The 64508-nt window shown below is 38.5% G+C and overlaps 3 protein-coding genes across 12 annotated transcripts; all 3 read left to right on the plus strand.

The window, feature by feature from the left end:
* Nucleotides 1-1443: 1443 nt before the first annotated feature.
* On the plus strand, nucleotides 1444-20403 carry LOC114257105 (replication factor C subunit 3-like). 4 transcript variants are annotated; one of them, XM_082901290.1, is made up of 9 exons: nucleotides 1444-1715; nucleotides 2100-2225; nucleotides 3614-3640; nucleotides 5195-5270; nucleotides 5787-5968; nucleotides 6568-6704; nucleotides 6937-7006; nucleotides 7091-7155; nucleotides 20057-20403. In XM_082901290.1, exons 4-8 carry the CDS (start codon nucleotides 5252-5254, stop codon nucleotides 7148-7150), a joined length of 468 nt encoding a protein of 155 aa, XP_082757416.1. In that variant the 5' UTR covers nucleotides 1444-1715; nucleotides 2100-2225; nucleotides 3614-3640; nucleotides 5195-5251; the 3' UTR covers nucleotides 7151-7155; nucleotides 20057-20403. The 4 variants fall into 4 exon arrangements, with proteins under 4 accessions (XP_082757416.1, XP_082757417.1, XP_082757418.1 ...); XM_082901291.1 differs by lacking the exon at nucleotides 3614-3640 and having other exon boundaries at nucleotides 5195-5274; XM_082901292.1 differs by lacking the exon at nucleotides 3614-3640 and having other exon boundaries at nucleotides 5865-5968.
* Nucleotides 20404-29335: 8932 nt separating this feature from the next.
* On the plus strand, nucleotides 29336-60432 carry LOC114256640 (pentatricopeptide repeat-containing protein At5g24830). Of its 6 annotated transcripts, none has more exons than XR_014348175.1 (8): nucleotides 29336-29474; nucleotides 29643-29788; nucleotides 30311-30496; nucleotides 31338-31435; nucleotides 36708-36739; nucleotides 57190-57845; nucleotides 59767-60078; nucleotides 60174-60432. XR_014348175.1 is itself a non-coding variant. In XM_082901309.1 (6 exons), exons 1-6 carry the CDS (start codon nucleotides 29466-29468, stop codon nucleotides 37896-37898), a joined length of 546 nt encoding a protein of 181 aa, XP_082757435.1. In that variant the 5' UTR covers nucleotides 29336-29465; the 3' UTR covers nucleotides 37899-38044. The 6 variants fall into 6 exon arrangements, 2 of the variants coding, with proteins under 2 accessions (XP_082757435.1, XP_028052097.2); XR_014348173.1 differs by having other exon boundaries at nucleotides 57655-57845; XR_014348172.1 differs by lacking the exon at nucleotides 36708-36739.
* On the plus strand, nucleotides 38142-41280 carry LOC145805899 (uncharacterized). 2 transcript variants are annotated; one of them, XM_082901307.1, is made up of 4 exons: nucleotides 38271-40079; nucleotides 40146-40202; nucleotides 40277-40366; nucleotides 40449-41280. In XM_082901307.1, the coding sequence occupies exons 1-4, from the start codon at nucleotides 38930-38932 to the stop codon at nucleotides 41075-41077; spliced, it is 1926 nt and encodes a 641-aa protein (XP_082757433.1). In that variant the 5' UTR covers nucleotides 38271-38929; the 3' UTR covers nucleotides 41078-41280. The 2 variants fall into 2 exon arrangements, with proteins under 2 accessions (XP_082757434.1, XP_082757433.1); XM_082901308.1 differs by lacking the exon at nucleotides 40146-40202 and having other exon boundaries at nucleotides 38142-40079.
* Nucleotides 60433-64508: the final 4076 nt, after the last annotated feature.

The raw sequence follows: 64508 nt of genomic DNA on the forward strand, positions 1-64508 counted from the left end.
TCAGATGAGCAGAGCAGTGTGAATAGAGGCAACAGTGCTATGGCAGCGAGTTTCCGGGTGAGACGAGTCAAGCACGCATCATTCACGTATCCCGAGGCGGGGCTGTGGCCACCTTCTTTCTGCATTTAATTTATTAATTAATTAGAAATTCTGTAATAATTAATTTAGTATTATTTATTCGGACTGTAATATTTATTCGAATCCTCCGAGCGAGGGCAATTGTGTAATAAGCGTGCGTGAGTGTGTGTATGTCTCCCAACCCCACGTCTTTTTTCCTTTTTATTTACTAGCTTTTGATGGTTAGTCTAGGACATGTTTCAATTAGCATACAGTATGATAGCATGCGTGTATCCATACATTTGTCTTACATGCATCGGGCTCGGCGCATCATACTAACTGCATTTGTATTTCAATCCCAAAGTTGAATACATGTTAGTTGTAGCATCATCACATGCCATCTTAGAATAGCCAAGCCTATTGTAGTTACATCTTGTATGTGTTGCATTAGCCATCTTAACATGAGCTAGGATCATGCATTGATTACTAACTAGCTTTTGTTTTGTTTTGGCTCGGAGTACTAGGTAAGCTTTTATGCTTTAGCATCTTGCATGAGTGTGAGTGTTTTCCATGACAGCATGCTTACCATGAGGCTACGTGCTTATGTGTTATAACTGCCTGAATGCCTGTGCGTGAAGGTTGGGTTACTTAAATTAGAACAATGCATTGGATGCGAATTTTAAGCCCACTTGAGAGTGGCAAAACCATATTTTCTAAGCCCACTCGAGGGTGGCAAAATCCATGTCTTAGCCTACTCGCGGGTAGCACCATCAAATCATCCTCAAATAAACAAACACGCAATGTTTTGTTCCAATTTAGGCAACTTGGTCTATACTTGTTTGCTGTGCGCATAACATAGTAATTATAGGCTAATAACCGGGATAGGAATACATAATGTTTTCAAAATTGGATATCATGGTTAGTAGAGGCCGATCTTCGGATCGGGCGAGAGGGGGTGCTCATAGCTGACCTTCCCCAATCGTACCCAAGTTCCCGAGCCGAGGCAACTTTGGTGATAACGAACACGTGGCCTTCGGCACCAAGTCAGGGTTTCCTAAATTTCCCAAAATAAAATATTTAGGTGGCGACTCTGTATCTAGCAAAGCAGTCCATGTTTGGCACTTCTTTTCTAAAAATCTGTTTTTCTCAAAACAATTTGCCGGATTTGGACTCTTTGGTTCAGATTAAGAACCGTGACAATTCGAGAGTCCGAACTGCAGTGAGCCCAATATGAACAGAACGGGACTCATCCTCCCGGGGCGTTCGGGCGCGTCTATAGTGACATTGAGTCCAAACTGTAGTAAGCCCCAATGAACAAAACGGGATTTTTCCCGGGACGTTCGGGGACGTCTACACACCATTACTCACGTCCGTCGCACATCGCCACTGCCGTAAATCGCCATTGCCCTCTGTCTTTCACTCACACAGATCCTCAGACCACACTCAACCGACGACCCTCTCTCTCTCTCTCTCTGTTCAGTCTTTTCTTTGTATCTCTGTCTTCTTGTCTCCCTCTGTGATTTGGGTTCAGGTGAGTGTTTGTCGCCTCTAAATCCGCAGAGGCAGCTCTCCGGCCTCTAAATCTCGCAAGGGCTTTCCGTCTCCCATCTCTCTAACAAAGAAAAACGAGTCGGTTGTTCAGACCTCCTTCGATCCCGGTACTCTCTCTCTATAATCTATCTATCTGTATATGTAATTGATCAGATTATATCTCTGTGTGAGTTAAATTACTCTTCCTCTGCCCTTTGTGTGGTGTGTTCATGTAATTTAGATTCAGAATCAAATTTGAAAAACTCTAATGGCAATTGTGTGTAGTGGGTATTTTGATTTGAAGGGATTGAACTCCAATTGAGTTACAAATTGAAAAGCATTTGATGGAAATTTGATATGCCCATAACTAAATTGAAAAGAATATTTGCGATTGTCAAACCATATTTTCTGATCAAATAAAGTTATGTTTCAAGTCTTAACAATTCCAGATTGAAAATTGTTTTGCTACTATTTCCTTATCTTAGCAGTTATTTCTTTTTATCTGTCATCAGGCTAGGTTGAACGAGATCATAACTTCGGGGGCAAAGGACATTCATAGCAACAAATCGGCTGATGCACCTTGGACAGTCGATGGAGCTGGAATTCCTTCTAATGCTTCTGAGCTTCTACCCAAATTGGTAATTGGAGTTTGGTTGAATCAACTTCAGTAGCATATTTCAAATCTTATTTTTCAATTTGTTGATGAAATGGAATTTATTCAGAATTTGATAGGTTGATGAGAAATCTTAAATTCCTTTCTGACCCTGTAATGTGGCTTTTGTTCTCATTCTGCTGAGTTATGCAATGAAAAAAAAAACAAACAATTAGTGTAGATACTACTTTCACCACCCTAATTTACATCGTATTTTCCATCATGCCATTGGTTCACTTCAAATTCCCTGGTTCTGAAACCAATATTCTTATGGATCACAAATTGAAAAGAATTTGATGGAAAAGAATTTTTTGGTTATAAGGAACAGAGGGTGAGTTATATGAGTTTTGATTCGATGTTTTGTGAATTTTTTTTAAAAAAAGGTACGAAAGAATAGAAGATATGTTCTTTACATATAGTCAAACCGTTTCATGTCAATGTGGAAAGCCTCCAGTAAAGATATGTTCTTTACATATATGTTCTTTACATATGCATTTTTTATAATATATATTTATTTGTCTCGTTTTTTATAAGATGCTCAATTGAATCACTTTTGCAAAGCCTCCAGCAAATTTAGTTGTGCTTGAAGGTGATTGCTTAGATGTTACTGGTGATGGCAATGAATTAGAATCCTACCTGATGCAAAGACACATCCCAGGGAAAAAATCATTGTGTTTGCATTTTATAATCTTTTTAGCGATCTAGATTTACTTCCTTCAAAGAGGTCTTTCTAGTAGCAATTTACTAGGGAGGAAAATAAAAATGAAAAAAGAGAACATGTAAACAGCATTGTTACCAGTGAGATATTTGTTGTAGAGTTCTAGGAATGCACACATCTTGACTTTTATTAAGTTAGCTTCAAATTGCGTACTTTAACATGATCGCATATTGTCTTACGCACCCCGTCAAGAAAGTCTTACAAGTCTAAGTCTTGTTAAGTTCTGTGACTTGGACACGAGAAGCATAAATAAAGAAAGAAAGGAGTAGAGAAACAGCTTCATTGATTTCTCTGCTGCTTCTATAGAGCATACATTGCTCTACGAATGGAGATGAAAAGTGGCACAAGCACACATCTACCCCCATCTGCCCTCATTTTGACTCCAAGTTATTTAGCTATTATGAGGAACTTCATTAATTTTCATTGTTGTAGAATATACTAGTAACTGAGAAGATTGAATTCTATTTTGATTCATATATGTTGGAATGAAATCAGTAAAAGGGAATTATATTTTCATTCACACACAGGTTTGATTCTTGACTTTTTTATTTTATTTTTCCCTCCAAAATACTATGTATATTTCTTGAGAAAGGATTATCTGTTTGTTAAGAGATTGACATTGGACTGAATCTGTGTTTCTATTTTGTATTTGACAGGGTTGAATAGTCACCTACATGTTGAAGGTAAAGCTTCCATTTTTTCACTTTTGTTCCCTAGGATGCTTTTTTGTCTCACAGTTAGAACATGTAGATTTTATCAGTTTAGGGTATAGCTAATGTTACCTAAAATTTAAAAAAAAAAAATGCCAAAGCCAGGGGGTTTTATTGGTTAGGGGTAAAACAATGTATCCTTAGTTTGAGTGCAGCAGAGAGAATCTAATCTAGTGTAATATCACACATATTATTATTTAAGTATTCATAGTTTCTTCCATATTAAAAAGATGAGAGAGGTCTGAGAGATATCCTTTGTGCATATATCCACTAACATCTACTAGTCAATTGAGACAATCTAATATATTACATCAGATTCCTTGCAGAAAACTATCATCTCAAAACTATACTACATATCATAAGTCACTGGTTTAGAAAAAGCTGCACGTGGCCCAAATTTATTTTGTTGTTTTCTCTTGTAATGACTTGATCAAATGATAAACAGCTGTTGATAGACATCTAGTCCGTTATTTATTTTGTTGTAGCGACTTTTAAAGCAACTTTAGTCATTGCATGTTTTCTAATGGCCTAGTGTAGCTTTGAGTTTTTATTTATGAATTATGAAACTTGTGAATAGCACAAGGGTATCCATCTTCATCTTTGATGGATTGCAGAACATGGAGATTGATTAAAGCTGTTAATGTGAAGCTAACAGAAACTAGGACTTGTCCTTCTCATGGTTGGTTAGTTTGCCAACCAAGTGGATTGACCTTGGCCTCCCTCCTTGCAATAATGTATATTTTGTTTAGTATTTTGGATAAATCATTGTTAAGGACTAAATCTTTATACTTTTGGGTCCTATTGATTGTAAAACATATGTCCTGTTTGAATCAAGCTTGAATTCTGAAATTGCTTATGTCCTGTTTATTGCTAACCAAAGGGAAGGGGAATTTATGTCCTGTTTTTTTTCTTTCTTATGTTTGTTTGGTTATGGTATATTGAGTTACCAAAGAGTTTTGGGTCTTTATATATCTCAACCTTGTCATTTTAACCTCTAGCAGAGCAACTAAAATTGACATGAAGAAAATTTGTAATGGATAACACATGCATGCCATCTACTTTTACCATCACTTAGCGCTGCCTTATGTTATGACATTGACTTAAAATAAGTTGCCAGTATGTACTTGTTCCTATATATTAAGGTTCACCTAAAAAATAAGAATTTTTTTTATCCAAGGTGGTAGGCACTGAAACATGTATTTTTCATACTCTTTTATTTGATATTTGTTGTTTGATTGTCAAGAAAATATTAGAAATTTGCACCATCTTGGAGACCGCGCAAAGCATTATCTAAACAAAGAAATGAACAATATTTTAAGAAATTTGCACCATCTTGGAGACCGAATTATGATTTGTTTGTTAGTAATTCTCCATATGACATAGATAAATTTATTTTATTTGAATACCGCCTCATCTGTAATAGATTTTAAAAACTTAATTTGAGTCATTGAGTCTTAGTCATCATATGTCAGTTGACTATATTAATTGTATATAATTTGATGTTTACACAAATCATTTTTACTGCAGATTCACAATGGGCACAACTAATGGATTAGGATTTACACTAGCTCCTACCAGCCTACCATGACAGTTGACTATGAGAGTGAGTGAGCCCACACCTTCATGAACTCTTTATACATTCTGTTTCTGATTTTTTATTACTATTATTATATTTGACAGTTTGGGTTGCTTAGTTGCAACAAACATGTCATATTGAGTTGCTCAGAAGCTACTGAATCTCTCTCTCTCTCTCTCTCTCTCTCTCATATGGGGGTGAGGTGACTTGTGAAGTGTGGAGAATATAATACCAGAGAATAGTATATATAATAAAATATATTAGTAGGTCGGTTGTATTCACTGGCATGTATGTATAATGTATGTGTACTTGCTCAACGACTTGTTCATCTCTTCCAAGCCAGCCCTAGTTGTTATTCTCACTCTTCTTTCTCAAGTATATAAACTATATATAAAACATATTATATAGATTGTGTTTGGTACCAAAGATACATAGAGTCTTAACTCCCCTACTCTAAAATTAATTTAACTCCCTTACTCTAAAACATATAATATCTCACCCAGATCATATAAAGCTTACAAGATTTAGTTTGGTTGCTTATAGTTATGGTTCTTTATGATGTTGACAAAGTTTCCAAGAACATTCAGCACTTGATAAAATGGATCATGGACTGTTACACAGATTTATGTAAACTCATACTCTGCTGTGAAAATGATGTGGACATTCTTGAACAAGTTAAAAATTGCTGCAAAGTTATTGAGGTTGATGCTCTTGTGACTCATGAAGTAAGTATGCTCATTGATATTGAATAGTAGTTGTTTCTTGGTTGCATTTTATGACACTCCTTACATTATACTATTATCCTCTTCTTTCTTGATGGTGTGCATGGTTGATGGCCATAGGAACACTTCATATCACTTTGAAAGAAAATGGATAATCGACAATTCAATGTTTCCTATGTAATAAAAAATGGGAATTAAATGAATCCAACACCTAGACACCGACCTGCAATCAACACACATATTATAAACATAGCTGATAATCTCTAGAAAAATGATTGCAGGGAAAAATTTTGGAGAGTTAATTTGGGAAGCCATGAAGATTCAATTGATGTTTTCAGAAAATTTTAATCTCATTTCTTATGGGTTCCTAACATGGTTGGGATTGGTATCTTCATTCTTTTAACCAAAAATATTTCATAGAATTGTTAACAGGAATCCAAATACTACAAATATATAGAAATATAGAAATATTGAGGGATTTTGTTGGTCTTTAGGTCCATTCACTATGTGCAATGTATGCAGTCTGCTAGGGAATCTTCTGGGGCTAAAATCCCATATTGTCCCTAAATTTTCTTTGACTCTTCTCTCCCACAATTTTGCAGATCATGGAGGTTCTTATTCAAATAGCAAGGAAGGGAGACTTTGATCTACCGATGAGTTTTGCTGCTAAGATTGCTACAGAGCCGAAGAAAAACCTTAGGAAAGCAATTTTGGCTCTTGAAGCATGCAAAGCACACAAGTAGGATATTGAACAATAGATTTGTTGCCTTTGGCTTGTGTGAACAAAAGGTTTGGGCTTGTAATGCAGGGTTTTTGGGATTTTTTTTATACCATAAATTTGGACATGAGAAATTCATTTGGGGGAAAAAAAAAGGAAAAAACAGAAGAAGAATTTCATATATTACAATTTGACATTCTTGAAATGCATGTAATGAAATGAGGATTAACAGCACACATTTATGCTTCTTCAGATTATTTTATATACGGGGAAAGTTTCAAAAGCTTCTCGTGGATTTTGTTCACCCCAAGCTGATTCTTCAGGTACTGTGTTTGACACTTTGGTTAAAATGACTTCATCCAAGATGATAAACCTCTTTGCTAACATGCCATTTATAATGTCAATAGGCCATTCAAACCTCTTTGGTAAAGTGTGCATCATATGACTTCATAGATGAGTACTGGTAGAAAAGGTAAGATTATTCTAAGTGAGAGGGTAATTTTTGGTAAAAATTGGGCCGAGCTGTGAGATGGACTTGGTGGCCCAAAATGCCAAGGACTGGGTAAAAGGCCGAAATGTTACTGCGGCTCAAAAGAGATAAAAGTCACTCCGGCCCGAGCTGTTGAAGTGACTCCGGCTCAAGAACGATAGATTTACTCTGGCTCTGCGGAGACGATTGACTTACTTCGGCTAAAGGAATGTAAAGCTGCTTTGGTTTTGACAACTTGAGTTAGTCCGGTCTCAAAAGGTAGTCCGGTCATGATTGAATTCGGGATAGGTCGGTTGTAATGTTGTTACTCAGTGGATCGGTCCAAACACACCACGGTTCATGTATGAGAACCGAGATATGGTGTAACATGAAGAAGAACCGAACTACTGTTAGTATGGCCTACTTTGTGGCTCGGCATAGCCATTCTTACTTCGGTCGAATGGGAGTTCGGCCATAAAGAAAACCATCCCACATGGTTTAAGCAGTGGGGGAGGGTGTAAAAGGATAAGCATTATCCTTAGGAGAATGAATCCTAGGAGGACTCTGCATGGAGAAATACAAGTCCTACTAGGATTGTGCCACGGAAAACTTATAAAAGCCCACAAGCATCACCTTGGAGGAGGTAATTGAACATAATTCTTTCTGAGCAAATAGAGCTTTGTCTGTTTGTCAAGTTTTCTGACTTAGGCATCGGAGAGGTTTCCGGTACACACCCGCCGGCTAGCTCACGTTTGTGTTTTCAGGTGACAAAGCGACGTCGTACGGAGGAGCGTGGACTTGGTCAACAGGATTATACGAGGAGAATTATTTCCTCCCCGTACAATTGGCGCCGTCTGTGGGAAGAACAGACAAGAACAAAAACCTCTTGACTAAGCTTCTCCTTTTCTCATTCAATGGCACACATTGAAGACTTGCCGCAGTCCGCCGTCGACGGACTAACTCCAGAGGGGGGCGCAAGGCGTGAAGGATTACCTTCTGTCCCTCCCATGGCGGATTTGGAGCCCCAACAACATAACTCCAGGAGGAGTGGCAGGGGAAGGCGGAATAGCAGCCCTCGACATTCTCAGAGTCCTGACAGGCAAAGGAGGAGGATTGATCCTCAAGCCCTGGAAGATCGCGTGAAGGAACAAGATGAACTAATTCGAAAGATGGCGGCGGACATGGAGGCTTTGAAACGCCAGATGAAGACTAAAGATGTGGCGACAGGAGAGGGGCGCAAGCACAAGACGCCCCCTCGCCACTCAGAGAATCGTAGTAGGAATACTACACCCTCCCAAGGAGAGAGCAGAAGCCTCAGGACAGGCGACACTCACTCCTTATCTTCAAGGACTCGTCACTCCAGGTCTGAGAGGACGAGATCCGAAAGATCATACACTGAAGGAAGCACGTATTGGCCTTCACATTCACACCAAACCAGATCCAGACAAACAGAGCTGCCTAGGTCATCCGACTTACGAACCGTGCTAGAAGAAAAAGCACGATGCAAGGAGGATGCCAGGGCAAGAGATCCACACCGAGTTTCGGCCTTACAACGGTTGGCTCCTCGGACGCATGGAAGCGTCGAGGTTGGAGTGCCAATACCGCGACCGGCCTACGAACCAACGGACAAGGCATTGGCAAGACTACAGACTTCGCCGTTTGTCCCAGCGATCGAAAACACACCCCTACCATCAGGCTTCCTTCAGCCGAAATTCAATACATATGAAGGGAAGACGGACCCGTATTCACACTTGAGCCACTTTCGCCAAGTCATGGTTGTGTACAGGCGAAACGAGGCCTTAATGTGCATACTCTTCCCGTCAAGTCTTGGCGACCTAGGCTTGACTTGGTTCGAAAAGCTCCCAGAGGGCAGCATAGCCTCCTGGGCCCAATTGGCAGAAGCGTTCGTAACAAGGTTTCGAACAAACACTAAAACACCGGTGGAGATAGACCAGTTACTCTCCATCGACATGGATGAAAAAGAGACCCTCAAATCTTACAACAGTCGCTACTGGGAGACATTCAACCAGATTGGAGACTGCCCCACCAATCTAGCCATTGCGCAATATAAAAGAGGCCTACCAGTAGGGAACCGACTAAGGGATTCAATTACCATGACGCCACCCCTCACCATAGAGGCCCTGATGGAGAGAGTGCATCAGCACATCAGGGTAGAAGAGGATGGCGCACGTGCAAAAGCAAAATCTAGTGCAACCGTGGTACCAGAAAAGAAGACCTCAGCAAAGGTCAATACAGTAGATCGGCAGAATAAAAACGGGCGTGGCAGACGAGATAACGGAGAAGACCCAGACAAAAGATGGTTGAGAATCCGCACTGCCATAACAACGGTGTTCAAAAAACCAATATATCGGATTCTGAGCGAAATAAAAGACGAGCCATTTGTGAAGTGGCCAGCCAAGCTAGGGGAAGCTCAGAAGAATTACGACGACAGATCACGGTGCACCTTCCACAAAGAAAAGGGGCACCGAACTGAGAATTGCACGCCACTAAGACAGCACTTGGAAGAATTGGTGGCAGCAGGCCACTTGGACAAATACATTGAAGGAGGAGCGCAACCGGCCCCCCAAGATCATAATGACCATCCCAATAGAATGCCAATCGATGCACCACCTCAAGGCATTATCAATGTAATTCATGGAGTTTTCGAACCTGAGCGCGTATGCGAGCTCAGAGGTTCAATCAAGAAGGCTGAGCACTTTAGGGAAATATTAAGTGCCCAACCTGCCATCAAGAAGGGGAGGACAGAGGCAACAAACGTCATGTCCTTTTCGGATAAGAACTTAGAACGAATTTACTGCCCCCATAATGATGCCCTGGTTGTCACTCTCCGAGTCAAGGATTTTGACGTCAAGGGTAGTTCATGTGAGATCATGTATTACGACACATTCAAACAACTAAAGCTGCAAGACAAAGACTTGGCGCCTGCAGTTTCTCCCCTGATTGGATTCAACTCCATGCCAGAGTGGCCTGTCGGCAAAATAATCCTTCCGGTCAGAGCAGGAAGTGTAACAAAACAAGTGGAGTTCTGGGTATTGAAGGTCCCCTCCACATACAACATCATCTTGGGCAGAACATGGCTGCATGCCATGCGTTCGGTAGCGTCATCATACCATCAGGTAATGCGGTTCCCCAACGACACCGGCATAATTGAAGAAGTCTATGGCGATCAGATCATGTCAAAACAATGCTTCGCCACAGCGAATGGAAGCCGAGCTGCCAAAGGATACGTTCATTCGGTGGAAGAACCAGAAAGTAATGAACTATTCGCGGACGTCGGCAAAGAGGCTGATCAGAAAGCGGTGGAGGACTTGGTGGAGGTAAAAATAGATGAGAAGAACCCGGATAAATTCTTCTTGCTTGGCTCATCGTTGTCCAGCACTGAGAGATCAGAGGTCTTGGAATTCTTGACCTCTAATATCGAAGTGTTTGCCTGGACGCCCTACGACATACCAGGTATTGACCCAAACTTCATCAGTCACCAACTCAATGTCCACCCATCCGCCAGACCTGTCATTCAACGCACACGCAGATCGGCACTCCACCACGCCGAAATAGTGGCAGAAGAGGTAGGCAACCTGCTGGAGGCAGGAGCAATAAGGGAAGTGCACTACCCAAGATGGATCTCCAACACAGTCGTAGTGCCAAAAAAGAATGGTAAATGGCGTGTCTGCGTCGACTACAAAACAGTCAACAAGGCGTGCCCAAAAGATAGCTTTCCTCTACCAAGGATAGATCAACTGGTGGACCTAACGGCAGGGCATAACCGACTTAGCTTTTTGGATGCATACAGAGGCTACCACCAGATCGCCATGCATGAACCAGACCAGGAGGTCACATCCTTCACAACACCAAGGGGGTTATATTGCTACAAGGTCATGCCCTTTGGCCTAAAGAACGCAGGGGCGACATTCCAAAGGATGGTCACCAAGATGTTTGAACCATTGTTAGGCAGAACAATGGAGGCTTACATCGACGACATGGTAGTCAAAAGCAAGGATGAGAATGACCATCTGAAAGATCTAGGCGAGATGTTCCAGATCCTGAAGAAACACAAGCTGTGCCTCAACGCGTCCAAATGCGCATTCGGAGTTGGATCTGGCAAATTCTTAGGCTTCCTGGTGACCAACCGAGGTATAGAAGCAGACCCCTCTCAGATCAAAGCAATCCAGGAGTTGGAGAGACCAAACTCAGTCAAAGAAGTGCAGCATCTCACTGGTATGGCGGCTGCACTCAACCGGTTCATAAGCAGGTCATCAGACAGGCTACGACCATTCTTCCAAGCTTTAAAGGCCAAGTTTGAGTGGGATGAAGAATGCGACCGAGCTCTAGAAAGCTTGAAGGAATACATGTCTTCCCCACCACTACTTGTTACTCCAGTACCTGGTGAAGAACTCTTTTTGTACCTGGCAGTTTCTCAGCACGCAGTCAGCGCAGTGTTGGTTCGCGCAGAAGGAATACAACACCTGCCCATCTTTTATGTCAGCAAGACATTGTTGGGAGCCGAAACAAGGTACTTGCCCTTGGAGAAACTAGCATTAACATTAATGATGGCATCCAGAAAATTGGCGCACTACTTTCACGCCCACACCATAGTCGTCCTCACGGCCTTTCCACTAAAAGCTCTATTTGAAAGGGCGAACTTTAGTGGGCGAATCTTAAAGTGGGCAGTGGAGTTGGGACAATTCGACATTAAGTTCCAACCCAAGACCGCAATAAAAGCCCAATCTTTGGCAGACTTCGTCGCGGAGTTTACTCCTGGAAGTCATCATATCTGCCCAGTCGACCTGACTGACACAACCGAACTAGGGACGAAAGTTGACGCCGGAATAGCGCAACCCCTAGTGGAAGGTAGTCAATCAAGCACCAAGGCAGACCATACTAAGGACAACAAGGAAGAAACAAACAAAGGCTCACCAGCAGTTCAAACAGAGGACAAAGGACAGATAGCCAACATGGACCTTGAAGAAAACACCATTCTTGACCTCACGACATCATCTGATCCTTCCACTTGCTGGAAACTATTCGTTGGAGAGATGTGGAAGCTCTTTGTGGATGGAGCATCCAACCGACATGGTGCAGGGCTTGGCATAGTCCTCATCTCTCCAGACGGCCTGGTTATAGAGCAAGCAATCAACCTTGGCTTCCCAGCATCCAACAATGAAGCGGAGTATGAGGCGCTTCTCGCAGGACTCAAGTCAGCACACTTCATGAAAGCAACCGAACTAATGGTATACAGTGACTCTCTGCTGGTGGTAAACCAAATTTCTGGCGAATACGAAGCAAAGGACGACAGAATGGCCAAGTACCAAGAGTTAGTCAGAACGGAGATCAAGAAGTTTGATGTGGTAAGGATAGAACAAATTGGCAGGGAGGAAAACAGCCGAGCGGACGAGCTAGCAGGCCTTGCCTCAATGGCAGATACATCAGTCCCTCATCCATTACTCATCGACTTCTTACCAAGACCAAGCATAGAAGACCCCGAAGCAGAAGAAGTATGTTGCACAGAATTAGGCCCTTCTTGGATGGATCCCATCATCCTATTCCTAAAAGACGGCATCCTACCAGAAGAGAAAAAAGAAGCCAACAGAATAAGGGCAAAGTCACAGCGGTTTTGGCTATCTCCATCTTTGGCATTATACAAGAAGTCGTTCTCTGGGCCTTACCTCAAGTGTGTTCATCCCAGCAAAGTAGAAGCATTCCTGTTCGAAATACACGAAGGGGTGTGTGGAAGTCATCAAGGGGGAAGGTCGCTCGCTTACAGGGCTATTTCGCAAGGATATTGGTGGCCATATATGCAAGCAGACTCAGAAAAATATGTGAAGAAGTGTGAGAAATGCCAAAAATTCGCGCACCAAATACATCAACCAGCAAGAGAACTCCTACCATTAACTAGCCCATGGCCTTTTGCAATGTGGGGCTTGGACATAGTAGGACCACTTCCAACAGCGCCCGGGGGAAGAAAATTCTTTCTCGCAGCAACAGACTACTTCACAAAGTGGGTGGAAGCAAAAGCATTGGCGTCAATCAAAGAAAAAGATGTGAAGAAGTTTGTCTGGCAGAATATCATCACTCGGTTTGGCATACCAAAAGCACTCATCTCAGACAATGGTACTCAGTTCGACGGCAGAATCTTCAGAAGCTTTTGTGAAGAATACAAGATAGAGTTCTACAATTCCACACCGGCATATCCTCAAGCAAATGGACAAGCTGAAGCATCAAATAAAGTCGTCTTGGATGGACTAAAGAAAAGGCTAGAGAGAGCAAAAGGCAAGTGGGCAGATGAACTTCCTCACGTCTTATGGGCTTACCGCACCACGCCCCGGCGATCAACCGGAGAAACACCATTCTCCTTAGCTTATGGAATGGAAGCAGTGATCCCACTAGAAGTTGGCCTCCCCACAATTCGAAGCGAAAATTTTGATCCAGACTTAAATGGAGAAGCCATAGCCTTAGAACTCAACCTTGCAGAAGAAAGAAGAGAAAGAGCGCTGGTCCACATCGCCTCATACCAACGAGAGTTAATAAGAAAATACAGCAAAAAGGTGCATCCAAGACAATTCAAGATTGGGGATTGGGTACTACGCAAAGTAATGGGAAACACCTTGATCCCAGGAGACGGCAAGTTAGGCCCAAATTGGGAAGGTCCTTATAAGGTGGTTGGGTTAGCAGGCAAAGGGGCATACCACCTAGAAGACAAGGATGGCAAGGCAATCCCTAGGCCATGGAATACGGCCAATCTCAAGTTATTTTACTTTTAGCTCTTCTTTTTTCAAACATGTGTAATTTTTTCTTCCTTCAATAAAATGAGAAATTCTTTTTAGCACAAATTACTCTTTGTAAAAGTTAGCTTTAAAGACTTGAGTATATTGCAAGCATTCTATTCTAAAGTTAGCTGGAAAAACTAACTCAGAGGTTGGCTGGATTAAACCAACACCCTTCCTAAGCCCAGGATAAGGATCCAGGCTGCAGGACGTTTTGGTCGGAACAACCAAACATTGTTCTAAGTTAGCCGGAAAAACTAACTTAGAGGTTGGCTGGAATAAACCAACACCCTTCCTAAGCCCAGGATAAGGATCCAGGCTGCAGGACATTTGGTCGGAATAACCAAATACTATAAGTTAGCTGGAAAAACTAACTTCCATAGTTGGCTGGAATAAACCAACACTTGTTACCCTTCAGCCGAAGTAAGTGTATGGCTGAAGAGTGGTTGGCTGGAATAAACCAACACTTGTTACTCTTCAGCCGAAGTAAGTGTATGGCTGAAGAGTGGTTGGCTGGAATAAACCAACACCTGTTACTCTTCAGCCGAAGTAAGTGTATGGCTGAAGAGTGGTTGGCTGGAATAAACCAACTCTTGTTACTCTTCAGCCGAAGTAAGTGTATGGCTGAAGAGTGGTTGGCTGGAATAAACCAACTCTTGTTACTCTTCAGCCGAAGTAAGTGCATGGCTGAAGAGTGGTTGGCTAGAATGAACCAACACATTGTACTCCTCAGCCGAAGTGATTATATCGGCTAAGGAGTGGTTGGCTAGTAAGCATATTTTAACCAGCCTAAACCGAAATAACAATTGAAGTAATAGAAGACATTACAAATGCAAGCATACACACAACAACCGGAATAAGAGTTGCGTAAAATTTTCATTCAAAGAAAAGTCATTACAAAGGGGCATACTTCGGTTACAAAGAGAAGAAAAAATTAAGAGAAAAGTTCATCAATTTCAGCATCAAAAGCCGCATCATCACCAACTCGAAGACCGGTCTCAAGAGGAAGCTCACTCTCGGCTGCCATGATTCCTTCGGTTGGAACCACGTCTTCATTCGGCTGCTCGATAGGAAGGTCCTCTACCATGGGTTCCAACCGAAGTGATGGGTCGGCACCAACAACCGGAATGTCTTCAGGAGCAGAGGAGTCATCAGTGTCTGAGTCCTCCAGAAACTCTTGTTGCAGAGCGTCTACATACGCCGCAAGGGACTTCGGTATAAAGTAAGCTGGAGGGTCGAAGACCTCGGTCTGTTGATCATGACTGAGCTTCTCCACAGCCGCCCTCCAGCCACATTTGAAGAAAAGCTCCTTGGCGGCGTCGCATTGTTTGACATAGGCCTCCTCTGCCTCCTTGTAACCTCGCTTGTACCCCTCCTTTTCGGCCGCCTCCATGTTCTTTTTTAATTCGCTTATTTCAGCGTCTTTTCTCTTCTCAAGCTTCAGCAGCTCACGCAGATATTTGTCTTTCATTACAATGGCCGCTTTTTGCCTCTCTGCTTCAGCCGAACTAACCACATCGGCAAGTCGACCGTTCTCTGCTTGAAGCTCGGACAGTTTTCTTTCGGCCTCCGCTAGTTCGGCCGCCTTTGCCTCGGCTTCTGCCATTGCTTGCCTTGTAGTTTTTCTTAGTTCTTGAACTTTCTTGTATGTAATATTGTTCTTTTGTAAGGCCTGGCAAAACAAAAATTTCTTTTCAGCCGAAGTAAAAGTTGGAAAATACGGGCAGAAAAAACAGACAGAGCTACTTACCAAGATCATGGACTTGGAAGCAGACCGAATTGATTTCATTTCGGTGTTCAGTTGCTTCAAGTGGTGCTCCATGTCCTTGGGGAGGCACACACTTTTGGCTAGGTTAAAGGCCAGTTGGTGGTCTTTTTCAGCCACGACCGAGTCAGTAGCTTTGATGTCTCGGTCGTTGAAGGTCAGCGGCGGAGCCCACTTCGGAGATTCAGCTCGGTCGGTTTGCTCCGGTTGGGGGGAAGGTTGAGGACTCTGGGGGATGGATTCAACCTCATCGACTAGTTGCTGTTCGGTCGATGTATTTCGGGCGCGTTTGGAAGGGCGAGATGAAGAAGGCTGCTGAGAAGGGAGGGCCACAACGGCAGGCTGCACCTCGACGGATGGCTGTACTTCGGCTCTGGTTGACGCAGTTAGAAGGGCCCTGACTCTGCTCTTCTTTGCCATTTCTTCCTCAGCAGTTAATGGAACAAGTCTTATTTCGGGCAAAGTTGGGTCCGGTTCTGGTGCTTCCTCAAGAAGGAAATCGGTTACCCTTGCTTTTCGGCGACCGCTGTACCGGTAGGTCGGCTCAAAGTTCAGAAGCTTAGCCCAACTTCTTTCTTTAATCCGTAGTGCGGCTCGCAAAACCGCAAGGTTGGGATAGCTATACAGGGAATGGAGGTGGGCAAAATCTGCAAAAAAGAAGAAGTGTTAGTTCGGTCAATAGATTAAAAAACCGAGATAACATACAAGGAACAAGACCGAAGTTAAATTACCAGGCTCTCCCATTTTCCAATTTATAGGTCGGCCAGGAATTTGGGCTTGAAAATCCTCAAAATTCCCAGAGACCCAGAAGAAGTCATCATCATTAAGGTCTTTGTCCGGTGTGTGCTTAACAATCTTCTCTCGGCGGCGGCGGATCCTAAGGTAATAGACCCATCCAGCATCTTTCGAGCCGATGGAATATTGATGGAATATTTCGGCAAGGCCAAGGTTTAAACCGGTTTGGTGGTTTAGTGCGGCTATACCCATAATAATACGGTATGTATTGGTGGACAGTTGGGTGGGGCATAACCTAGTTTGCCTAAGGAACTCACAGATCAACGGTTGTACAGGAAACCGTAGTCCGGTCTCTATTATGGATTGAAGAGTAAAAGGAACGAAACCTTCGTTGTCCCATCGAATGACGTCCTTTTTTGCTAAAGTCAAATGAACGTCATCCGGTATATCATAGTCCTTCCTGAATTCGGCCATCCCACCAGGGGTCTCAACTAAATACCTATACTTACCCATTTGTTGTATAATTTAACGAGTAAGTTATTTCGGTGCGATAATCGTGCTCAGAAGCTCGGTTGAGCGCACGCGGGAGTGCCTGGGTAACCTAAGTCTACAAAGTAAAAAACAGAGGGGGTTAAAGCACTGATCAATGGACCGTGCTACAATTTACAAGCAAGGTATAAAAGCCCTACTTCGGCCTCAAAGAACTAGTTCTTTCATCAGAAGGTCTGGTAGCTCGGTTTGAGCAGGTTGCTCGATAGACCGGTTTAACGTCTAGGGGCAGCTTTCTGAGTTCGGTCTAAGAACTAAGAAAGCCGGCTTGGCCCCAAAAGCTTAGCTTGGTTATGGACCGAAGTACCTAGTTCGGTATGTGCGTTTGTTCGGTGATCTTATCTTGGCTAGAGTGGTTCAGAAGAAACTACTGATATTCCTACAAGTTCTAGTTCGGTTATTTTCTGAATCTATCTACATACATAACACAAACAGTATCCTAGTTCGGTTGGGACGTGATTCTGGATCAAAATCGAGTTTTCTCTAGGGTATATGACATATAGTCATGGGCTTTACTGATTTTTTTCCATGAAAGTACTAAAGTAAAATAGAGCTGGAAGAAAAATGTTTTGCAAAAGCAAGTAGAGCATGGAAAACAGAATATGAAAACAAAACAAAGGAAAGGAAAAAGGATCGCTTACCAGGAAAAGATGAAGCAGAGGGCAGGAGCAACGGAACCAACGAAGAACACAGACTCAGGAGGCTCAGAGGCTGGAGAAGCAGAGGCACAGAGAGAGAAGAAGGTGAATGGTTCAAAGGTAGAATGATCGTTTTGTGGAAGGAGAGAGAAAGGGCGGGAGCTGTTCAAAAATTTCGTACTACGAGGGCGGCGTGACAGCTGCTTCCAGCCAATCAGAGCTTGCCACGTGTCACTGGAATGGGAAGCGTTACAGACGCTATGATTGAAGAGACGTTTTTGACCGGGCAGAACGGAGCCCGGAGTGAAATTAGCTCGGCTTAAAAATTCGAGAGTTTTTAGCTCGGCTGGAGAGGCTAAAGTATTCTTAGCTCGGCTGGAAAAGCTTAAAACGACGCTAGCTCAGTTGATAGACTGATAATCCCAATCATGCCATGCAGATGGAATTAAGGGGCAATTGAGAGGGTAATTTTTGGTAAAAATTGGGCCGAGCTGTGAGATGGACTTGGTGGCCCAAAATGCCAAGGACTGGGTAAAAGGCCGAAATGTTACTGCGGCTCAAAAGAGATAAAAGTCACTCCGGCCCGAGCTGTTGAAGTGACTCCGGCTCAAGAACGATAGATTTACTCTGGCTCTGCGGAGATGATTGACTTACTTCGGCTAAAGGAATGTAAAGCTGCTTCGGTTTTGACAACTTGAGTTAGTCCGGTCTCAAAAGGTAGTCCGGTCATGATTGAATTCGGGATAGGTCGGTTGTAATGTTGTTACTCAGTGGATCGGTCCAAACACACCACGGTTCATGTATGAGAACCGAGATATGGTGTAACATGAAGAAGAACCGAACTACTGTTAGTATGGCCTACTTTGTGGCTCGGCATAGCCATTCTTACTTCGGTCGAATGAGAGTTCGGCCATAAAGAAAACCATCCCACTTGGTTTAAGCAGTGGGGGAGGGTGTAAAAGGATAAGCATTATCCTTAGGAGAATGAATCCTAGGAGGACTCTGCATGGAGAAATACAAGTCCTACTAGGATTGTGCCACGGAAAACTTATAAAAGCCCACAAGCATCACCTTGGAGGAGGTAATTGAACATAATTCTTTCTGAGCACATAGAGCTTTGTCTGTTTGTCAAGTTTTCTGACTTAGGCATCGGAGAGGTTTCCGGCACACACCCGCCAGCTAGCTCACGTTTGTGTTTTCAAGTGACAAAGCGACGTCGTACGGAGGAGCGTGGACTTGGTCAACAGGATTATACGAGGAGAATTATTTCCTCCCCGTACACTAAGCTAAGAGGTTTTTAATTTCTTCTTTTAGTTTCTCTTGTATTTATTATTCTTATTATTCCTTTTTTCTGGTATATTATTATTATTATTAATATACAGTATATTAGTAATAATACTGTATATTATTTTTAATTTCTCCTTTAGATTATACTGCATATTATTATTATTATTATTATTATTAGTTTCTCTGGTAGAAAAGGTAAGATTATTGTATTAATGTTGCATAGGTGAACTTTTCAATTGTTGTTCTATCCTACCATATAAAAAATTTAATGTTTTATCCTAATTATGTATGCTTAAGAATTTACATTGTAGGTTGGTGATTGGTTTGGAACCAATTTGCCAGTAGTTAAGCTTTTTGTAATCTTGTTCGGTAGATCAGTAAATTCTGTCACGAGGGTTCATTTTGCTTCCATTATATGTGAGGTGCACTTGATTAGAGGCCTATTGATGGAGGATGACTTTAGGAAACTTGGGTTAATGCTGCCTACAATAAGCATTGTTATGGATTTTAGTCATGGAAAGTTTCTAGGATTTGGGTTCTAAGAGGTAAAAGAAAGATTTATGTGTTTATAAGAAAGGAGGGAGTTAAAATGGAATAAAAGAATGGATTCTCTGGTGTTTACATATACACAAAACAAGATGGGTAGATCTACCTATTATAACCCATGTATCTGGGTTTTTATTTTTTTAATGTCCTGTAATATTTGTTCACATTGAAAAATGGTACCAATTTTATATCGTTTATAAATTGTCCTTTCTACATTAAAGTACAATGAAGTACTACTGAAATTCAAGGACCTAGGTAAGTAAGTGTGAATGGAACTAATGATATTCTCACTAGCTATGCAGGCAATGAGGGGTGTGAATATGTCCTAAGGCGTATTCTTCGTCGAGATGTACGTTATGGAACTGAAGTCCTAAAAGCTCAACCTGGATTCTTCAATGGGTAGGAATGAAAAACTAGCCTGCAATGTTTGTTAATTATTGTTTGTAATTGCTGCAATGTATTATAGTTCTACTTTATATGGTGCCATGTTTAACTTTACATTTATTATCCCTAATTGCTGTATTTTTTAGATTACGTATGTTGTTCCTAATTGATATATATCATCTCTTCTAGAGGTTGCTTAATAATTGTGTGGAAATCAGGCATGTAAAGGTGGGGGTGCAAGTGATGGGTGACATATTTCCAGAGCTAAGACACCATGAAGTGCATATCAGGGACACAATTGTAACAGAGGAAACAACTTTTGGCAAGACATTGCTTAATGTAAGCTGAGCTATGTCTACAATGTTTTAGGCTTTTAGCTCTACTTTGTAGATAAGTTGAATTTGCTTCCATTTAAGCCTTTGTTTGATGTTTGGCTTGGACGTTCGTGTTTGTGGAACATTTCTGAGAGAGTTTGTAGTTGGGTTGAATGAAATCTTGTTTTGACATCTTACTGGACATCTTGTTTGGATTTCTTAGCTTTTTTTTAAAAAAAATGTTATTGTTCCTTAATTGTGGTTGGGTTGATTGAATTTTGTTCGATATTGGATTGACTGGTTATAAACAAAAATGGATTGTTCTCAACAAAAAAAAAAACAGAAGAGATTTGTCGACTAAAAAATTGGTCGGCAAATTCTACACTTTTGCGACTAAAATCATTGGTCGGCAATTTCTTACCTTTTGGCGACTAAATTGTTAGTCGGCGATTCCTCGACTTTTGGCAACTAATCTATTTGGTCGTGGAATGTGACAATTGGCGACTAAGATATTTGTTCGGGAAAATATCACTTTTCGCGACCAAAATGTTTTAGCGACAAAATGGGTTAGTCGCAGTAATGATATATTTAGCGACCAAAAAGTTAGTCGGTAACTCCAACTTTTCCCGACCAACCAAAATATTGGTCGCGAATTACTTTTTGCCGACCCTCAATTGGCGACCAAAGTAGCGACTATAAAAATTGGTCGCGGATAACTTTTGCCGACTAAAAATGAGCTTTTAACGACCAATTTTTTTGTTGCCAAAAGTGTTAATTCTTGTAGTAAAAAATTATTATTTTCCAACATGAAAGCCTCACTCGACTAGGAAGGGCTAAAGAGAAAGGGATTAGTTGGGTACCAAGCATTGCATAAAGTGGTTGTGCCTAGTGGTTCTTCTAGGGGCCACACCCCCAGCCACTACCACTATTACTTATTGAGCTCTAATTTATGAGATGAATTAGGTGGTGATTTGTGTCATTATAAAGGTTGCAACTTTTACTGTAACTCACAAAGGCTATATTAATTACATTTGTGTATATGTTACATTTGTATTGAACACAAGTGATACTTGCATCAAACTAAGTAGCAGTTTTGAGTCACGATAAGAAAGGTTGAGGGTTTGGGTGGATGTGGTGGCTAGGGATTAGATGGACGAGTTTATTAAGGCCCCGTTTGAGAACCCTCACATTTAGTTAAAAAGTCAAAAAGCTATTAAAAAAGTCAAAAAGTTAACAACCTATACCAAAAAGTCAAAGATTCTCTTTTCTCTCTACTTTTTGCACATCTTTTCATAAAAAGTCAAAAAGTCATCCTAAACATACTAGTTTTTTTTAGCTCATATTTTAGCTAAATAGCCAAAAAATTACTAAATTAGCCTGTTCCCAAACGAGACCTAAGTGGTATGGAAAGGAGAAGGAGTGTTGGCTAGGGATTAAGTGGACGAGATTTGTTAGGTGGTATAAGAAGGAGAAGAAGTGTCAGGGAAAATCATGGTGGGAATGATGGAAAAGGGACAAGGTCCCGTTTGTTTTCAAAGGTAGAATGGAAGAGATTTATAGTGAGGGGATTAATAGTTAGGAGATTAAGTAAAATTGTGTTTGTTTTGATGATAGTTGTTAGTGTAGGAATTGTTAAATTATTTTTATATAAAATAATAAAACAAATAAAAAAATATAAAAAATTAAACATTAATATTTTAAAAAAAAATCTCAATATATAAATAATAAAAAAAAAAAATTCTAATCCTCTCACTATTTTTCTAATACTATCTCTACCTCCTCCTTCCCAATTCCTCTTCCAAGGCCTTTACTAATATCAAGGGATTAGGAGTCTCCTTCCCATCTCTCAAAACAAACACCCTATATAGTAGTCCCATCTCACTATTAAACCTAATCTCCTCTTTATAATTCTAAACAAACGGGGCTAATGTGTACGGAAGGGTTGGGGATGGCAATTTACAAAGGCCCGTGGTCGTTGGCTACGGTGGTAAGAGTGGAAAGGCATGGGTTGGGGTGGCCGTTTATATAGGTGGTGGGTAGTGTTGGGCATAAAGAAGGAAAAGAGAAGGGAGATTTTGTTATTTAAAAAAATTACTACCTATCTGTAATTATATTTTAACATTTATTTATTTATTTATTTTTATAATTTTAGTAAAATGACAATTATATATCACTTGTTTATTTAACTTTTTATATCACCAACTGTACGGGGAGGAAATAATTCTCCTCGTATAATCCTGTTGACCAAGTCCACGCTCCTCTGTACGACGTCGCTTTATCACCTGAAAACTCAAACGTGAGCTAGCCGGCGGGTGTGTGCCGGAAACCTCTCCGATGCCTAAGTCAGTAAGCTTGACAAATAGACAAAGTTTTATGTTCTCAAAAAGGTTGTGTTCAATTACCTCCTCCAAGGTGACGCTTGTGGACTTTTATAAGTTACCTGGCAAGAAATTATTTATTTATATTAATTTTTAATAAATAACTTAAAAAAATTGAATTAATCATAAATTTCTATATAGAGAATGATACAAAATGATTCTGTAATAAAAAGATATCAAAAATCCAAAATATATACTCCTTCCGTCCCAAAATATTAGTCCCTTATTCCATTTTTCATTGTCCCAAAATATTAGTCCCTCTTCAAAAATCAAGTACAAAAATAATATAAATTTCTTATTTTACCCTTCTTTTAAATTAATAAACAACATAAAAAGTACAATTATGCATTGATATTCTCAAAAAATGTACTATCAAAAGGATAATTTTGGAAAATCAATTTTTTTTAAATGCAATAATTGTACTATCAAAAAAAGTTTAATTCTCCAAAAGAGACCATTATTTTGTGACGGAAGGAGTATCAATTTTTAAATTAAAAAAAGTTTGTTTTTCTCTCTCTCCTCCTTCCGACTTTCCCATCTTATAAATGCATCTCTGCTCATCGCCCTGCTTCTCAAGCAGACACCACCAACTTTCCCATCCCTTCTCCTCCAACCTCCTCCCAAACAAAAAACAAAAAAAATTGAGCTAAACAAAGAAGAGAAAAACTACATAAAAAACAGAGAAAATTCATGAGGACCACAACAATGGCAACAACAACATTTTCGCCGCCAGCGACCCTAGAAAGGTCGCCGTGGCACTCTCCGGTGCCGTACCTTTTCGGGGGACTGGCGGCGATGCTGGGTTTGATAGCCTTCGCCCTGTTGATCCTTGGTTGTTCTTATTGGAAGCTTTCTACCCATTTGGAAGAGAGCCGTGGAGGTGGCGGCGACAGAGATCTCGAGGGCGGTGAAGACAAGTCCGGCGGTAGCGCCACAGTGGCTTTGCCTGTTTTGGAAGAGAAAGTATTGGTGATAATGGCTGGAGATGTCAACCCAACTTTCTTGGCCACACCCATCTTTAGCAAAGCAGCTTTTTTTGGTGATGATGGTAAAGGGAAGAGTGAGAATGAAGAGAGAGAGAAGACAAAACAATCGATGGGTCATCACGATCAGACCACCACCACCACAACAACAATGGAAAGTATAGAGTTTGAAGAGACTCAAGGAAACCAAGAGAGCCAAGAGTGAGCTCAAATCTTTTTGAGAAAGAGATCTTTGTTTTCTTCCCTCATTTCATTTTTTTTTTTTTTGTCTTTGTTTTTGCTTTTGGCCTCTTTCGGATATGTGTATTTTTGTTGAGATGAACATGAAATAGAAGTTTGAAGCTTTTTGCTTCCATTTTCTTGCAAAACCATCTTTCTTTCCCTTTTCCTATTATATCCGAATACATATGAATTATTTTATAACTCGATCAAATTTATTTACTACTATTAAAAAAATTTACATCAAAATCAACACCCAAAAACTAGTTATATATATATATATATATATATATATATAATTATGAGTAAGGATACGTACCATAAAAAAATATAGATGTTGTTAAAATTGCACTAACTTTAAATCCATGTCATGATTTAAATTTTAAATATTTTTATAAATATTTGTTAATGTTTATGATAAATTATTATTAGTGCATATTAAAGGAGGAATAATTCTTAGAGATATTTGGAATGATTTAAATAAATATATTTTTTAATTTTTTATGAAAAAAATGTAAAAAAATAAAGAAATGATACGATATAAATAAATATATTTATATAAATTATGTCAAATACTTCTTAATAATCACTTTTTTTTTTTTTAATTATTCAATAATAGTCATGTATTTGATAAGAGAGAATAAAGGGGAGAAAATGATAAATATGATTGCATATATTCTTAATAGGCCATGCATAGGTCTTCCAGATGCGATTGCCATCAATTGGACAGGCCTTGAAGGAGGAGCGGGGATGAGGAGAATGAAGGTGAGTTTTTTCGCTGTTATTGTTTAAACAGCAATGATTTATCTTTTTAATTTGAAAATTTTAATTGAGTATTAATGAGATAAAAATTTAAAAAAAAAATAAGATTAAAAAATCACATTAACGAGTAAAGCCTACTCTTAGAACTCTTTTAAAACTTTCAAATATTTTATTATTAAAAATATATGTACTTTTTTGTGTCTTTTGTTAATTTGTTTCTTGGGACGCCATAAAGTTGGTGGAGGACAGGGCAGAGTGGGGAGGGGGAGGGCAGTAAGAATGAAGCGTATTGTTATTTTAAGCGGTGTTTGGGAAAATTGGTAAAAAGTTAATTTTTTAATTTTTTTTGATTTTTTGATTAAAAAAATTTGGTTTTTTGTAGTTTTTTTCAGTAATTTTTTGTGTAAAAAAATCAAAAAATTGACTTTTTACTAAGTTCTCAAATTGTCCCTAATTAAGGTTTGGTTTTTCTCCCGTCTGAACAAATTGGAGAGTGCTATTGAACTCGTAAAGGTTCACCCCGATTTTATTTGAATAATTTGAATCGTTCAATATGTAAAACTCGTCAAGTATTATATACTAATAAAAAATCACATTGATAGAATATCGATAGTTACGTGATCACATTAGTTCTGTATAAAAAAATGAATTGTGAAAAAATAAATAGTTGACAGAAATCTGATCCGATAAAATACTTATCAATACTCTATCAATGTGATTGTTTACAGACATATAATAGTCGACGAATTTTACATATTGAACGATTCGAATAATTGAAGCGACACACTCTCCAATTCGATCATAGATGGGAGAAAAACCAATCCCTTTGATTAAATTGTTAGACTTATGTTTCAAATATGATGGTGTAGTAATTAATTAAATATGTAGTGTAATTTTTTATATATATTTTGTAATTATTAATTAATTATTCCTTTAATAAATCATTAAATTTAAAAAAAATTGTCTAAAAGTGTAAATTTTATATTATTTTTCATGAATGAATTAATGGGGTGAGATTTGGTTTGGATGAATGGATGAAGTTTTTTGGTGGCATCTCCCTCTCTCTCTCAGATGATATTGATGCTGACGTTGGTGGCGTGTTGTCCGTGCTATGCGGCGGTGCGAAACCCGCTTAGCCATTTAATGCAACTGCGCTTCGTCATTCATTAATTAGGGGGTTTGTACAAGTGGCACCTCATAATAATGGAACGTGTTACCTGTATTATTTGATATATCAATAAGGCACTGGTTTGTTTTTTTTTTTTTTCTCACAGATCAAATTGAAAGATATTATTGAGTCCATAGAGGTCGTAACGGGTTTTATTTTAATAATTTAAATTACTTAATATATAAAAATTATCGGGTATTATATGTTTGTAAAAAATTACGTTAATCGAATATCGATAACTATCTCATCAGATCAATTTTCTATCAACCGTTTATTTTTTTATTGTTTATTTTTTTTATATAAAATTGATTTGTTTACATAACTATCGATATCCGATCAATATGATTTTTTACAAACATATAATACTCGACGAATTCTTCACATTGAACTGTTCGGATTATAAAAATGGGTCCTGTGATAAATCCTCACGGGCCCAACAAAACTCTCGAGTTCGATCTGGGACTTGAGGGAAGCCAAACCCTATTAATAAATGTATTAACATATGTGATGATATTATTATTAATCTCATCTATTATATACATTACAAATATTCAAAACTTTTAAAATTATGTCACATTTTTTATTAACACACTAATTGATATATTAATTAATATATATAAGGTTATTCATACTGAAAACAACAAACACATGCCGTCTCATTTGAAAAGTTAGTTATTTTAATTAATTTTTAATTTTTTTACTATTTTAATTTAATTAAGAAAGTTATGTTTTGAAAGAAAAGTTGGCTACTATTAATACACTAATTTTTTTTATATAGTTAATTTGATGGTTATGAAAGAAAAATTAAAATAATTATGAATTTGAAGTGTTACTTTATTTCATTGATTATTTTAACCTTTTTTTTATTGATTATTTAACTCAAATAACCCTTTCCAATCAAGGCCAATAAATATTAACCACATAAATATATTACTTAAAAAAATCATTTTTCTGGCACTGTAGCCTTTTTGTAATGAAAAAGTTTAAAAACACATAAAATTTTAAATACATAATGCATAGATCATAGATGTTCTATTTGTGAATTTTGTGTTTGAAATTTTCTATGCATGTAATGTAATTGAATAGTAATCAGCTTGTTTAGTTTGGAATTTCAAGATTTAATTTTCAGAAAATTAAATTCTTTTATTTTCAGTGTTTTTTTTATTTTCACTGATTTTTTTTAATATTTTAAGCAATTTTTTTAATTTTTAGATATACCTAACATAAATACACTTAAAAAGTATAGTATATGTGAAAATAGCAAAATTATAAAAAAAAAATAGGAGAGTTCAGTACATTTTTCATGTTATTATGTATTTATTAATTTTTAAAATATTTTGTATAAATATTTTACTTTTTAAATATATCTAAGTAAGATACATCTAAAAAAAATTGTTTAAAATTTAAAAAATATTCACTAAAAATAAAAAACATGAAAAATAAAAAACTCAATTTCTAAAAAATTAAAACCAAACATGCTGAATAGTCTTTCAATTCACTAAGCCTCCGTTTGGGAAGTGGGTTAGTTTTTTGGCTTTTTTAGCTATTTTAGCCTGGGCTAAAAAGCCTAGTTTGGAAAGAACTTTTTGACTTTTTTGGCTTTTTAACTTTTTGGTGGGGTGGCTTCATGTTAAATTACAAAATTGCCCTTCTACTATTTTTTGTGGAACGGACCTCATTACCTCTTTTGTCCTCCACGTCAGATTAGCCATGAATGGACCGATTTTTTTTTTTTTTTTTTTTTTTTTTGTAAATGGTTTTTTCAAGGGGTTTTTTTATTTTGATTTTCATTTTAATTTTAATTTTTTTTCATTTTCTGTAAAATGATAAAAAGTGAGGTTTTATTTTATTATCCTGTATATTTTAATTTTTTTTTTTACAAATGGTTTTTTCATGTGTTTTGTATTTTAATTTTAAATTTTTTAAAAACATAATAATAATAATACTAATTTTAATTTTAAATTATAATTTTAAAATAATGATAATAATTTTAATTTTAATTTTAATTTTAAATTTGAATTTTAAAATAATAATACTGCTAATAATTTTAATTTTTAGTTTTATTTTATTGTCCTGTGTCTTTTAATTTTTTTCATTTTATTTTCAAAAATGAGTTTTCATGTGTTATATTTATTTGTAAATTACATGGTGAATGGTAAATTTAAGTTTTTATGTTTTTTTTTATAAATATTTTTGAATGAGACGTATTTTTGTCCTTATTTTTTTTTAATTTACATTTTTGTCATTTTTTCATTTGTACACATTAATTTTTTTTTATTTATTTGTAAAATTACGTGACAAATGGTAAAAATTTATTTGTAAAAATTTAAATAATTTAAATATTCAAAAAATTATTTTAACAAAAAAATTTAAATAATTTAAATATTCAAAAAAATTAAATAATTTAAAATGTTAATATTTTAAATTTAAAAACAACTCTACACTCAAATTGTAACCGAACACATAAAATAAAACTCAAGTAATAAATTATTTTTAAAACTCATAATGAAACACATAATTTGAAACTCCATACTATTTTCACAATTCTACACTCAAATACATAACAAAAAAAGTCAAATATTTAAAACTATTTTTATGAAATAGAGTTTGAATTTATTTTTATAAAATATTTTAACAAAAAACAAAAAAATATTTTTAATTTTTGTTTTTTCAACTTTCTTTGTTTTTTCTGGGAAAATGTGTTTTTTGGGATTTTTTTTTTCTTTTTTTTGGTGCTGCCGCATGCCCCTCTTTCATGAGGGGTAGTTTCGTAAATTTCCCTTAGCGTTTCTTCTTGCCAAGCAGCTGTGGCTTTTTTGTCCTTTAGTGGCTAAATAAGCCTCTTTTGTCATTTAGTGGCTAATTTAGCCTCCACCAACCTTCCCAAACTATGCCTAACTTTTTTAGCAAATATGTAGACAGATTGGAAAATAAAATCAAATATCATTGCTCCAAAATTGTAAGCTCATATTCAAAAAATAAATTGATTCTATTTAAAATTGTAGATTTTACAATTTTACACTTAGTAGTTAAAAAAGTGTGTATTGAAAAAACAATTAAATTAAACTCCAGAAATTACCCTCTAAATTAGGAGGGATAGTTCAAATACAATTATCAAATCGGAATCAAATTATTTTGTATCAAAATCCAATTATTTTTTGGTTATTTAATTTTTGTTTTATTTGACAGATTTCACGGTTCTATTTAATTTTTAAAGATAAGATTAGTTATTAATTCATCGTACAACTAAACCAAGCTAGTCAAAATAAGAGAAATATGGTGTCTAAAATTGATTATTTTAATTAGTTTTTAGTTTTTTTTTTTTTATGAATAAACGTACACAAAAGTAGAGAAAGAATAGTTAATTTTTTTTATAATGACTTTCTATCTTTTTGACTAAAATAACTAATTGCGAAAACAAGCCTAAGTAAATTAGCAATTGGGCCGGGCCGCACTGAAAACGCTAAAAAACTAACAAAGACGTTGTAGGATTATGTCTCTCGTTGGCTGTCTTTCCTTCTTTCCTGGGCAGGCCCAATACATTTAAGTAAATAAGCTTAACAATCAACCCAACACAATTCATGGGCTTGAAAATACCAATTCGGTGGGCCGCTCTGAGCCCAAACCAATTGAGAAGTGTAGAAGGGGAGGATCCGGACTCGAATGTAAACAACATTGCTCGAATCGAAAGTCACGTCTTCTTCGCCCCCTTCCTCCACTCTCTGCACCGTCGCGTCGTCGGCTCACAGTTGGCGGCGAACTCACCTTTTTTGGGAGACAGCGCTTCTCAATTTGTACAGAAAATGCGAACAGTACTCTCTCTCTCTCTCTTTCTCTCTCTCTCTCTACAGACATGCGTGTGTGTATATATATATATATATATGCATCTACATCTACGTTTGTGTCTATATTGTTCCAGATTATTTTTATTTTTATTTTTATATTTTTATTATTTGGTGCGAATGTCTTTGAATTTTCAGCTCCTAATAGCAACTGAAGAATCCCATTTTCTTCTTCGACTCTTCAAATGCAGCATCCTAACCCTAGACTCCATCAAGGACTGTATCGCTCAGTCCTTTGCTGACATTTTCTGTGGCAAGTCCAACATTGATTTTTTCGATCAAAGGTATCTAATTTTATTTATTTTTTAAAATTTTAATTTGGGTAAAAATGGCTCATTCTTGACTTAAACTTATACCAAATTGAGTTTTACTCATGTTTTTTTCACCCAAATCTGTATCAAAATTAAATTCTGAGTGCTTCCGGCTTATATCTGAGTTTGTCTATTGGAGCACTTTCTATCAAATAAATCTTTTATGCCGTGATTGGTTAAGGGATTTGGGAAGGAAAAAGGAAAATGGAGGTGAAATGTAAATAAAATATATGTACATTTTACTAGTTTCACACATTTTTTTCTTTTTCTTTCCAAATCACTCAACTAAACACAGCGTCACTCAAAAGGGCTGGAGTTGGCCATGCATTTTTTTTAATAATTAACTCTTACATATATTTGTGTCATCTCACAAATTATATATGTGTGCGTATCTAGGTATGTACTTGTAAATTTTCTTGTTTGTTTTTTGTTTTTCCTTTTTACAATGAAATCTGTAGCAGTTTGCACTACAACCCACATTGTGAATATTTGTAGGCACGATGGAGTACTGCCTTGTGCTCTTCAAGATATCATTGAGACTGTTGGTGATCAGTGCCAGCAACAGAATAAAGATTGTTTCTCACAAAGAAAGGATTGCAATGATAAAAGAGATTTGCGGGCAGTTTTCAATGTATTGGACACAATGCTGAAAGATAGTTTGGAGCGTTTAAAGACGATGAGGTCAGGATTTTGATTTTAGATTTTTTTTGAAGTGGCTCATTGGAAAGTAGTAGATTATAGTTCTTCCCATTACAAGATGAAAATATTATGGAAGCTCTCAATTTTAATAATTCCATTTGTGCTAATTTTCAATTGATACGTTTTAAAATATTTATATCCATTATTGAGATTGTTGTTGTTTGAACTTGCACAAGTGTCCATGTATTTGAAGTTATTGTTGCTTAGTAGTGTAGTTTGATTAGGATGTGAAGTTATTGTTGTTGCTTAAATTGCCTACTTTGGTTAGAAGGTAATTTTGAGTTTGTGGTGTGCAATATGAATAGATTGTATAGATTGCACTTCAGTTTTTGCTTTTGAAGCTTTGGTAGGGATGAGAATTTTTTTCCTGACATCATGATTTGATGCACCCCTGGTGTTACACAATCCAAAGCCAATTTATGGAGACTACAATAGTAAAATTCATTGCAGAGCTCACTGTCAGGTGCTATTCTGTCATTTCTTAAATGCGTAAAGTTCTGAATCTTCTGATGTATTTTTGAATCAACCAACTAAAATTTGTATAGGATAAAACTACATGTTGAAGCTTGATGTGCTCCTTTTTATGGTTACTCTCGTGCCTTTTTCTTTTGTCTAATCAGTTACATTTTTAGTTGTTTTATACATTTGGTTTTCTTATTTGCAAGCATGGACACTTAGAGGTTCTTCACCCTTGTCATTTGGTGTGATTATGTTATGCCTGTAGGAAATTATTTAGTTCGTAAATTTACTGTTTCTCTAAACTAAATAGAGCGTTTCTAAATTCTTGTATGTCATCTCGTAATAGTTTCTATGAACTTTGTAGGGAAGGCATATCATGGGCACACATAGGCCTATGCGGTCGCACTTTTGAAGGAAGTTACACTCAGCATGTAGCCATTATTAGGGCTTTGTGTTTGGAAGGTAAGTTGGGAGCATCCCTATGGCTTAGGAAGAAGATGATTTGGAATGTTGTAATTCCAGATGTGCTTACACACAATTATTTTCTTAATGGACTTTGTAAAACTGGTGAATTGAAGAAGGCAAATTGGCTTGTTAGTGAGATGTTATATTGTGGTCCCAGTCCCAACTGTGCTACCTATAACACTTTAATGAAGGGTTATTGCCTAATTAATAATGTGGACAGAGCTCTCAATGTTTTCTCTGCAATGGTGAATTCTGGTGTTATGCCAAATAGAGTTTCCTGTAACATTTTAGTACATGCACTTTGCAAGAAAGGACTATTGGAGGATGCTAGGAAGCTTCTTAAAGAAATATTAGATGAAAATTGTGACGAGGGAAGATCAAATTTAATCACTTCTACAATACTCATGGATGGTCACTTCAAGAATGGAGATACGATGCAAGCTCTTGCTTTTTGGGATGAGATGCTCCAAAGGGGTACCCAAATGGATGTTATTTCCTATAATGTTATTATTTATGGATTTTGTTCGAGCCGAGACGTGACAGTTTCATATAGATACTTATCTGAAATGTTTAAGAGTGGCCTTATTCCCGATGTTTTCACTTACAATACACTTATAAGTGCTCTTTGTAAGGAAGGAAGGATTGATGAGGCTTGTTATATCTACAGTGTTATGTCAAGAATGGGGGTGGCTCCTGATCATATCTCATACAAAATGCTCATTCAAGGCCTCTGTATTCAGGGGCATGTAATTGAGGCTAATGAGTTTCATGTTTCTATGTTAGAGAATTTGATTGTACCTGAGCCTCTCATTTGGAATTCTATAATTGATGGCTATGGTAGAAGTGGAGATATTCAAAATGCTCTCTCCATTAGAGATCAAATGGTGGCATTTGGTGTCTTGCCCAATGTAGACACAAATTTTAAAACATGAAGTGTTTCAACACATTTCAAAATTTATGTTACAAATGTCCACTGTTTAGTTTTTGGACTAAACAGTGTTGATTATTTGAATAGCAGGTTCTTATTTCCGATCTGTATTTCAGATCGTTAATTACACATTTTATACAAATGAAACCTCCGATTAATGAAGAACAAAATAAACAACAAAAGACAATTTAAAAAAAAGAAATATTTTATTAAGATTGTTATGGGTTTTGAACCCTCGAATACAAAATACAGTTTGGGTTTGGAACCCTTTACCTATTCATCGCCATTAGCGTAGGCTCTTGAGTTCTCTAAGCTTCTCTTCTTCTTTCTTGTAACGATTTGTTTAGCTCTCAATTTCTTTCTCTCTCTCTCTTCTTTTTCACTTATGATTTTTCTGATCCCCCGGTCTTGTGTGATGGTCCTCATATTTATGGAGGGCCATCAGGTGATAGGAACGCTTCATCTTCATTTTGAATTTCAAATTGAATGATAACGCCTATTTGAATTTTGAATAACAGCGCTATCTGATTAATCATATATCTGATTAACCGGATTGATCTTTGGGGTTTCATCCTGTGTGGTGTCCTTGCTGTAGGCTCTACAGGTGTCATCTTTCGTAGGCTCCACGTGTCATTTGAACATCTTGAATAACGTCGTTAAGATACGACGTTGTTTTATTTATACACTTCAACGGAGCAAATTAATCATTTTGGGAAGTGATTACCTACAACAATCTTATTGTAGGCTCTATGTGTGTCATTGACTGTATTTGAAATTTAAACATAAATTTGGTTTAAAATTTATGTGCCAACAAATGCCCCTCGTGACTTGTACAAGTGAATTTTCTTAACTGTACGAGTCACGACAATTTGGCACTTTTATGTGGATGATCTTTAGGTCTTGGATGGGATTATTTCCTAGCCTTTTTTTTTTTTTTTTTTTTTTAAATAAAGGGTTAATTGCCCTTTATAGTCCATGGGCCATTTACTTCTGTTGCATGGGTCCTTTTTGTGGACTTGAAATTTTTTTTTTTTTAAGGGTCATGAGTAAGGTCCAAGATTTAATTGGACGTTTCCTTTTGTGGACCTCCAATTTGCCACCATTTTTTTTTTTTTTTTTTTTAAGGCTATAATGGACCTTTCCTTTTCTAGGCCACCATTTTAATTGGGCCTTTTCTTTTGTGGGCCTCCAACTTGCCACTATTTTTTTTTTTGCAGTAAATTGTTTTCTAGGCCATCATGGATTTTTCTAAACCATCATGGACCTTTTCTTTTCTAGGCCACCATTTTTTTAAATTGGGCCTTTTCTTTTGTAGGCCTCCAACTTGTCACCATTTTTTTACAGCAGATTTTTTTCTAGGCCATCATGGATTTTTCTAGACCATCCTGGACCTTTCTTTTTTTAGGCCACCATTTTTTAATGGGCCTTTTTCTTTTGTGGGCCTCCAACTTGCCACTATATATATATATATTTTTTTTTTTTTTTTGCAGTAAATTATTTTCTAGGCCATCATGGATTTTTCTAAACCATCATGGACCTTTTCTTTTCTAGACCACCATTTTTTAATTGGGCCTTTTCTTTTGTGGGCCTCTAACTTGCCACCATTTTTTTTTTACAGCAGATTTTTTTCTAGGCCATCATGGATTTTTCTAGACCATCATGGACTTTTCCTTTTCTAGGCCACCATTTTTTAATGGGCCCTTTTCTTTTATGGGCCTCCAATTTGCCACCATTTTTTTTTTACAGCAGATTTTATTATTATTTTATTTTTTCTAGGCCATCATGGACCTTTCCTTTTCTAGGTCACTATTTTTAATTGGGCCGTTTTTTTTTTTTTTTTCTTGGGGAACTTACTGATAAGTCCCATGTAACAAGTTCAAAATCCAATTAATCCCAAAACAAAATATTTGCACCAATTAGTCCAACACATTTTTAATTGTTACCAAAAAATCCTTTTTTTTTTTTTTTTTTAATTTATAGACACTGTTCACATCTTACTACCGTCGGACTTCCGTTTAACGGTCGCTGGAGACTCACCGGAATGTCTAGAATATTGCCGGAAAAAAAAAATTAAAAAACATGTTATGAAACTGTAAAATTTTACAGTTCTAAAGAATGTTATAAAACTGCAAAATTTTACAGTTTTAAACCATGATTCATTCCAGCACCAAAAAAAAAATTTGAAACTGCAAAATTTTACAGTTTTCACCGCCTGTAACTAAAACTCGAAAACTGCTTGTTCAGAATTCGAAAATTTTCTCCATTAGAACAGAAAAACAGAAGTGTATAGCAGAGAGAGAGAAAAAAAAAAAAGAGATCGAAGGGGAAAGACGGATGTCTAACCAAATCTGTGTAGATCTACTCAGATCTGATGTAGATCTGAGTAGATCTATATCAGATCTAAGTAGATCCATTCATCTTCTTCGTCGGAAAATATATCATCTTCTTCGTCGGAGTTGATTTCAATGCTTGGTGGTTATCAATGAACCCCGATCAATGGAGAAAGATATGATCAAGGAACTGTTCTTCTTGAACTCGGAAGTGGATTCGTACTTTTGGGAAGTAGATTATGATGCAGAAGATTGTCCTCTTCCATGACAAATACGGTGACAGAAAAATGTAGAAAAAAAAACGAGAGAGGAAGGGAAGCAAAAAGCAGAGAGAGAGGAAAGGACTTTTGGGTGTAGTGAAAAAGTTATGGGATTAAATGGAGATCACATGTTTCCTATGGGACCTATGGGTAATTTCCCCTTTTTTTTGGGGGGGCCTTCAACTTGCCACTTATTATTTTTAGGATTTTTTTTTTTTACAACATATATATAAATATTTTAGGAGTTTGGGATTGACATTGGTAGGATTTCTAATCCTATACAAACTCTTACTTAGTATTTCAAATCCTACATAAACTCTTGCTTCTTTGAAGTATTTTAGGAGACCACTACCTCTTTTCTTAAGCAAGACTTTTCCTTTATATTACACCTTTTCAGATATTTTTTCTCTGTAGCCCTTTTTTCCCCTACAGATTTTTTTTCAGCAGATTTTTTTTTTTTTTTTTTTTTTTTGCTTCCAGAAAATTTCCAGCAGCTTTTTTTTTTTCCTTTCCAACAAAAGCTGTTCTTCTTGTACTTTAAAGAAGGTGCCAAAAGAAATCCTTCAAATTCCTTTCAATCCGGTATACTTCCCTATTTGTTGCTTCCTTTTTTTTTAACACCATGTATTTTTTTTGCTTAAGAAGAGTTGCTTGTTTAAAGACCAAAAAAAAAAAATCTGAACAAGTTTAGTAACTTGGTCATGGCATCTAGCAATCTACTTATTGTTGAGTCACAAAATCTGAGTCACAGAACCCTTTTTTTTATTTCCCACACTAGCTTCATCTTCTCTTTTTTTTTTTTTTTTTTTGTAGACCATGAATCTAAATAGGCCAACAAAGGATTTCAAAAAAAAATTTCAAACTATTTAGCAGGTTTTTTTTTTTAAAACCCTTTTTTTTTTTGTAGACCATGAATCTAAATAGGTCAAACAAAGTTTCAAACTGTTTGTTTGTTTGTTTTTATTTATTTATTTATTTATTTATTTTTTTATTTTTAGAAGAACAAACCAACGCAGATTGCCTTTTTTAATTCCCACACTAGCTTCATGGATATCATGTTTTTCTACCGTCACAACCCATGTAATATCAGGAGGTTGTAAGTCATAGATGGTTGAGCCCACGTGGCCCAAATGGTTTTGAGATGCTTAATCAGCTAGGTATTTTCCTTCTCCATTGTAGTGGGTAGCCAAACTATCCCAGATTCTTGTCATCAACATATTTTAAAGGCCTCAATTTAATATATGTTTAAAGGCCCCAATTAAGAAAGCATGGGTTCTGTTGATTTGTTCGGTTTCTTGAAGAGGACACACAGACTTTTCTTGTTTGAAGAAAAAAAAACCTGCTATATTGTTTTTTTTTTTATACTTTTTTTAACAGCAAATATTTGTTTATTTAGCAGATGTTGCTAAACCCAAATATGAACAGACTTCTTCTTCTTCTTTTTCTTTTTTTTTTTTCTTTTTTTTTTTGGAATCTAATCTAAATCTAATCTGGCACTTTGTTTTTTCTCTTGTTTTGTTTCTTTTTTTTTCTTTTTTTTTTATTTTTTTTATTTTTTAATCTAATCTAAATCTAATCTAATTAAAGCCATAAAAATATAAACAAACTTTTTTTTTTTTTTTTTAAATCTAATCTAATCAAAGCCTGCCCCCTCGTGATTCGTGCAAGTGAATTTTAATTGTACGAATTACGATTTTTTTTTTTTTTTTTTTTTTTTGCAATTATTTTACACCTTTTCCCCTCTTTTGCAGGCAACACGCAAGGCGTCAGAGTTTGTTTGCAGGTATCATTGCTCTTTCCAACCTAATGGCAATGAGTGGCTTGAATCATTGGCAGTGATTGTGTCCTTTCAACCCAATGGCTTGAATACTTGGCAGTGATTGTGTCCTTTCACTCCAACGGCTTAAATCCTTGGCAGTGAATGTGTCTGTCACCCCAACGGCTTGAAACCTTGGCAGTGATTGTGTCCGTCACCCCAACGACTTGAGTTCTTGGCAGCGATTGTGTCCTTTCACCCCAACGGCTTGAATCATTGGCAGTGAATGTGTCCGTCACCCCAACGGCTTGAAACCTTGGCAGTGATTGTGTCCGTCACCCCAACGGCTTGAGTTCTTGGCAGTGAATGTGTCCGTCACCCCAACGGCTTGAAACCTTGGCAGTGATTGTGTCCGTCACCCCAACGGCTTGAAACCTTGGCAGTGATTGTGTCCATCCAACGGCTTGAAACCTTGGCAGTGATTGTGTCCGTCACCCCAACGGCTTGAAACCTTGGCAGTGATTGTGTCCGTCACCCTAACGGCTTGAGTTCTTGGCAGTGATTGTGTCCATCACCCCAACGGCTTGAGTCCTTGGCAGTGAACGTGTCCATCACCCCAACGGCTTGGAGTCCTTGGCAGTGAACGTGTCCGTCACCCCAACGGCTTGGGTCCTTGGCAGTGAACGTGTCCGTCACCCCAACGGCTTGGGTCCTTGGCAGTGAACGTGTCCGTCACCCCAACGGCTTGGGTCCTTGGCAGTGAACGTGTCCGTCACCCCAACGGCTTGGGTCCTTGGCAGTGAACGTGTCCGTCACCCCAACGGCTTGGGTCCTTGGCAGTGAACATGTCCGTCACCCCAACGGCTTGGGTCCTTGGCAGTGAATGTGTCCGTCACCCCAATGAATTGTGTCCTTGGCAGTGATTGTGTCCGTCACCCCAACGGCTTGTGTCCTTGGCAGTGAACGTGTCCGTCACCCCAACGGCTTGAGTTCTTGGCCAAGGGGCTTTTGTTAATCTCTTTATATTATGACATTTTTGCCTTCACTAACCATTTTTATTTTATTTTATTTTATTTTATATATATATATATATATTTTTTTTTTTATTTAGGAAGCATGGACAAGACCCTTGAACATCTTCGACGTGATGAGAGGGACGTACTGGATAAATCTGGTCCGAAAATAATTCGGCACAAACCTATCACTGCTTTATTGTCACCCACCGAGTTGGACCCCTACATCCCTTTACATACGGCTTCCGAAGACTTGGTTTAAACAGGAATTCGAAACTGCTGTGAGATTCTCGAGAAAGGGCACTCAAAATCAATTGGTTCATTCCCTGTCTCAATCCTTCGTCCATTTTCTGAGGACCTTGACTGCTTTGAATTTAATACTCTTCTCAAGAGAATGATGCATGAAAAACTGAAGTGGGATAATTCCTTTAATGTCCGTGGCATTTCTACCCATTTGCAATCCCCCATATGGATTTTTTGGTTGAATGACGTTCTTTCCACATTTGCCCCTATTTTGAAGAAATGTGGGATTTATGCTGCAATTTATGTATCCCAATTTGCATATGCTAGGAATGTCTCCTTGCTCAAAGGATTCTTAGAGCGGTGGTCACCTGATACTAACACTTTCCACACCATTTATGGCGAACTTGGGATCTCTTTATGGGACCTTCATCGCATTAGCGGGCTCCCCATTCGTGGTGAGTTTTATGAAGAGTTTACCCCATCCAATGACATTTTATATTCGTCCCAGACATCCAAGGCGTGCCGTGGGCTTTTCAACATTTATGCCAGCTCTTGTCAATCCAAGAAGTTTAACCACTGGACTTTCAAATTCATTGACGAATCCCCAACTTCAATTAGTGGTTTTCAACGAAAAGACAGGATCCCTGATGATGTGTATCTTTCTGGTTTTTTGGCGAGCTGGCTTAGCGGATTTGTCTTCCCTCACTCTTCCGGAGAGATTCGTCCGACGACCTTTCATGTAGCCACCAAAATGGCAGGTGGAACCTTATTTAGCCTGGCCATCCCCGTCCTTGCATACCTCTATCATTGTCTTGGCAAAATGGCATCATCATCTTCACCTGGGAAGGAAAATATTCAGGGTCCTTTACATTACCTTTTTGGATGGATTTCACTATATTTTGTCAAGACTTACTCTCATGGGGATCCTTAGTTGATTTGTCCAATTCCCGATATTCATTTCATGCCATATCTTGGGTTTATTGGAAACCAATCGGCAGCCCAGTTTTTTAATGATAAATTTCCATTTGTGGACTCTCTCCTAACTTATCGTACGGAGTGTCAGTTTAGGGCTCTTACCCATGAAAGTGAACCTTCAGGCATTCTGGTCGACTCTGAAAGGATATCATATTTCCATCTTGGCTATCTTATATCTTTGAGGCAAGGGGTTTTAACTTTTAAAATGGGATTTAATTTCATTTCTGAACCGTACTCCCCTAACCGATTCGGTCGTCAATTTGGGTTTGCTCAAGCGTGCCCTACACCGCTTAATGTATCTTGTCGGCAACCCTCTGAGTGGGCTAAATTTTATTACAACTGGCGCCATATGCTATGCTGCGGTACAAAAGTCTCATTGGAGTTACCAGGCTCCCGATCTACTTCTCACGTAACCATGCCTTATGCCAATTGGTGGTTGGGAACTTCCTTTACCGTGCTTCAATATATTACTCATTCCCAGTCGAAATCTTCACGCAAGAGAAAACTAGATATGTCAATTAAAGACCGAAAGACGAAAAATCCTCCTTACTCTAGAGCTAGGTCATCATCTTCACCTATTGCTCTGGAAGCATCATCACTTCAGAGAATGGATAATAGTCGACCACTTATTGCTCCTTCTCGATCTAGTTACTCGGCTTCAGATCTCCTTCATCTTTTTGAGGATATGTGTAATTCTCAATTTAAAATGAGATTTAGCTTTGAGCAAGCAGATTCTGGTCCCCAATTTTCTAGTCTCGCAAAGCTTTTTCCAGAGACTATGTCTATCAGTGATTGTACAGGAACTTCCCAACCCACTGTAGCGACCAAAACCCCAATGGATCAATTTCGCACATACTTGTACTCTTTTCTTGAAGATGAGAATATGATTCAAGAACTCTTTGAGGGAGATGGGTATGAATTAACTGCCTTGGGTCGTATTCGCATTAAGAGTGTTGAAATTCCTTCTCCTACCAAATCTTTTGATTGTTCTCTCAATGGAAGTAACGAGAGTGAAGATGAGTTTTATGACTACACCCCTCTTTTGAATGGCACACCGACTAAGATGAGTAAATTGCCCTCAGCGAATGTAGCTTTTTCTTCTCCTTCGAACGAGCCATCCAAGCTATTGGAGAAAGGTATAGCTCTTTTTTTTTTCTTTTTTTTTTTTTTTTTTTTTTTTTTAATACCTTTCATTTTCTTAGGCACTACGCCTCGGACTTCCCCAGCTGCCTCGCATATGCCATTGGCTACCTTTAAGGGTATTCTTATTTGTTCTTGGTACCTTATTTTATTTCATCATGTATAGATACTCAAGGAATTCTTTTCTCTTTAGATCATGCCACATTGCAAAATCCATGGTCCACTTGTGGGAATCACAACTTGTCTCCTCCTCCACCTAAGTCTCTTCCAGCTGTACACCAAGGTATACTTCATTCATATATATATATATATATATTGTTTTTACCTTCTATGTTTTCATTGAGTATCTCTTTCTATTTGCACAGAAAGTACTTCTGACACATTGGAAGAGACAGACGAAATTAATCCTGATACCTCGGAAGAAGCCCAAATTCTTGCAGACTTACTTGAAGCAAATGGGGTTAACAAATTATTTGACAAACTTGAAGCACCCTTTGCTTCATCTGGCCTTCTTTTGGGAACTTCCTCTAACGAAGCAGCCACCCATATTCAGAAAGGTCTTACTATTTCTCTCCAATCAATGACGGATGTTAATGGCATGATTGCTGTAGCAAACAACGTTTTCATGATTTTAAAGAGTTTGGGTGTAGACTTCATCTCCTTTTATGAGAAGGTGAAGATATTCCTTGGGTGCTTTGCTTTGAAAACCCAACTTGCAGACTCTTCAAACTTGTCTACTGCAGAATTTGAGGCCCAATATTGTGAGAAGAAGCTTCATTTCGACAAAGTTTCTGGCGAACATGAACAGTTGTCTGCTTCAATTATCAAGTCGGATGAGCAGATTGCGGGTCTTAATCAAAGGATTATTCAAACCAAAGAGTTACTCAAACAACTTGAAGAGGAATTGTCATCCACCCAAGCGGAACATGCAGTGATTTTGCACAAGCTTCCGAGAGTGTTTCTAAATCAGAAGAAGACGTCCAAACTGCTCTGAATGTTTTGAGCCAACACAAGAAGAAGAATGGACAACATAGTGTTGTGGAACGTGCTTTTGAAAGGGCTAAGGCTTCTCTTAATGAATGAATGCACTTTTATTATTTTTTATTCATCCGAACATAATGTATTTATGAAATTTCGCTCAGTGATGGATTTATTTGTTATTCGAAATTTCTCAATACAATACATTGATTTGTCTTATTTTAGCCGTACACAAAAGATTTACTTGTTATATGAAATTTCTCAATACAATACATTTATTTGTCTTATTTTGGCCGTACACAGTTTATACTCTTGCGGGCCAGGAGTATCCAATGTTTTATCACCTTAGATTTCAGTGAGGTATTTTAGCAGTTTAATCACATACAATACCGTTGGTGGTTTTTTTTTACTTTTGTTTGGCCGTACACAGTTTATACTCTTGCGGGCCAGGAGTATCCAATGTTTTATCACCTTAGATTTCGGTGAGGTATTTTAGCAGTTTAACCACATACAATACCGTTGGTGTTTTTTTTTTTTTTTTTTTTTTTTTTTTTTTTTTTTAAACTTTTGTTTGGCCGTACACAGTTTATACTCTTGCGGGCCAGGAGTATCCAATGTTTTATCACCTTAGATTTCGGTGAGGTATTTTAGCAGTTTAACCACATACAATACCGTTGGTGGTGGTTTTTTTTTTTTTTTTTTTGCCTAGGCCGCCCTTTCAGATTTTCAACCTAGCAGGCTTTTTTTTTTTTTTTTTTGCCCTAACTCTTGCCTAGGCCGCCCTTTCGGGTTTTCAACGTAGCAAGCTTTCTTAAGGATAATATCTCTTCAAGAACTTTGCATTGGTTGGGGGAATGATTCTGTCACCATCCATCGTTATAAACAAATAGGCCCCATTAGAATAAACCTTCTCAATCACATAAGGTCCTTCTCATTTGGGCTCAAGCTTTCCTTTGGTTCTTCGTGAGACTACTATGGGTGTTCTAACCATTAGTACCAAGTCTCCCTTTTTAAAGGAGCGAAACCTCACCCTTTTATTGAACGCATTTGCCATCCTTTGTTGATAGATCTCCAAATTCTGTTGAGCATACAACCTTCTTTCATCTAGGGTCTCGAGCTCAGCCAACCTCACTCTTGCGCTTTCATCTTCCGTTAAGGACTCTTGTATTGCCACTCGCAATGATGGTATTTGAACCTCAAGTGGTAACACTGCTTCTCCTCCAAAGACCAACGAATAAGGGGTTGCTTGAGTAGGAGTTCTGTGCGAAGTCCGTGTAACAACCCCCATACTGTTTACTGATTAATGACCGATTGATTACCGATAATCACCGATTACTGTTAAACGGAACTGATAATGACTGATAACTGACTGATAATTGAACTGATTAAAAGTACTGAACTGACTGACTGAAATTGGAAACCGAATTGATTGAGTATATGTTAGTTAAATTGCATTCTATCTGTTTGACTGTATGATTATCTGTTCATGCTTATATGTTTAAACTGTAAATTGAAGGCCATATCGGCGGCCGAATTAGAAACCGATTGATGTTCCATGATCCTCAGAATTAATGTGATTTTATGGTATAATTATCTGAAAATTGATTAGGTATGATTAAATTAAGCTAATTAAAGAGTTGGACTTAATTACCGTTTTGCCCTTGAGTGGGTCACTATCTCACACATCTTTAAGCCTTGTATACACTCATACACTTGAGCCAAAGACAACATTTCCTCAGCCATTTCCCCTCTCATTGCCGACCATAGAGAGAGAAAAAAACTAGAGGAGTGGAGTTCATCTCAATTTTGCTTGTAAATTGCTTGGTAATTGAAGAAATTGTTGAAGTGATTGCATATTTGAGCTCCCTTCTTGAACTACAAGACTAAAGGTAGCTCCATTGTCTTCTTGTTCATGTTTTGAGTTGATTCTTGCATGATTCATGTCATATTGAAGGAGTGTAGAGCCAAACATGGTTTAGATGTTGAATTGTGGCTTAATTGTTGCATGCATGTACATATATTGAAGTTTTAAGGTTGTAAGTCCATGTTTCCTCACATGCATGTCCATCTTTTGGTCATACTCCATGAATTCATCATGTTCTTGAAGAAATGAGTCCATTTGAACAAGCTTTGAAGGTTGAATTTGGTTTGAATCCTTGCATGTTTGCATGTTCTTCATATTCTTGAAAATGGGTTTGAATATGGTTTTAATTGACTCACCTTTGGGGCTTGAATTCATAAATTGAGCTTTGAAACTTGTTATACATTGAATTTAGTTATGTTTTCCAGAATTTGGGCCCAAGAGGTCGAGTTTGGAGTGGTAGAATGCTTGGTTTGAGCTTGGGAGGCAAATCTGGAAATTCCAGATTTGGCTTCCTCGCTCGAGCGAAGGGTTCCCCGCTCGAGCGAGCACCTTTGCCCAGGGCTCCGCTCGAGCGACCATCGCGCGTAAAATCTTAGCATCCAGTATTTTTACTGTTTTGCAGACCGCTCGAGCGAAGGATTACTCGCTCGAGCGAAGCCTTTGATTTTGGACTTACGCTCGAGCGGAGAAAGTCTCGCTCGAGCGAGGCTCCTAGTTTCAGCAAACTTTGCGAAATGTTTTCTAAGTGTATTTTTGCATCCTCATCCCATCCTAGGCATTCTTAGGCCTAGTTTAAGACATTTAGATGAGGATATCGTTGTAGAACACACCAAGGCAAATTAGGGATTAAGTTATGATATTTCCCAACTGTGTAGCTTAGTGTGTGTTCAACCTGTGAACTGTGTAGGGTTGGCAACTGGGGAGACACGCTCTAGCATACTGTAGCCCAGAACTCTGTGAGTAACAATTGTGTAAAGATATGTTCAACTGATATCTTTTGAATACTGAACTGAACTGTTTATTGAACTGGTATTACTGAATGAATGTATGTCCTTTATTTCTGAACTGTACTGTAGCATCCTTAGTACCTACTGCTTACTGTTACTGTTACTGTTACAGAGATCTCTGTCGGTTCCCTCGTGGAGCCACTACTGTTTACTGACTGATGGCCATCATTACTGTTCGGTCTTTTAAGACCTACTGTTACTGTTATGCTAATGGATGTACCACATATGACTGTTTACTGTACTGAACAACTGAAATACTGATTGAATTGAACTGTTTTCATTACTGTAAGGACATTCATTCTAAACCCCTTTACGCTTTATGTTATTCACTGGGCTTTAGCTCACTGCTCATATATATATGTAGGTGTACAGGCACCAGATCGGAGCTAGGAGCGTCAGGGTAACTCCAGTTTTGTCAAGCCAGCCTTTGTGCCTCACTGCGAGGTTCCGAGTTGCCATGCTATGGCTTGGGGATGTTTTGTTTGTTTTCCCCCGCCTGTCTTCATACTGTCTAACTGTTCTGTATAGACTGTCAGTTGCTAACTGTACTGTTATCAAGGGATTAGGTCCCTGTACTGTGTGACTGTAAATTTTGTATAGACTGTACTGTTTGTACATGTATGAATGCATGAAGAATCTTTTGGCATACCGACTGTCACAGCTCATTGGACATTGTATAATTACTGTATTGGCTTCCGCCAGGCCCTGTACTCTGTTTTACTGTATTACTGTTCTGCAGGCCTTCGGTAATCTCGGATTACTGGCCGGTTACGGTACTAAACCCATAGGGCCGGGTTTGGGTCGTGACAGTCCGATAAGCCCATAAAGCTTCTTGTAACTTTTCGTGCCAAGCTTTTTTGTTCTTATCCACCATCTTCTTAAGAATTTTGCACAATGTCTTGTTGAAAGCTTCTGCCAAACCATTGGCAGGTGCATGATATCTTGATGAATGGTTGTTTTTGATTTTGTACTTGGCAAATAACTTGTTCAAAGCATCACTCCTGAATGGCTGTCCATTATCCATGATGATACTTTCTGGAATCCCAAACCTGTAAATGATATGGGTTCGGATGAACTCGGAGACAACTGTGCTTTTTATATCCTTTAAAGCCACAGCCTCTGCCCATTTTGAAAAATAGTCAGTTGCAGCTAGGATGTATCGATATCCTGCTGAAGATGGAGGTACAAAAGGACCAATAATGTCCATACCCCATGCTGCAAATGGCCAAGAACAAGTTGTTAAATGTAAAGGCTCTGGGGGTTGGTGGAGAAAGTTCCCATGGAATTGGCAGACTTGGCATCTTCGAGCATAATTTATGCAATCTGCAATCATAGTCGGCCAATAGTATCCCAACCGTTTTAGCTGCATATGTAATTTAGGACCACTTTGGTGTGCCCCACATACACCTGCATGTATTTCTGCCATTACCTCTTGAATACGCTCCTTGGCTATACACCGCATGAACATTCCATCCAAAGACCTTTTGTATAACGTTCCATCTTTCCACAGGACGAATTTGGTAGCCCTGCGTCTCACTTCAATTCTTTTTACTTTATCTTCAGGTAGCCTACCATGTTGGAGGTAAGTTATGAATGGTTCCCGCCAATCCTCCTCGTTTTCTCCTTTCGTGGTGACAACCAAGATTGGAACCAAGTCAGAAACCTCTTTTAAAGGTTGTAACACCCTTCTTTCACCTACTGTGATAGTAATTGTTTTGCTATCTGGTGGGTTGAGTGATGCAGCCAAACTTGCAAGTGAATCAGCTCGAGCATTTGTTCTTCTCTTCACATGGAAAATATGTGTTTTTCTGAATTGCGAAAGCAATTGATCAGCCCTTTCATGATACGAGATGAGACTTGTTTTCTTAACAATGTATTCTCCACGGAGTTGCTTTACCACCAGTTCCGAATCTCCATAAATTGAGAGTTCTTCAATAGGAATTTGTAATGCCAATTCTAATCCAGCAATTACAGCTTCATATTCTGCCTCATTATTGGAGCATCCTTCACTTAAGGCGAAAGAATGGGTGATTATAGCATTGTCTGGAGTCACAAACACAATTCCAATTCCAGCTTTAGCTTTTTGCCATCTGGACTCCTTGAAGCTCCATCAAAATACATCTCCCATCCTTTCTGAATTTCTACTTGCATAACCTCTTCATCTGGTAAATCAGTTACTAGAGGTGAGTCATCAGGTATAGGATGTGCTACCAAAAAATCTGCTAGAGCCTGCCCCTTTACAGCTCTTTGGGGAACATATTCAATTGTGAATTGTTGGAGAATTACAGCCCACTTTGCAATTTTCCCTGAAAGTATGGGCCGTGAAAGTATATATTTCAAGGGGTCTGCTCTTGATATCAACTTGACTTCGTGTTCCAAGACATAGTGCTTTAGTTTTTGCAAGGCGAACACCAAGGCAAGACATGTCTTTTCGATAGGGGAGTAATTGAACTCTGCCCCAACCAAAGTACGACTCAAGTAATACAAGGCATTTTCTTTCCCATGCTCATTATGTTGTGCCAACAATGCCCCTAATGAACCATCCAAGGCTGTTATGTACAACAAAAGTGGTTTTCCTTTTATTGGGCTCATAAGTACTGGAGGCTTCAAAAGATACTCCTTAATACTATTAAAAGCATGTAGAAATTTAATGTATAAAGAGAAATAAAGAATTGTATTATTGATTCATATATTGTTATGTTTACAATGATTCCTATATATAGAAGAGAAGAATAGGTAGTAGGTGGAGTAGGTGAAGTGGAGTAGGTGAAGTGGGTGGAGTAGGTGTAGTGGAGTAGGTGAAGTGGGTGAAGTAGGTGATAGGTTTTAACAGCCCCTCGCAAACTCAAGGGGGATAGGAACTAACCAACTTGAGTTTGGAGAGAGTAACAAAACAAGAAAATAGATTAATACATAAAATAAAAGAGGATAGGAGACACTGTATGGTCGTGTCAGACCGTTGGTGAAGACACTGTATGGTGGTGTCATAACGGTGTAGAGGACACTGTATGGTGGTGTCATAACGTTGTAGAGGACACTGTATGGTGGTGTCAGACCGTTGGTGAAGACACTGTATGGTGGTGTCATAACGGTGTAGAGGACACTGTATGGTGGTGTCATAACGTTGTAGAGGACACTGAATGGCGGTGTCAGACCGATGTAGAAGATAGTTTACGGGGTCATGTCGGACCGTTGTAGCAGACAATGTTGTGACAGTTGTTGTGACAGTTTACAGAGTCTTGCTGGACCCTTGTAGAAACTAACCGGAATCAATGTCGGGACAGTTTACAGAGTCTTGTCGGACCCATGAAGGAGCTAACCGGAATCAATGTCGGGACAGTTTACAGAGTCTTGTCGGACCCCTTAAAAAGTCGCACCCTCAAAAGGTGCGCCCAATTTTTCAAAAGGCGTGCCATCAAAAGGCGTGCCTAATCCATAAAAAGGCGTGCCATCAAAAGGCGCGCCCATGTTGTCGTTGAGCGCCGAGCGGCGCATGATGCGCGTGTCTGCCTTGGCTATTTAACCAAGGTTGAGGCAGAGGCTGTGCAAACCAGTCTGAAACTGCCGAACATTTGCATTCTGAAATACTCTGTAAACACTTTGTAACCAATCCTTCTCTGAAAGTTCCAGTCGGAAATCGCTGCTTCGCTGAAACACTCAGCAACCCAAAAACATGGCCTCTTCTTCCCGTTCAGCTACCCAGAACATGGCCTCTTCTTCCCGTGGGCTGCTCACTCTCTTTCCCGACCTCAACGAGTCAACAAGAGAGACAACTGGTGTGGTGGCCCGTGAACCTCAACCAAACACCCCTGGTTTTGCTCCGTTGAACTTTCCGATGCGGTCGGTGGAGCAAAAAATGGCAGTCCAAACGGATATTGAAGCCAATCAGTATACTTTGAAGTCATGTGTGGAAACCATGACTGCGGTAACAAACTTGTCGCACCGGCTTCAGAGTAGGACAAATGAGGTGCAGCAGTTAAACGCCCAACTGGCTCTGCTCCAACGCATGTATAAGGATGCGCGAGCAGAGATAAGTGTGCTGAAGGCTGAAAACAAGGAGCTGAAGCGGAAGGCCACTGTGATGTTCCGATTTGGAGGTCCGCCATATGCGGCAGTGGAGGAGTATGGGGGAGTGAACGTGCTCGGCGGCGTGGGAAACACGGAGGCAGCACCGTCAAGGACCGCCCAGGACGGAGGCAAGAAGAAAAGATCGGCGGAAGAGGCGAAGAAGTGAGATCGGTGGATGACCGTCTTTCGACAAACATGTTTTTATGCAAGTCGGGGTGGAAACCAGAATAGCAAAGATCATTTGTCAATTTGGACAATAGCCTCTTCATGTTCATCTTCAAGTTTTCCTAGCATTGCCTCCATCATCCGATATTCATTAATGAACATCTGCTGACATTCTTCAAAGAGGACAAAAACATCTGCCGGGGCCTTGCTCCTTGATCCCAAGCCTAGATCAATTATAGAGACAAAAACATAGTTGGTGGAGAGCCAAAAAACAACCAAGATGAGAGCCGAGAGAGAGAGCCGAGAGAGACAGACAGCCCATGCCCGAGAGAGGGGCTACGGCAGTGGCTGAGATGGAGGAAACTCCTTATTCTATGCCATGGTGGTTGCTTGACGAAGAAGAATCAGGGGCTGAGAGAGAGAGGTAGATCGAGTCTCGGGAGATGCTGCTGCTGCCATTGATAAAAGACCATGCTCATCATGCTTTAGCTTGGATGATGGTTCATCTGGAAACTGAGAGAGTGACAGCTTCCTCTAACTCCGAATCAAAACAGCGGGAGAGAAGGTATGTGTAGAGGTCCTAGCGGATTAGATTGAGGTCCGGCGGGCGGCTAAGGTGAGGTTGCCGCCCGCCGATGAAGCGAAAATACTAGGTTCTAAACCAACTCTGATACCATGTAGAAATTTAATGTATAAAGAGAAATAAAGAATTGTATTATTGATTCATATATTGTTATGTTTACAATGATTTTTTTTTTTTTTTTTTAAAGAGAAATAAATTGCTGATCCCATTCAAATGGAACACCCTTTTTCATCAATCTTGAGAACGGCAAACATCGACCAGCCAAGTTAGAAATAAATCTTCTGATATAGGCCAATCTCCCTTGTAGCCCCTTCAATTCCCTTAAATTTCGTGGAGGAGGCATTTCGACAATAGCTTTAATCTTGGTAGGGTCAATTTCAATCCCTTTGTTTCGAACCACAAACCCAAGAAATTTTCCTGATGAAACTCCAAATGCACATTTTAGTGGGTTCATCTTGAGTTTGTACCTCCTCAAACGTTCGAAGATTTTTCTCAAATCTTCCACATGGTTTTCCTTTTCCTTTGTCTTGACGACAAGATCATCAACATAGCATTCGATGATGTCATGGAGCATATCACCAAAAATTATAGTCATCGCCCTTTGATACGTGGCCCCATCACTTTTCAGGCCAAAAGGCATTACCTTATAGCAAAAGACTCCTCTCGGAGTCCTAAATGCAGTCATTTCTTCATCTTTAGGTGCCATTCGGATTTGATTGTATCCTGAGTATCCATCCATAAAAGACAAGGTTTCATACTCAGTAGTTGCATCTACAAGAAGTTCAGTGATGGGCAAAGGAAAGTCATCTTTAGGACAAGCCTCATTGAGATCACGGAAATCAATGCAAACCCTGATTTGACCATTCTTTTTCTTGACTGGCACTATGTTTGCTAGCCAGGCTGGATATTTGACTTCTCTGATGAATCCTGCATTGATAAGCTTGTCGACTTCGGCTTCAATTTGGGCTGTAAGCTCTGGTCGAGTTCGCCTTTGAGGCTGTTTAACTGGCCGTTTCTCAGGGTGAATTGCAAGCTTATGGACTGCAATCTCTGGATTAAGACCAGGCATCTCACTGTAGTTCCATGCAAATATGTCACGATACTCCCTTAAAAAGGAAATATATTGCCGAGCTTCTTCTTCTTTTAAATTTGCACTAATGAAGGTTGGTTTGTTTTCTCCTTCATCACCCAGATTTATTTCACGAAGGTCATCCACGGTGGCTTGGCCTCCTGCTTCAAACTCTGTTGGTGCAGGTTGAGCTTCATCTTGGTCAACATCTTCCAACACATCTTGAGTGATAGTCATGTTTACTGGAAATTTTTCCTCATCCCCTTGATAGCCTAACCCTTCTGTCCTGGCGGTGATAATACCGCCTTGCTGGATAGCCTGCCTCTGTGAAGGTGTTAATGCAAAATCAAAGGGTGTCATTGTTCCTGGTATTTTTTCAGGATCTAAACCAACTTTTACCAACATCTGTGTGATTTCTGCACTGAAGGTAGGCTTCTCAAAACTCGAGATGTTTCTTCTGGCATTTGTTCAACTTTCACTTTCTGTTCAACATCTCCAAGTGAGTGGAATATGATGGGTTTCGACCTTTTTCCTTTAGAAGGGACCACAATTTTGTTATATTTCTCCACATAGGTGCATTTTGTCTTCCTTAATGGCAACGTGAACTCACCCTTGAGATCCAAAATTGGATTTATTGGGGCTAGAGCCTTTGCCCCCAATTTCCTTTCGGACTTTGGCACATATCGAAAAGTTCTTTTTGTTGAAACTGGAATAGACTCTAGAGCGTCTTTGACATTCGGAGTATCTTCAGACTTCTTCACATCTTTTCCCTTTCTTTGTGAAGTCTTTGTATAGAAGCGAGCATTAGCATAGTAGGCCTCTACTTCTCCAAATGTATCATTGTCAGCCACAATTGTCCCCTCTTTTTTAGGTGAAGGCAACGGGTACTTAATACATTGGTGATAAGTTGATGGCACTGCATGATGATTATGCATCCATGGTCTCCCAAGCAAAGCATTGTAAGAGGTGTCTACATCAATGACCAAGAACTCAGTACTTTCTTCAATAGCCCCAAACTTGGTTCGCAATTCAATCTTCCCCATTGGGCGTTGTTCATTCTGATTAAATCCTTGAATGACCAAACGACTTGGGCGAAGTTGTGAAATTCGAACCCCTAATAAGTTTAAGGCCCTCCGAGGCAGGAGGTTTACCGCAGATCCTCCATCAACCAGAATTCGAGAAATTTTCACATCATGGATAAGCCCAGTGATAAACAAAGGCCGATTATGGTCTGTCATTTCAGCACACATGTCTTTGTCACCAAAGGTTACCATAGCCATGCATGTAGTTGCCTTCTCTTGATTTCTACCCTCAATTTCTTTGTGGAAATCCTCTGGCTTGGACAGGGCATATATTAAAGACTTTCGAAGCTCTGGAGACATTTTTAGTGCATCATATACACTCAACAATGCTGGAATTTTCTTTAGATGAGCTAGTACATCATATTTCACTTGCTCTTCCTCCAGCAAAACTTGTGGAACTTTCGACATTTGAGGGTCCTGAGGATTTCGTAATTTCCTCCGGTAGGTCAAATAAGTCTGGCATACTTCAGCAACCGCCTTTTCGTTGACCTCAACTTCTTTTATTCCCTCACTCATTTGGACCATGTTAACTGGTCCAGCTGTAGGGTGATCATCATCATCAGTCACTTCTCCATCTTCTTGGAGCTGCATTCTTCTCCCATTTCTTAGGTACCGGGAGTCACGCCTATAAAAGCATTGAGATTCTTTAAAACCATTCTTCATGGCCTCCCAACTAGGCACCACGACTCCATCGAGGGAGCAATACCAGTCAAAGGCGATCCCTTCTAAGGAAAGGGGGAATTGTTTTAGGCAAAGTGCTTCATTTTGAGCTGTTTCCCCACACTGTTTCAAAAAACGCCTCATATGTTTTTGAGGATCTCCATAACCCTCATATAGGACAAAATTTGGAAGTTCGTATCCTTCAGGAAATGGTGTTTGCTCTACCCATAAAGGGAACAAATCCCTTGGGCGATAAGTGCCCATCTCTCGAAGGTCAAGGGCAGTTTCAATCTTCTCCTCAATTGTGCCTTCTATGAAATCATATGTTTGAGAAGATGTACCTTCGTCATTCAAATGTTCTGACATCTCAATTTCTATTGGCCATGGTTTATAAAATGTCCTATAAAATCGATCAGCCATGGTGTCCCAATCTGGGATTGAATTAGGTGGCAGGCTGAAGTACCAATCCGCTGCCCATCCTTCCAAAGAAAGAACGAACTACCGTAGAAGTAACGCCTGGCTTTTTACTGTATTTCCACATTGTGCAAGGAAACGAACCAAATGGCGCCTTGGACAACCTGTCCCATTATATAAAGGAAAACGAGGTACTGCATATCCTCGTGGGAACTGAACCCATTCGACCCAATTAGGGAAAGGGTGTCCAGAAATTTGATTTCTTTCAATACTCAAATTTTGATGGGCTTCAAAACCCTCATCTTTCAAAGAGACTGTTACTTTTGCCTGATGTTCTGTTTCCCTTCTAGCTTCAATTTTTGCTTTCTCATCATCACCTGGATTGCGAATGATATGTATTTCTCGCTCTTCAAAATTTACGTCCACAGTGATGACATTACAAGGAAAGTCAAAGTGGTCACTTGATACACTTTCTCCATCGTATGTCCTAGCTGGGGATGTATATGGTGAATCATCAGGGGAAAAGTTAAGTTCCCAATCTTCATTAGGATCCTCAACTTGAGATGACTTTGCTTGTTTACTTGAATGCTTCCATACTTTATCATCCGACATACACCTGCCATTCACCTCATCATCCTTGAAGTGTAGTCGTTTTTTCGCCTTTTTTACAAGCTTAGAGTCGGACCTACACCCGGTGTCTCTTTGTTCTGTTCCCCTTACATATTCTGGAGTGCTTTGATAGTACATTGGTGGTACTGGCGAATACTCTGGAGAAAAGGCTTCTGGTGTATACTCTGGAGAAGCTGGTGTATATTCTGGAGAGGCTGGTGTGTATTCTGGAGAAGTTGGTGTATACTCTGGTGAGTCAGGTATACAGATAGGAGATGTAATGCAATCCCCTTCCCTAACTTTTGAACCAATTTCACCCTCATCTTCCTCGCTATCACTCAAAACAATTATGGTTAGGCAAGGGGCCAAAGTAAACTTTTCCTTCCTCCTTTTATCAAAGTATGTCTGCAACTCCACAGATTGAAATTTTGAAGGTAGAAATTCCTCCAATGTGACTGGGACAAGAGGACCTTGCTCTAACTACTCATCAGGGACCAATTTCTCCCCCTTTTCCTTCTTTGGGTGCTTTTTTCCTTTTCTCTTACTTAGGCCCTGTTTGGGGACTTACCTTTTTAGTCAAAAAGTCAAAAAGTTACCCTTTTAGCCAAAAAGCCAACAACTCATACCAAAAAGTCAAAGATTCTCTTTTCTCTCTACTTTTTGCACATCTTTTCGTAATTAGCCAAAAAGTCATCCCAAACATATAAGTTTTTTTTACCTACTTTTTTAGCCAAATAGCTAAAAAGGTACTAAATTAGCCTGTTCCCAAACGAGGCCTTACTTTGGCTTTTTTCTGTTTCCTAGAAACTTTTGATTTTTTCTTTTTGGAAACTTTTGGCCCTTGTGTTGTTGAATCAACCACACTTCTAGCTTTCACTGTGGCATTTTGTTTTTTCTTCATGCTTTTTGACTGATAAACAACCCATTCACCTTCATTATCATTGTCGATAGTGATTGGGTTAGCAGATGCTTTCTCTTGAGGAGGGAGTTCAATAATTTTGGAGTCCAAAAGTTCCTGAATTTTATCTTTCAGAACAAAGCACTCTTTTATCGGATGGCTAATCAAACGATGGTAGGGGCAATACTTTGGATCATTGGTCTTTCCTACCTCATGTGGTCTTTTCACCTCAGGGAGAGCAATCAACTTTTGCTCCAACAGATCTTCAAATAGGTCTTCGACCAGATCATCCATGAAAGAATACTTCTTCTCCAACCTCTCTTTCATAGTCACCTTTTTAAATTCCTTAGGCTTTTTAGCCCCTACTACAACGGGACCCTTCTTTCTGGTTTCGATTGTAGCTGCAGTCGAGGACTCAACCCTTTCAACGGCCCTAGGCCTCCTTCGTTTAGCTAGATGCAGCTCCATGTCATGAGCTTTAGTGCATAGATCATTGAATCCTTCAAAAGTTTGAGCCATAAGAGCCGTAGAGAGCTCATGTCGGAAGTTGTTAAGGCACATCCGAATTAACTCTAATTGTGTAAACTTTTGAGGACAAGCAAATGTCAAAGCTCGCCATCTTGCAATGAAATCTGTAACAGACTCATTGTCACGTTGCTTGGTCTCAATCAGTTCTGGTACTCCAACTCGTCTTTGTGTGTTGCAGAACTGTTTAAGGAACTCCTTCACCATGGAATCCTAATTTAGGATTGACCCCTCAGGAAGATTAGCATACCAAGTAAATGCAGAACTTTCAAGCGATTGGACAAATAGCTGCAGGCACAAGGCCTCATTCTGGGCTATTGGCCCGCATCTTGAAAGGAAATGAGCCACATGTTGTCTTGGATCTCCTGTTCCATCAAACATTTTGAAATCTGGTTGGGAAAAACCAGAAGGGAATGGAACAGCATCTACCCATGCTGGGTAAGGTTTTGTAATTATTCGAAAATTCTCATCATCTTTTTCTTTGACTTTCTTTACTTGTCTCCTCACCATATCATCAATCATGGCCATGAGCATTGGATTCATACCACTACTGGTTAGATAAGAGTAACAAGGACCATTGCCCCCTGGGGCTAGTGTACTTTGTATGCCTACAGATGTTCCCACAACAGGTTGTGTCATTTGTTCGGGTGCACTTCCTGGTCCTGTCATTTGGGCCTGCAACTGTTGCATTTGCTCCAACATAGCAGCCATTTCTCGTTCTCTTCTCTCAAGTTGTTCCTGTAGGGCCACCACTTTTTCCTTGAGACCTTGGTCTTGCTGGACCTGCGAATTTTCACTTTCTTTCTCAACCTCAGTCATCATAACTGCGACTTTGTTGATATCTTTCAATTCATTGTTTCCAATATTCGTTGAAACAAACGAGATAGAATCATCTTGTTCGTATAAAGGATTATCAACCCCCACAACATTATTCATATTTGAAGCATCTGACTGCGATGCTTTGTTTTGAGCCTGACGGGTTATGGACCTTGTCACAGGCCCTTTTCTTATTCCCTCCATGGATAGTTCAACCAAAGTAGAAATATTTCCCAAGGGTTGCTTACCCCCCTCCACCTTGGATTTTCCGACAAAGACAGGACTTTCAATTTGTTTTTGGGGTTCATCTTTCGAGAGAGCCCTTTCAATAGCACCTATAACATTTATTGCCACTGTTCTTAGTTTCAATTTCTTTAAGGCCTTATTTCTTCTTTGCCTTTGTCTTTTCGAAACTGGACCGGATGACATATCAAGTCGAGCCCCTAAGGGCATAGAAGGAACCGTTTGTGCCTTTGTAAGTTCCTCATGAATTTTCAAAACAGTCCCTACATTTTTAGAGCGGGTCAATTGATGTTGATTCAAATCCCGTTGGGCCAACAGGTGTTCCTTATTCTGTCGGGCCAACGAGTGTTTCTCATTTGAACCCTGTCGAGCCAACGAGTGTTCCTTTGGCTCCTGAGAGTTGATTGAGATTTGGTTTGACCGATTTTGTGCTCTGAACAGAACTATCGGTTCATAGGCAGCAACTGTTTTTTCAACAACAGGGGCCTTTTTTACATCAACAGGAGTTTGGGTCATTACCCTCTTCCCAATGGCCCTAATGATGGCCATGTTTTCAACAGAAGCTTTCTTCTGGGCAGACTCCACCATTTTAATGGAGTCTTCTACCCTTTTGAGTAGTTGGGCCACAACATTTTTTGTTGCCCCCGTTGAAGCTGCAACAAAAGTCGTAGTTGCAAACTGATTAGCCTCCTTTGCCTGAATTAGAAAGTTCTTCGTTCAGGCTGTGGCCCTCACAATTGCGTACTGCTTTGACGCTTTCACATAATCTTCAGTAATCTTTCTCAAACTTTCAGCTTTCTGGAGAAGTGTGACTTTCTTTGTCACACCAGTTACCTTCGGGACAGTCAAGAGCTTTCGCTCCGGAGCCCCTTGGGTGGCAGGGGAAAGAAGTGCATCTTTCCAGGATTTCGTTGGCTCTACCTTTGGGACAGCCAAGAGCATTCGCTCCGGAGCCCCTTGGGTGATGGGTGTTATCTCCAACCTTGGTGATTTCAGAACCACTGGAGTGTAGGTTTGTCTCCTAACAGTTGCTTCAGCATTCCTATAACAAAAGAATACGTCAGTAAGTTTCAACTATATATATATATTATTATTATTTTTTTTGTTCTTCAAAAGATGGGAGGAGAAATAAGTCCCACTGGGCGTGCCAGAATTTGTAGACACAAATTTTAAAACATGAAGTGTTTCAACACATGTCAAAATTTATGTTACAAATGTCCACTGTTTAGTTTTTGGACTAAACAGTGTTGATTATTTGAATAGCAGGTTCTTATTTCCGATCTGTATTTTAGATCGTTAATTACACATTTTATACAAATGAAACCTCCGATTAATGAAGAACAAAATAAACAACAAAAGACAATTTAAAAAAAAGAAATATTTTATTAAGATTGTTATGGGTTTTGAACCCTCGAATACAAAATACAGTTTGGGTTTGGAACCCTTTACCTATTCATCGCCATTAGCGTAGGCTCTTGAGTTCTCTAAGCTTCTCTTCTTCTTTCTTGTAACGATTTGTTTAGCTCTCAATTTCTTTCTCTCTCTCTCTTCTTTTCCACTTATGATTTTTCTGATCCCCCGGTCTTGTGTGATGATCCTCATATTTATGGAGGGCCATCAGGTGATAGGAACGCTTTATCTTCATTTTGAATTTCAAATTGAATGATAGCGCCTATTTGAATTTTGAATAACAGCGCTATCTAATTAATCATATATCTGATTAACCGGATTGATCTTTGGGGTTTCATCCTGTGTGGTGTCCTTGCTGTAGGCTCTACAGGTGTCATCTTTCGTAGGCTCCACGTGTCATTTGAACATCTTGAATAACGTCGTTAAGATACGACGTTGTTTTATTTATACACTTCAACGGAGCAAATTAATCATTTTGGGAAGTGATTACCTACAACAATCTTATTGTAGGCTCTATGTGTGTCATTGACTGTATTTGAAATTTAAACATAAATTTGGTTTAAAATTTATGTGCCAACACCCAATGTTTTTACTTATAATGCATTGATCCATGCACACACAAAACAAGGCAAAATTGCTGAAGCTCATTCTCTAAAGAAGGAGATGCTTGTAAATGGTCTTTCTCCTGATTTGGTCACTTATAATCTGTTGCTAGGTGCTGTTTGTGATGTTGGACACATTCATTCCGCCCTTCTATTACATGATGAAATACTAAGGACAGGTTACAATCCAGACATCATAACTTATACCGAGCTCATTAAAGGTTATTGTATGAGAGGTAAAGTAATGGAGGCTGAAAAACTTTTTGCCAAGATACGGAGGTCTGGTTTACCCATTGATCATGTTCCATTTCTAATACTCATGAAAAAGTACTGCAAGATGAGAGATTTTAACAAGGCATTTGACCTTTATCAAATATGGCTTGGAAGGGACAAATAAGTGTTTGCGTTTGCCAATTATTAATGCATGGATTGTGATGATAGTCAGCTTCTGGAAAATGATGCCCCATAATGGAATGTTTGTTGCTGACCTTGTATCTAAGGGACTGTTTAGGAATTTCTATGAAAAACTTCAGGCTGAGTTGATGCTTGTTACTTTGTCCTGTTCTCCCTGGTTTCAGAAAAGGCTTGTGGTTTCTGCACGGAGGGAGAAGGCCACACAAGTGATGCCAATTTACCAACTAAAGTGGTAGTCCAACCCATCTGTATCCTCAGCTGATTCAATTGATTGAGTTTGCAAAACATGGCCTAAATTTCAAGAGCTATGATGGTGGTAGTTTTCTGCTTTTTCAGTGGTTTCGTTTAATAGCAGGTATGTGCTTTCCATTTTCAATTTATATTTCAGCATTTCAGAGTACTTTATTTTCACATTATATATTATAGACTTGAATGGCAAATATTAGCTTGTATATAATTTCAATTTAAGAAAAAATTATTAAGTTTAAAGAATCTGTACCTTAAGATACCTTGTTTAGCAATAGGCTAATTGATTGGATCCACTAGTTATTTGAATTTTTATGTAATAGATTAGTATTCAGCTTACTGAAAGCAAGGTATATTAGATTGTGGGACAGTGTAAGCATTTAAGGTTTTGAAGGATGAAATTTTGCAGTATTGCAGGCGTAACGCTTAGGATGACTTGTAGATTTGGGATAAAGCTTAAGTTTGGAGAGATATGAGTGGTGTGGTTAGGTTGTTTTGGAGGGGGGGGGGGGGGGGGGGGGGATTATAGTGTAAGCATTTAAGGTTTTGAAGGATGAAATTTTGCAGTATTGCGGGGGTAACGCTTAGGATGACTTGTAGATTTGGGATAAAGCTTATGTTTGGAGAGATATGAGTGGTGTGGTTAGGTTGTTTTTTTTTTTTTTTGGGGGGGGGGGGGGGGGGGGGGGATTGTTGAGATATTGGAGGAGTGATTATTCCTCACCTGTGAAATCCAAAATATTCATATTTTATTTTCCTCTCCTATGAATAAATCTATTTTGAGAAAATATAGAAGCCTACTACAAATTAGCAAGACAAAGGAAAGGGATACTTGCTTGTTCTCTTCAGAATGCTAATCTCACATTTTAGGGATTATGCTAATCTCACATTCTAGGACCATTATCAGAATTTAAATTTGAATCTGCTCAATTTTGTCCTTTGAAGTATAATCCCAACCAGTTCATTGCTTCCAGTTAAATCTTAAACCTGATCTGTTGATGCTGATGGTGCAGCATAACTGTAATCTGGCATGTTTATCCAGTCATGAGCCTTTGACACATTGTTGACCAATTTCAGACTTGCAGTTGGTATATTTGAACCTTCTCAGACAAGTCTAGCATGCAAATGCAGTGACTGGAGAACCTAAAATAGAAAATGTTAATCCTAAAAATCATTCTAGTGCAATTTTGGTCTTTCCAATTACTTTTGTAGCAGCTACTCATTCAGAAACATTCTGGTCTGCTATGGTTTTAATGTCTGTTAAAGACATATAAATGGTAAAAATATGGAGCCTTTCAGTATTCTGAAATGTCTTGGGACTGAGTCTTAGGACCAAGTATTTTTTTTCTAAATTTTTTACTTTAATAGTTGCATACTCGCACTCACATCTAATATAATAGTTATCAATTTGAGAATGAGATTCTTTTGAATGTAGTAATTGTTAAATGTTTGAATCATATATAGAGAGTGGAATATGGTGCAATATGGTCTCTATCGAAAGGTGAGAGTATTCATTTTAAGTAGAAAAGTCGTCATATAATGATCTGTTTCCATATCCTCTTTGTGCTTGTACTCTACCTTTTAAGGGTTGACTGCTGATTCATGTGTATTGCTTCTGTATCTTTGTCCATGCATCGTAGTCTTCAGTGTAATCTCCCTGTTTCACTAGCATCTTTTTTGTGTTCATTCACTCAACTAAGTCCGAACTTCACATAGTTGGTTAGCTACATGAATCGTTTTTCTGTTCTGCCATTCATTTATACTTTGTTATTGTTAGATCATTTTTTTTTCTCAGCATTTTGTTCCATAATCTTTTTGGCGTTCCTCTTGTTGCTGAAGCTCATTCAAAATTGGTGTCTTGTAAGGCTTCTCATGGATCATAAATACATTCATTTCTTAATTAATCTTTCTTATTTTAAAGTTTTTTATTGCTAATAATCAGATTATGAACAATGTGATTTTTTCAACCTAGCTATTATTTTTTTATGATTATAACAATCCTGCTGCTGTATGTTGAATGATGGAAGCAGGCTCATCATATTCATTGATGGTGAGATTGGATCGAGTAAACAAGACATGCCAATTGGAATGTTAAGAATAGCATCTAGGAGAGCTCGTAAATCCTATAGCTGGTGATTAGGAAAACGAAACAAACACATTTAACAGAGGCATTAAGCTCGGTGGATTTCTTCTCAGATGAGCTGGGTCAGTGATGGACAACATGTCTCATAGAGACATGCAAATCTTTTGTTTATTTCTTGTGTCTGTCTTCTCTGGCCTTCCCAATTCAGCAGCTCCTAGATGAGACCGTGATGCTCCGATGATTAGGCTTCCATATGGAGGTAAGTTACGGTCTTCCTTTATTCATGTTTCATCTGGACTACTTACATTATTTGTTGAAGTTTTTAGCCTCTTTCTTATACTCGTGTTCCAATAGGGTTGGAGATGAATTGAACAAGAGGTTGGCGAAACTGGTTGGTATTGATGGCTTAAGGAAGCATATCGGCAGCCTTGAATGAATGGTGTATAACTTGTGGGTATGTGCATTTGTTCTTCTGTTACTTTGGTTAGTATAAGATCACTTTTCACTGAACCAGAACAAAATTCAAAAGATATGAATAGTGTTGATTTGTTCAATCTCGGATGTTTGACTTAAAGCAGAGAAAATTTAGAATGAAAATAAGATGATTTAAAAAGTTGAATGTTGAAATGTGGGATGTTTTGCAATGGTTTTAGGTGCCATTGTCAACATAAATTTCAGAACATAAACCTTACACTTTGGATCATTTACCATGTGTATTATCAAGAAATCAAGACAAAATGACATACCTGAATCCATTGATGAACGGTTAAACGGAAGCGTGATTATCAATGAACTCTTTGTTATTGATTATGTTATTGCCTTCTAATCCTTTCCCCTTTGGTGCCTTATGTTTCTCCTTGAGAGGATTTAGAAAGAAAAATGGCAGTGTTCTTATTTTTCCACTTGGGAAGGAATAGGGACCATAACTTTTTAAAGGTTGTAATTGGTTTTCAAAACTGAAAGGTTGTGGAAGTTCAAAAGGAATGAAAACTAACTTTAACCAATATGTTTTAATTTCTATTTCTGCCCCTCATAAAAATAGAAATTATACAACTAGTATCTACACATTAGGTCCATAACACATATACCCTTAAGCCTATTAATTAAATTGAATCTCTTAAATTGTAGGCTTCTTATAAATGATAACACCACATTTAATTATGTGGTCCCATTGAGACATTATCTAACAGTCAAAACCTATTTGTTTTGTGTTGCATAAAGGGCAATATATCTTGCAATGCTTTGATGGCTAGGCATGTTAAAAATGGATATACTGAGAGGAGCATTGAAACTTTGTTTGTGATCTGCAAGGTGGAGAAATTCTCATTATTGGGCAGTTAGGATATATCGATCATAAAATGGGTTTATTTTGGGTGGAAAACATATGTTTAAAATTCTTTTGTAATTGTTTTATAATCGTTTAAACTCAACTAATTGGTATAAATGCATATCCAACAAAATAAGAAGGGAAAAAAAATAGTATAAAGGAATTTTTTAAAATTTATTTCATTGACGATTACATATTAATTTGTTTAGGAATTAATATTTTTTTTAAAGGGGATAGACATAGAGCTAAATTTTTAAAAAATAAATAAATTAAAAACTAAAAAGAAAGTATAATTTATCCACGTGGGTTGTAAAAGTCAAAGATTAGTGAGATATTGTGATGTTTTGAGAAGTTGGTAAAAAATTAAATTTTTAATTTTTTTAAATTTATTTTGTCTTTTATGAGTAAAAAATTTTGAAAAATGGTGTGACTTAAAATGAATAAATAGTTAAAAGTTGATTTTTTTTTTATTTTTTACTTTTCAAAAGATCCCATTGTTGGTGTTGATGTCTTCAAGAGCATTTAATTTGAAGTCTTTCTGTGTGAATATTATGCATCTCCTCAAATTTAGATCATGCATGCGTCATGAGGAGAAATTATATTTCATTCCAGAAGCAAATTCCTATGGTGCGCTAATTTGAAGTTGAAAAATGCGGCAGACCCCAGCTTTTCAGACCCCCAGTGACCCAGCCCTACATGGCTGTGGGTGATTGGAAGGAAAAGAAGAAGAAAAAAAAAAAAAAAAAATTAACTGACCAATGAAAAAAAACTGGGGTGCCTCCACTGAGGTCCGTAGCACCGTTGTTTGAAGTTAATTTGTTGAAAGTCACTGGAACTCACTCTATTTTTGTATCTGGAAACAACAGGACAAATGTCCTATTTTGAGTGGTCTGGGGGTAATGCCCTAAGAGTATATTTAATCCACTAAACATATAGGGTGTGTTTGGTAACGTTTACATTTTCAATTTATATTTATAAAAATTTTATAAATTGATTTTTGTTTATTTTTTGTTTATTTTTAAAAAAACATAAACTACAAACGTGTTTGGTAATTGACAAAATGTTTAAAGCACTTTAAAAATATAAAAAATAGTGAGAAATGGCAAGTGACGGGGGAAGACGATGGTGGAAATTGGTAACGGTGGGTGGTGGGTAGCTGGTGATGGCGGGCGGGTGGGTGGGTGACGGTGGCGGGTGGTGGGTGGTGGGGTTGGTGGCGGCGGCGACGACGACGGTGGCGGCGGGTGATGGGTGGCGGTGGCAGTGGCGGTGGCGGTGACGGTGACGGTGACGGGTGGGTGGCGGATGGCGGGTGGCAGGTAGGTGGCGGGTGATGGTAGTGGATGGGTGGGTGACAGTGGGGGGCGGTGGGTGGTAGCGAGTAAGTGGTGGTGGCAGGTGGGTGGCAGATGGCCGGTGGTGGCGGGTGGGTGGTGAGTGGTGATGATGGGTGGATGGGTGACGGTGGTGAGTGGTAGCGAGTGGGTGGTGGTGGTAGGCGGGTGGCTGGTGGTGATGGGTGGTGGTGGGTGGGTGGGTGACGGTGGCGGGTGGTAGGTGGTAGCGAGTGGGTGGTGGCGATGGTGGGTGGTGGTGGCAGGTGGGTGGACGGTGAGTGGTGGTGGTGGGTCATAGGTGGTGGTGGCGGGTGGCTGGTAGTGGTGGGTGGTTGGTGGTGGCAGGTAGTGGACGATGGTGGCAAGGTTGTTAAAATCGGGATCCTACGTTGGATCGTTGGAGGTGTTTATAGGATCGGATCGTAGAATCGGATCGAGGATCGTAAGATCCTACCGAAAAAGAAAAATTACATAATAATTTAATTTAAATAAATAGTTCTTATAAAGTGTACACAAAATGAACCTATATTTTATTAAAAAGAAGTGAAGATATTGTGAAAAATATAATACTCCATGTAAAATGTACATATAATATTATGCAATAGAAAACTCGATAGTAAAAGTTCTGTATTTTATCAAAAAAGAAGGTGAAGAAGAAGAAAAATTTTATAATAAAATACTTTACAATGTACAATAATGCATAAAAAGTGAAGAAAAAATATTTAACAAAATTGGATATGAAAATAGATTAAGAACTCAAAAGAGTAGCTTTGTCGAATGATAAGGTTTGTCATTAGCATTTCTAGTGGAGCGGATTCGAGTCACAAAAATAATTTCTCCAGAAATTGGGATAAAGTTACAATCATCTTACCCTTCTTAGACTCCGCTAAAGCTAAGTTTGTTTTTCCGACTATTTAATTTTCTTAAATTACCGCAATATTTGAGTGTTTGTTTCCTAGTTTGTTTTTTTTAGTCTATTTGATTCAATACTACTTAATTTTTATTATTTATTTTGACAACATAAATTGATATTTAGACAACAAATATAAAATTTACAATAAAATATGTCATACAATACAAAACAAGGCTTGTAAATTGGATCGGATTCGGATCGGGATTCCACGATCCTATAAGATCCCACTACCAGGATCGAAAGATCCTACCTATAAGGAGTTTTTTACACGATCCGGATCGATTGCACTCAAATAGATCGTAAGATCGTAGGATCGTAAGATCCGGATCGGGATTCTGATAACCATGGGTGGTGGCAAATGGGTGGTGAGTGGTGGTGGCAAGTAGGTGGCGGGCGGTGGATGGTAGTGGCGAGTGGTGGGTGGTGGCGGGTGGATGGTGGGTGGTGGTGGCAGGTGGATGGTGAGTAGTGGTGGTAGGTGGTGGTGGCAGGTGGATGGTGAGTGGTGGTGGCAGGTGGTGGTGGCGGGTGGTGGCTAGTGTTGGGTGGTTAAAAAAAAAACTGAAAACTCAAAATGGAAACACATTTTTTGTATTTTCATTTTTAGCCAAATTTATAAACTGAAACCACAGATTTATAAATCAAAAATTTTACCAAACAAGTTTTTATTTGAGTTTTTTAAATTTTTGTAAATATAAACAGAAAATTAAAAACGTAAGTATTACCAAACGGCACCATAATGTTTGGTAGTCAAAATATATTAGTTCAACTCACGTTCACTAATTGCATATAGTTAGTTTTAAAGGTTAGGTAAGATATATTTAATTATTATGATAATTTTTTTTCATCTTTATTGCTGATGTGACATTTTATAAAATTATAAAATTAATAATATTTGAATGAATAGTTAAAATAAAGAGTATAATTGAAATAAAAATATGAAACAATTGAGAGACAAAATAAAATATATATTTAGATAGATAAAGGTCTTGTTTGGTTTGTGTTTCTCAAAAAATTTTAAGAAAAATTCTCTACAAATAAGTTTTCAAAAGTAATCAAACCAAACAAATTTTTCTAAATTTTTTTTCCAAAACTTGTTTGGTTTATAAGTT

The sequence above is a fragment of the Camellia sinensis genome, chromosome 13 (assembly GCF_055761805.1).
Source record: "Camellia sinensis isolate YWXY chromosome 13, ASM5576180v1, whole genome shotgun sequence".
NCBI classification, from domain to species: Eukaryota; Viridiplantae; Streptophyta; class Magnoliopsida; order Ericales; family Theaceae; genus Camellia; species Camellia sinensis.

What these genes read in the sequence shown, in the direction of transcription:
- LOC114257105 (XM_082901290.1), top strand. An exon ending in GAAGCATGCAAAGCACACAA is followed by an intron (nt 6,705 to 6,936) that starts GTAGGATATTGA and finishes ATGCTTCTTCAG; the next exon opens with ATTATTTTATATACGGGGAA. An exon ending in ACCCCAAGCTGATTCTTCAG is followed by an intron (nt 7,007 to 7,090) that starts GTACTGTGTTTG and finishes TAATGTCAATAG; the next exon opens with GCCATTCAAACCTCTTTGGT.
- LOC114256640 (XM_028196296.2), top strand. An exon ending in ATTGATTTTTTCGATCAAAG is followed by an intron (nt 29,789 to 30,310) that starts GTATCTAATTTT and finishes GAATATTTGTAG; the next exon opens with GCACGATGGAGTACTGCCTT. An exon ending in GAGCGTTTAAAGACGATGAG is followed by an intron (nt 30,497 to 31,337) that starts GTCAGGATTTTG and finishes TGAACTTTGTAG; the next exon opens with GGAAGGCATATCATGGGCAC.
- LOC145805899 (XM_082901307.1), top strand. Translation starts at nt 38,930, where the DNA reads ATGCCATATCTTGGGTTTATTGGAAACCAATCGGCAGCCCAGTTTTTT. An exon ending in GCCATTGGCTACCTTTAAGG is followed by an intron (nt 40,203 to 40,276) that starts GTATTCTTATTT and finishes TTTTCTCTTTAG; the next exon opens with ATCATGCCACATTGCAAAAT. An exon ending in TCTTCCAGCTGTACACCAAG is followed by an intron (nt 40,367 to 40,448) that starts GTATACTTCATT and finishes CTATTTGCACAG; the next exon opens with AAAGTACTTCTGACACATTG.